Below are 72,089 nucleotides of genomic sequence, written 5' to 3'. Positions count from 1 at the left end.
GCTGAACACATGGCATGTGTACAATAATCCAATTTGTATACCTAGGCATATAAACAGTACCTTCCGCTTTAATTGTTTACTAGTCGACCTACTTCAAAAAAGCTAATTAAAAGGATCGAAAACCCTATTCATTCAGTATCATAATTCTTCCTTCTCCATATTTTGTTTGCATTTATTAGATAACTTCTGTTGATTACGTCCATGCATGTCTAGACTCAGCTCATTCGCAAGAGTGTAATACCGTGTACCCACCTACTTATGTAGTGAAATATAACGTTTAATGCAACGAGCGTCACTGTGTCCTGCAAGTCTGGAATATCTATTGTGATAGTACAAGTCGAGTTGTCAGACACTTCCCGGTTCAACGCTCGTCAATGAGATCGCATACCAAACTATGACTTAACGCCTACTGACTGTGGAAGTGCTGTATCTAATTAGGTAGATTACGTATACGGGAGATTCAGTAATTTCATGTACCTAGGAAGTTTCTATCATTCTCTTATATTGACACATCATTTTGGTTCTTGGTAAAACCTGCGCTCGATAAGGAAGATCGAGTTAACAAGTTTCTGTGACGTTTCAAAGCGATAATTTTATTTCGCAAATAAAACCCTGTTTGTGAATTGAGTCTTCTTCCGCTAAATTGTTTATATTGTAGCTACGTGTACGTCTTATGTGATTGTGCGCCAATTAGGTAATCATCGGCGAGTATGTTGGTGTGTACAACTGGATAGAGCTAGTTCAGTGACTTCTGGAAGTTCTAATAGGGCTTTGTTTTATTACCGACAATAGGAAGTGGTTTCTAAGTAAATTGTAAACTACCTTCAGTGGTGCCTCGTGCCTGTAATTTTCCTCTTCTGAAAATGGGGAATGGAGGTCACACGTGAATAACTATTAACGAACTGATTCAATTATTTTTTTCACTTCTTCAATTTGTGTAAGTTAAATGATTTTGTTACGTAACAACCTTGAGTTTGTTCTGACAATCTCTGGCTTCCGGTATACGTTGTCCTGTCTAAAGACACACCGTGGACTTTAATGACATAAATCAGTGTATTCGACAATCAGCCAGTCACTAACACACACATACTGTGTCAACAACACAAGTACATACTCGTCTGAACATTTGTGACGTAGTGTTAGTTCCTTTTGAGAACTTCTTCATTAAACATAACTGGTTTTTTTCCTCACAAACGACGATACAATCTAATAAAAATGTACATATTTTTGTAACTAAGTAAGTTTTTATAGGTATTTATTTGACTATCTAAGTAGATACGTACTACACACGTGTATATCTGGTACCCGCTCTATGTACCTATACCCGTATAGTCCCTTAAATTAACACTTTATCCTAAATGTTTTCAAAACAAAGACTTGAGATGTTGAGCATGTTATTCCACATTGTTTACCTACTTGAAAGGTCTATGGTCCATCAGTGGCATGGTGATACGGAAACGCACTGGTAGCAGTGTAGCACTGGTACTCTCGGTGACATCGAGAGATTAGGTCAAGAACAACGAGCAATCATCATTTATCAGTTCAAATGATTACGACGGAAATACCATTTAATGGTGCCACACAATTATAAACGATAACGGTTTTAATGTAATGAATTTTAGTGGTATTCATCGTGAAATACTGACATTGTTCTGCTTTAATAACAATCAGCGGTGTGGCGGAGTCGTGTCCTATCGTGATAGCGCAATTTTATTACATACTGTCAGTCTTTCATAATTCCGTTTATCGGTACCAAAGCATAACAAATTCCAATTACATCACATTATACAAGCGGTCCCGAGTGCCACGTAATAGCTTGTAGATCGTGGAGAAAGCACGCCGGCCTTGGCAATGAAGCGCGCGCAGCCGGGCGCGTCGTCGCGCAACGACCGCTGCGCCAGCGCCCGCCGCACCCGCCTGCGCTTGTAATTGGCGCGAGTTTTCACGCATGCGCAACACTTTCGTTGTCAATGAACTTGGAAAGCGGGGATGCTCTGTCATTGTCATTAGATAGCTGGGAATGCACTCTCGCTGCTTTGCACGCGCTTCAATGGTTGCTGCTTGCACGCAAGTGACGCAAACTACACAATCGCTGCTTAATTATAAAAACATCATCCAATTTATTTTAATATACCTTCTCAATCATTGCACATACTTTCTGTAACAATTACTCACCCATTGTGCGTTTCTCTACTATCTGCCTCCATACCATATCTCCAATACTTAACGGTATTAGGTTTCTCTTTAGATGCAGATCTAAGAACATATTGTACTGCTTTTTAACGTTGCGCGACATAACTTCATAACTTACTTTTTAATAAAGAAAGACTGGACCTACTAAACCACCTTTTTCATAGAGCTAACTGTGTATTCTTGCAGTCCCATTTGAGACAAAACAAAAAGTAATCGCACCCTCATTCTAGCCGAACTGTAATTAATTGTCCATTTTCCTTTTGGTTATTTTCCTAAAAGATTTCTAACGTATCTGTTGCGTGACTTAATTAGTTGGTAATAAGGCTTCGGGTGTCGGGGTGCGGGATGGTCCCGGTGGGAAAATGGTAGGCGTTTGGAATCACTTCACTTGACGCTCCACCGACCACGAAAACTACCTTGCCTTGTATCCAGGACAATGAATACATGGAGCTGTGTTTAGGTTCGATAAATTTTCTTTTATGTTTTATAATTAGATCAATCGATAAATATAGTAATTTTATAGGTTTATTGAAGATTTATTAAGTTCTAATTGGGATTTGCGTTTAGTAAGTAGTAGTCTTCTACTATCTATCTCTATATCTAAATCTTAATACTGACTGTGGAATCTTCTAAACTAATTTTTTGTTGAGGTATCTCCTAAACATTGCATATTTTATATTACAATATTACTTCTAATCATTGCGTATTGAATAATCATCTTTAATTTTGATTGAAAAGATAAAATATGTGACTTCTCTCTTTTATCATGTTATTATTGTCAAAAACAAAATTCTACAAATTTAACAAAAAACTTAGTCCACGACTGTACAAATAGAAATAGTCCAACCATAAAAAAGCTTCATATGCAGCCTGTAAAAATACAGGTTGTATATAGGTAAGCCGGTAAGCCCGCCGATATAAAGTTTAATAGCCACTTCAACGACCGGAAATGCGAAATGTGCAGTAAGAGCACTATAATTTTTTTTATTAATTGAAAGCATTATAGGAATACGTTTATTAAAATATTTTAGCGGATTTTTCATGAGCAGCAAAACGATTATAGCTAATGTACTCATTTTGAAATTAAAAGATTAAACTTATACCCATATAGGAATATGTTTAGAAATCGTAGACATATTTTATTTATAATTTATATTTAGACATTACCTATTTAAAAAAAAACAGCAAATGACCGGAAGTAAGTTCACATTACACTCAAAGTTTCCGCTATTTCGTGTGTTGGCTATCATAGCAACTTGCGGCAAAATCAATGCCAATTAATTTAAATTATTGCATTTTAATTTTGACATATTGTTTATGCAACACTTTAAATATAAATTTTGCAACAGATCAATAGATCTAGATTAGATCAGTTAAAATCTCATTTCCGATGAGGATGTCATTAATTTGAATGAAGTAACAAGTTATTTTAATATTTGCCTGGCCGCCTTATTGGTGGTCATGTTTATGTTGGTATAACTGGTTATGTTTATGTTGGTTTATAAAATGGTTCTACTTCTCAGCACGGGGTCTAGTTTTCAGTTCTGAAGAAAAGCGGTGTTATTGTTAATTTAAAAAATATTACTATGCAACATCACGTCTTTTATCTCCGAAGGAGTGAGGCAGAGGTGGACATTACGGCACGTAATGCCGCTATACAATGTGATACATCCACTTTTCCCCATTTGTATTTAAAGTCCCGCGTAATAGGGGGTGAGCCTATTGCCATCTACTGGGCACAATTCAATCGAACCTGAGACCGGCAGTCGCACTTGCGACCACACGACCAACGAGGCAGTCCGCAAAAAAAAAATATATATTCGCAAATACAGATGAAACAATTGGTTTAAAACAATAGATTATTTAATTACTTAAATAATTATAGTAGTAAAGCGGCTCCACGGACACATTATTTTAAATCACAGCACATAATAAGAAAGGCTTGGGGGAATCGCGCTCCATTGGCGCCGTCGTTACGCCAGACCCTTCGACACGACTGCCATCTGACGGCCTGACTAACTACAACAAAATATTAAGCTAAACAATATGATACAGAAAATGTTAAACAGAGATTTTGTCACTGTTCACCGTTAAACAGAGATTTTTTCACTGTTTACGGCTGGGTAAGTAAAACTCTCAAAAACGTAATGTTGGTAGATAATATTCCGTAATTGGTGGTTGCTTCATTATGTAGCTTATACTAGCTTCTGTGGGATTAAAAGTGTCCTATGTGTTATTTTAGACCTTAATCTACTCCTGTTACAAATTTCATTACGATCCCTTTAGTCATTTAGATGTGATTGAGTAACAGTACACATAAACTCACAAACATTTGCATTTATAATATTAGTAAGATTCTTGTAGTGTCTAGCCATCAGACCACCACAGATGGGGCCCAGTAGGGCTGATGCCTAATCCGGAGCTGCGGACTACCTAGCGGGTTTACCGGGGCTCCGGTTCGACAGGCAGGAGTAGGAACGGGGTGGGTTTTAGTCAGTAAGAGTCTGACACTCCCTCTCGCTTTGCCCAAGGCGGGAGAAGTCATTGGATGATTTTCCACTATCAAAAAAAAAAAAGGCTAACAAAACAGTTTTATGTGGTGAACAGCTAAACATGGGAAGCTACTTGTAATAATTAAAGCTTCTTACGTGATTAGGTCGATTTAAATTTATATTATTATCTACGAACGAGAAACAAAAGATTAAAAAAGTTAGGAATGAAATGTCGCTTTATACAATAAGACAAGACATATGCAATAAAAACATATATACCTAATCCACGACTTGAACAAGTTGTTGTTTTTATCGTTCTATTTTACAAATTCATGGTTCAATCGAATTTACTGACCTAGTGCCGATAACTACACAATTGTGAAGTGATCTAGGGATCTACTAAGTAGTCCTTTGTTGTACTAGTTGTACATAATGTAGCCTAGAGCTTCATCTGAAGCACCACAGTTATACACAGTTGTTTAAAAGTAATAAAAAACAAGCTAATGGAAATATTCAATAAGTACATGTGACGTAGTTTACGTTACAAAAACGATATAAAATAGTTGGTAAGTACCTGATTATGACTATTTCGTGTCTAGAGATCACAAGCACTATTTGATTCCTAGGTCGGGGATTAGCTACGGATTGTGAAAATCTGAAAAATATCTAAGTAGTGACGGTTCAACAACAGCATTAGCCAGAATTTCGTGCAAAGAACGAGTAACATATTCCTTCAGCATCCTCAATTCTTTCTGAGAAATATGAGCGTTCTTACAATGTAAATGTAAAAATATCAAACTACATAATAAAAGTATCACAAGAGGGGCAGAAGCTCTTAAAATTACAGAGGCAAATTGCCTGCGTAACGTTTGATACAAAGCTACGGGCTTTTCACGTGAAACGGTACCGTACTGTATTTACCTATATAGAAGGTAGGGGGAGGGTGGGGGCGTGGGGGACGCGAATATCGTAGGCTGGCGGAGGCTCGACGGTGAAGGAAGTGAACGGGCGTGACCTTGACATTTCCCTCGTCGCGAATGTTGTTATAGCCGTCCGCCACGCTAGGAAGTAGGAACACGGCACTCACTCCCACGGTACTGAAGTTCCAATCATTACTCATACTCGCTTATCTAGTTTTTCTTTCAATATCTACTATGAATAAATATACATATCTATTCATATGTAGGGATTTCACATACACCTTTCGATAGTAAGTAAATAAGCTAGTCTGGAGGACAGGTGTTTGTGTTTGAACTTACGCAGCTCGTCGCAATAGTACCAAAAATAAAATAATGAAACCAATAAAGAACGTGCTCCTGGCTGGCTGTAAATAGAATAATCAAACAAAGCTCCCGATGTCTCAATGAGCAAACAAAAAGTCAATAAGATGTCTCTGAGTAGTCCCTTAGAAAGTGCATTGAAGCGCAGCGCTCACAATGTGCCCGTACATCGGCGTGCACCGAACCACTTCAATCACGCAGCTCCGGAGAAATAAAACGTGTACAAAGTATGATGACGTTCAAGAAGCCTTTATGTCTCGCCACTCGCCAGCCAGTTAACTATTGGATTTTGTTGATTGAATTTAGAAGCCAGCACATCAAATTAAAACTAAATTGAGTACCAAGTACTCATTTCGTCATATTAGGTAGGTACAGTGTGTTTTTGGAATATCAAAGTACTGATTTAGCACTGACAATATTTTATCTAAGATAAGTTTGTTAATCACAAAGTCATTAATTAAATACATCGAAAATGGAAGTGATTCAGACATTGTTTTGTAAATCCTATCAAAATAGGTAGGTATGTTTTATTAGATAGATAGATAGCTAAAAAATAATTCTTCAGTTGGCCATAATTTTCCACTGTCTTGTTCCTATGGTACCAACCGTACTCTACAAAGTAATGTTTATCAGAGATTAATACAAAATTGACAAAATATTTATCAGTTATACTTAAAGGGCATTACAAATGGATATTGGTTATTTGTATTAGCCGATAAAATTGTATTACGTTGACAATGACAAGTATAATCCTCCCGGTAAACTTAGGTATACTTTGATACTTAATTGTCATTAAAAAAAACCCACTGCTGATAGGAATCTATATACGTCTGTATCAATACTTCCTATCGCAAAAATATCATTATGTATCGAGACTACCTACCTGTCTTTACAGGTAGTAACGTGTGTAAGTACCTACCTAGGTACTCTATGTTCGATTGTATTTGTACTGCTTACTATTAATGTAAGCTTTGATGCCATGCATGACAATAAGAACTGTTTGTTACTTATAATATTTCTTAGCGCTGAACAGAATAATTAAATATGTTTTGGTATTAGACATCCGCACCATAACGGAACGTTTATTTAGGATTTAACTTTAGATAAATATTTATTTTCATTAAAAAACAATGTTATTTGAATGATAAATTGTGCTTTGAACAAAACAACGACTGATAGATCCAGAAGCTCGTTTTAAAATGTAAACAAATGGAAAGACATAATGATCAGTTACTGGTGGCGCCATCTTGTAATAAGTAGACATACTTTATACGGAGTGTTTTCTATTTCACAATAGATGTCACTGTACTCAGAATATACGTATTTTTTCTTTTGAATGATGGATTTCTTTGTTTTTTCCGTGTCCACTAAAATCTCTAAATCTAGTTTATTTTTTATTTATTTTTAACTTCACTTTAATACCTACTTATATTGAAGAAAATAATTAAAAATAATCAACATTTCATTAATTAACGATATCAATAATCTACTTAATTTTTATATATTTGTAAGTATTAGCATTAGAAATAAGAAGTGAACTTAATTTGATGCAAAAATGCTATCATTTATAGGTCGATTTTTAATAAAATTCTTAAAAAGTACTTAGGCATCTTTATAAAGTTACTAAGTAGTAGTACATAATATGAATGTAGTTTGGACTTTTATGACATTGTTCTATAGTTATCTAGTTACATACATTACATACAGACACCCACCTAGGAATCTGTTTATAAAAACTTATGCCTATCGATTTTCTACGGAAACCAAACTTTAGCAATAGTTTATTACATTTCTATCATGTAAAAAGTTCCAATACATTTATCGTTATATTCCAAGAAAATAACTATAGAAAAATACTATGTATGTGACCGGAAGCAATTACAACATTCCTGGTATCAATAGCTATAAACTGATTTTCACATGGTGTCTACGTGATGATACGTAGGTGTAATGTTACTGAGTACACATAGGTAATAAATTTCCTCCAGTATGTGCCCGCTTTGACCGCCAAATATCGTCATTTGTATTCAACGTAGGACCTGCCACAAGTACGCTTCGAAGCTACTACTTAAGTTTACCTCCGCGACCGGGTTTTTGAAATGCTATCATATACCTAAGATTCATAACAGTTTTCATATTCCTAAGGTTTGTTTGTGAGTTGCCATTTAATCAAGAATTTACCCAGATATCGTTTTATTTGCTCTCGGGGAAATATTCTACTAAAGGAAAATGTAGGTACTTAATATAAATTCACTCTGCCTTGTTGGTCGATTGCAACCACATTGCGACTGCCGGGCGAGGGGGTTTCGATTACTGGATCAGGCACACTAATACTGGGCTATTTTCGATGTTTCAAAAATTTCTCAGTAGCAGCACGGTGTCTGGAATTGTGTCCGGTATAAGGCAATAGGTGTGAGCATAGGGGATCACTCCTATTACATGGGACTTATACCTAAAACAATTGGTGGGTGTACAATGTAAATACACTGTACAATGGCACTACGTGCTGTAACATGCACCTCTGCCTACCCTTTGAGGATAAAAGGCGTGACGTTGCAATATATAAACTCACGTAGCCAACGTCAATGCTAGGAAAATGTAAGGAAATAAATATCAAAAGGTTCATGACCTCTCGTCACATTGGTGACACCAATCAAACTGTCTCATACAAATTAATAGTGCAGATAGTTTATGCTAATTCCCCGCATAAGGACCGCAGTAGTTTTGTTGGCCTATTATAACATAATAATATTCAAATAAATAACATATTGATTCACTGTATAAGTAGCTGTGGCGTAGGTATTGAACTGTGAGCACTCTATTGTTTTATAACTTGTAAGACATACTGACTAAACAAGGATGTACATTCTAAACATTCCGGGTGAATTAATTTGAATGCTTGAATTTTCTTCATGGTCGATTTATTGGCGTGGTTTAATAAAACATAAGGCGCAAGTGGTTTATGGCCGCCGCCATACATATCTATTGTTTTATATTCTTCGAAAACATCGCGTCAGGTGGTTAGTACCGGTGCCGTTAGGTAATTACATAATTCAAACAATAGCTGGTTTTGGCGCCAAAAACTCAGGTGTTATCATACAATGACATAAATTGCACTTACACTGATTGCAAATGACTAAAAATATCAGTAGATACTTAGATAATGCATGCGGCTCTCATCAATATGGTAGCGCATTTGAATTCTGCTGTCAAACAAGGATCTGAATACAATTTGGTGCTTCTAACACGTGTGGGTCGTCGGTAGATGGTTATTATTCACATTTGGCACAAAGCCGACTTGGCCCGTGGTGTCAACGCCCTCACATCAAGTATAGAAGGAAGATCACGTAAGCAGATTTATAGTAGAGGAAAGAACAAGCTTATCCTGGTAACTACCTAGTTAACATTAAGTCTTATAACATTTCATAAAATATCAGCCTCTGCAAACTGAAGAATATTATGTATTTAAAATTCCTAAACGCCAAAAAATCCATAATATACTACAGTAACATAAATATTGTTCCGAAGCAGCGGACTACCTGACGGGTTTACCGGGGCTCCTGCTCGAAAAGCAGGAGTATATAGGAATGGGGTGGTTTTTAGTCAATAGTCTGACACTCCCTCTCTCCTCACACAATTCGGGAGAATATATTGGATGATTATTTTCAATCCTCAAAATAGAAAATCCTAAATATTCGATGTAACTAAAAAACTGCTCAATGCTTCCGTTTACTATCTCTAAAGTACCTAAAGCTTCTTACCCAAGAAGCAATCGAATTGTGTATGACTATGACACAACGACGTTCTCAGCTCGCATGTATCCATTGCAAGGAATTCAATTAATACATAATTAACTGGTGAAAGGAACTGGACGTATGTTTATACTTAATTCCTTTACTAAGATAATTACAATTGTATCTACATGTAACTACATATATGTTTTTTTTAAACGTTGCCCCACACTAGGATTTTCTCCTGTGTCGTGGATGCGTTTACAAACTTACAATTTCACATGCACATGACACCCAGACCCGAAACAACAATTTGTGGATTATACAAAGAGTTGCTCCGTGCGGAAATTGAACTCGTACACGTAGCTGGCAACCAGTTGTTCAGCCACCGCGCCAACCGTGCAGTCAAATGTCATAGCTAATTTCATACTAACTACTTATAATATATGTATACTTAGATACTATGTATAGGTAGATAGTACCTACCTAATGAATCTACAAAAAACGACAATCATACAGATGTAGATTTAAAATTATCATATTTTTTAATGTGATTAGCAATTCAATAATAACATAACTTAAGTTGGTAGCTAGCAACAAGCCTAACCTTCAGCATTGTTGACATCAGCATCATCATTCACCAGTCGTTAGCTAGAACCGATGCAGTGAGTCAGCAAGTGTCAGGATGTTTGTTATGCGGTGCCATCATGCCAAAACACTCGGTCATATTTATTTCGAGGAACCCGTTTTAGGTGGCGACTGCGTTTATACCGGTACAGTGGAAGTGCAATATTGCGAAATAAAGTTTCGATGGCTTTAATGATTCAAGTTATAAGATAATTCGTACTTTTTGACGTTGATAGGTTTAAACGTTACGGCTTTGTTGTCTAGAGAGTGAATAAAATAAAAGACGACACAATTTTGTCCGCTGAGAACCAAACCTATAGAATTGTGAAAAATATTATATTTTATGTTGTATTCTTTTTAAAAGGCCAACAACGCACCTGTGACTACTCTGGTGTTGCGGATGTCCATAGGTGGCGATGATCGCTTGCCATTAGGTGAGCTATCTGCTTGTTTGCCCACTAATCCATAAAAAAAAAAGATCCACCGAGAACTTCCACGATCACTTTTTTGTCAATATAAGGAGATCTCATGTCCAATTAAGCTACATATATAGAATAACTCACGAAGAAGAACTAAGAGTATCCCGTACCCGTGATGTAAGTAGTAGAGTCAGATATGTAATCACAACTCACGTAATAATTTTTCCAAAACAAAAAACAAAGGAACTACTTTTATCGATATCCGAATCACAAAGAGGAACTTAAACAATTAACAACCCCCTGTATTAATGGCTATTATCTTTGTAAAGTAGTTAGGACCGGTAGGACTAAGCGTTATCCTTAAGTTGCGTGGTTAAAAACCTCAGAGGCTACGTGATCAAACCAAATTACTCAGCGACTTGGAAACAATACAGTTGGTTTTCCCCATTACTCTGAAGTTACTATGTTGTAGGCACCTAATCCATTCTGCTGTCGTATTGTACAATTAAATTACCATAGCGGTTGCGGGAACCCGGCCAGCAGGAAGCGACTGTCCCCACTGCATACTGATGCACCGCTTTGTCTCTGTAATCACTGCTCCTCAGATATTACCTCTTTAAATTGCTATTAATATAATAGAGTAATTTCATTTTTAAACACTTCTTTTACTCATAAGTATAAGATATATTGACTATTCCTAAAAGAAGACAGGTCGTATCAGCAATTGTATTATATCAAGCTTCTGCCACTTAGGCTTCGATCGATTCTCATGTAATACTTACTTAACTTATACTACCTACACTCTGAATTTACTCATGATCTGTGCGTGTCATATATGTGTGAAAGCTAAAGTTACCTGTATAATTCCATTTACAAATGAATATGATGATGTGTATAGTATATTGTCCCTGAGATTTAAGGAAATACATAAAAAGTTAAGGGGTGGCGAGGATTAGGTACTGTATATCTTTAGAATAAAACCTTTTTTTTATTTCAACTTGCACTATGTAACTGGCCATAACGGGCAGAAAAACAGATGGATGCCATATAACTCGCTGTTTCTTTTTTACAGTTATATGGCTAGATAAATATTTTTTTCAGTAAAACAAGCCTGTATTTAATAATAAATATGTATATGCAACCTTTTTGCTGGTTGCTTTGCTGGAACTTAAATGGGCCGGCTCGACCAGGGAAGCAGCAACCTCTTACAGAATATGCGCGTGAAATAATGACGCAACGCAATGTTACTGCGTTTACTCTGGTACCTGAGAGTTCCGGATACCTAACCCAATAAGAAATAAAGAATTATAATATCCTATATGCTATCAATCAGTACCGTACTTATTGCACCTCTGGTGTTGCATGTGTAGGTACTTAGACTGCTGTTGACCAGTTGACCGCTAACGAATTTATGTGATGGAGGTTAAGAAATATCAATCTGCCAGTACAAGAAACGTAGCGGGTGGCGGTGGTGCTCACTACATCGGTGTGTGTATTATAAAGATAATACAAAGAGATGTCATAACTGAATTTCCCTTTAACATAATGCGTATCGCTTTACGGGGAGCGCGGAACGTTACAAACCACACCCATCTCTATTTTCCAACATGCAATCTCATACTACAAACACATTGCCAATTGTCCAACTTTTAATGTGCCACTTTCTGAGCGCTTATAACCTATCTACTTCTCTTTACTTATAATGTCTTTGGGCAGGGCCCATTTGTTTTGTCACAGTGTACAATCACATTAATTTTATTGTAACTTTCGTGAGACATACTAAATTAATTATTATGTTATCGGCTTACTCATGTAATGTTTTGACGAGGACAATCTCATTATCGCATCTCCTCTTTGCACTTACTTCATGGGTGTGTAGTGTGTAGGTACGTCCAATGGCAGTAACTGTTGATACTGGTAAATAGTACGTAATAGTTTATAGTACAGTGTTATACGAGGGTGGTGGAAAAAATGTAATGTAAAGTTCCCCAAAGCTCTACATTCTTCGGGTTAAGCAATCATGTTGATTTTGTTACAGTTTATCATTAGTTAACGGTTCTCAGTTTCAGTGTCTAGGTTTGACAAATTTCGGTTTATCGAAAATTCATCCTAGTAGAGGCTATAGCAGAACAGAGTCTGGTATCTGAGTTGCTTTATATATTTGCATCCAAGTTATACATAAGTAGGTATTGCAAAATTATGTATCTTTGTTTCCAATAAATACAAGAAAGGCTAAACAATAAGGCGCGTTGTCGATGCTAAATTATGCAGTGCTTTCTTGGAACTATACTGTACGTTATTCATCAATATAACAATGACAAAAAATGACAATTGTTAACAGGTACTTGAGAAGTGTCAACATGAATAGTTTTGCACCATTCTCGCTAGTTGGGGAGTCCGCGACCTTACCAGAATACAAAGACAGGCGGCTCCTTATGCACGGCGACGTATGCGCGGTCACCGACTCCAGACACGGCCTCCCTCCCTCCGTCCTCGCGCTGCCTCCAGGCCACGTGCGCCGGCGCATACTTACCGTGAAAATGACCATTTCCACGAACATACTCATGCATACCGGAACTTTGAACGTTCACCAAATTATTTTATCGATGTTGATGAATTATTGCTCTTCAAGGAATAATTTAAGGTGATGTTTTTATACGCAATTTTCTTGGTCTTTTCTTGATCGGTTGTTAAGTACCAATTACCTAAAAATTAACGATGTTCTGAATATTTTGTGAAATAATTTTGCACTGCCATCGACTGCAATCCATAAATCATTACAGGTGTAGGGCGCAGGACCGCAAGTTGCCTCCGGATCCGTATTGAGTAAGAGTTGGGGCACCAACGCAATAGGCACTTGATGTAACCGCACCGCAACCTTTCCGCTGACGCAATAACCAGCTGTTCCTACACCACTGACGCTCCATCTAAACAGTGTCAGTCGTGCCGACGCGGAAATAATTAGAATACTTTACGTCACTCATTATGATTACTCTCCGAAATGCAATGTAAGTTTAAAGATTACATTATCTGCATTTACGCTTGTATGCTCCGGGTGGTCCCTTAATGGACCTCCCTGCTTCGTACAATAACACGATGGGCTTATTTGATAGCGAATACACTATTAAGTTACCAGGACAATTTCAAAAACAGACAAACTTTATGAGGTACGTAGACTTTGCTGAGAGCGTATGTACCTACACTCTCTATTTTCTTCGTGACTGAGGATTATGGATTGGATTGGATAACTTATTTGAAGACTAGAATTTTTGCGTGACTAACAGATTACGAGTGATCATCAGAGGAGGTGAAAAATATCACTTTAGGAACATCACAGTCCAGAAACATTTAACTATTGGTAACAACTCACGCCTTTGTTCAATGTGGGTAGACACATTTCATAGTAATAACCGAGGGAAACTGTAAAGAATTTTTTCTTCTTCAATGAAGTCTTCTGATTTATTTAGTTACGGATTGCAGGGTCCAGAATACCACGTGTATGCATTTCATTGTTACAGAATTTGTAGTGATTAGGCAGGTGTGTTATGGATTATAAAAAAGTCTCATAAAAGTTCACATTACCTCTTCGTTTTAGAGATTTAGAACTACAAATCGTAGAAACTGAATGGAGTTAAATTAAATCATACTAAGGCATCTTTTACCATTTTTATGCAATTCTGCATTCGCGTGCTGTTTGATCAGATAACATACATTCTTCAATAAATAAATACTCATGCATTAAAAATTGCTTTCGTCGACTGTATAATGCGTTAAAGGTTGTCGGACGGAACGAAAGGATTCCATGCATTTGAATTAGTTGGCTCTTCTGTATGTTGCTTAATAGTTGAATAGGCTTTGATGTTGTTATGACATCAATATGACGCCATAACTGTGTTAGGTAAATAGTCAGTGGGAAGACCCTAATAATATTAACCCTTAAAGTCAAATTTAGGTATACATATTTACAAAACCAATTCATCGATGTTAACTACGTAGTTTACTAGTCATTAATAAAAATACTATGACTTACGGTTACGAGTTTAATCTTCTCTTTAAAGACATTAGCCAGATATATGTCAAGTACTTAAATGAGTCTTTAAAATGTTACGTATCTATCCAGGTAAATTGAGCTAGGTAGCTACAGTCTCTGTGCTTAAAACTACAAAATTATATGAAAATGGAGATAATAGAGAAATATCTATCTATGCTGGTGAGATTTCAACATTTGTTTAAGAATTTTTAAAACAGAAAAATAAACAGCTTAAACTCCTATAAAACCCGAATGACTTTATGTAGGCACAGCCATTCTTTCTTTAGAACTTTTATTACATGTTTAATATTTAAATCACTATCATTTCGAATTTAAAATGCTGATAGCATGTACCTTGATGTACTCCGTAGCTATTTCTGATGCCTGCTATGTAACGTTGGTCATTATTTAAAAACAGAACACACCCGTTGACATAATCGCGCCTCCTTATTCGGCAAAAATACATTGTTTGGTGTGTCCGTGAACAATAGAGTTAACAGTAAAGCTGCTTCTTATTCCGCTCGGATACGGACACGAGGGGACCGCGTCGACCGGTTGGAGTCTGTAAATTCCGTACATTGTAATTCAGATTGAATGTCGAAACGCACGAGTCGGCATGCAACTATGCGGATGCTTCGCTTGCTCGAACTTTGACTTATACTTTGTCGACAACAAGTCGTTTTTATAGTTAATTAAATTTTATTTTCATACAAACCTATGAATGTTGTGTGTATGTCTACCGAAACCTACCTATCTATATTCCTAGAGTTGTATATTACTTATGGATCTGAATAAAATGTTTTTAGTTATTAGCTGACCCGGCAGACTTCGTGCCGCCTCAAACATTTTTTTTCCACCTTTAAACCTTCCCTGGATTTGCACGAATAATTCAAGACCAAAATCTGCCCAATCGGTCCATCAGTTTTCGAGTTTTAGCGAGACTAACGAACAGCAATAAATGTTTATATATATAAATGACAAATGACAATAATGTTACCTTTCATAAATCTAATTAAAAATGTGTACGCAATAATTTACTGTGACCTAATGCGTCGTTTCTAGGAAGCAACGTAATTAGTATCTTCCGCGTCTCCACCCACTTTATTAATCAGTAAACGTCTCGCGGCCAATAAAAGTGCGGCATTTATAGACTGGTTGTATAAAACACATAAATCCAAACCAAAAGAATGGCGTACCCTGTCCAACATCACAGAAACAGATTTCAAAGGAACGTCGTTTTTCATTGGCTCTATAAACTCAGGTGTTTATGGGGTTTGTCACTTTCGCATTTTTTTTACCGACCCTTTTATATGAGGAAATATTTATAGCTGTATAACTAGGGCTAGTATTTAAGTCCCGGAATGATGAACCAAATTAGTTTTGTTAACAGGGTCGTTTGTGTTTGAAAACAAATATAGTTACGTAAAAAGTTTTGTACTGAAACAGGTGTGTTTCGTTAAATGTCGGCAATTCAAGCAATTGGAGATGTGAGCAACTTGAAAAGACTGCAACTTTTATTTTGCCAACACGTATCAAATATCTATTATTCACAATCAAAACCATTCGTATCATGAATCGACAGATTTAGACACAAGTGCCGATTCTTAAGTTTAGCTTTGTTAAAAAAATAAAAACAGAATGCGTCCTATACTCCTTTGTCATTCTACGCTTGCCGAACTTTTGTCAAAGCTTTTGTGACGTGCCGACTGCCGCCCTACGACCGAAAAAGTCCGTTTGTGACACAACATTTACTAAGGAACCGCTTTTTAACATCGTTTCCCAGTGGATCGAAAGTTTTTTTATAATTTCGGATTAGGTGCGTCACGCATAAATAATATTCACGTGTCTTTTACGTTGTAGACTGAACCTAGCAAAAATTATAGATTGTAGGTACTTAATTTATGTAGGTAATGGGATGCCCGCCCTTTAGGCCCATTGAAAATAAATTGACAATTAGAAATATTTACCTTATTAAGTAAGTATATTATAAGTAAATAATGTTATGAAAAAAAGGGTACGTTTTGCGGGTGACTAAATGTTAAAATTAAGTGTTAACGTTACTCTACATAAACATACCTATTATATTTTGGTAGTTCTAGTTTTACACTTACATTACAAGGTGATGTGAGTTATAAAATCTGATAATTAGGTACCTTCACTGGCTTAATTTTGAAATTATAGATAGCCACTTAGGTACCGTATAGTTTAAGATTATATGATTAGATAAAGGTACCTAAGAATAAAAATATAAAAAATGAAATGTACTTGGCGCGGACTCGGTGAAGTGCCCTGGTCAACAGACAACGTGTCGCGTGTTTGATTCTGGCACGGAGCTTTTGTGTACTTACCACAATTTATTATTCTATTCGCGCCTGGTTGTGATGTGAAGGAGATGTGTAGGTATGCGTAATGGTATGTTTGTAAACGCACCCTCTACATCTACGAGAAAACCCTAGTGTGGTGGATATGGACGAATCCTTTTCTGAGTGGTACTGGTAAGTCCTGTTCTGCAGCAAGAATGTTACGATTACAGGTGGTTCCTTATTTATATTTATTAGACGAATTACAAAATATAGTAATATGAGCGCCTGAATGTTTAACAATAGCAATAAGTATAGCTGCGTAAACTTTGTTATGAACACCACATTAAAATAGAGTCACCTATTTAGATTAGATTACTTCGTCGGTGGTTATAGTTCTCCCAAGATTTCAAGTCGAATATCCAACTAGGGAAAGTAATACTATTTTGGGATTTTACTGTTATGGTTTTTTTATACTTAAAACGTTACCTCACCCACATTAGGATTTTCTTCTGTGTCGTGGGTTCGTTTACAAAACATTCAATTTCACATGCACATGACACCCAAACCCGAAACAATAATTTGTGGACCACACAAAGAGTTGCTCCGTGCGAGAATCGAACCCGCTACACGTTGCACGGCAGCCATCGCACCAACCGTGCAGTTAGTTTTGAAATACATACATAATGTACCTATTTATTTTTTCTTATTGTATCAATTCGTAATGAATAAATGTTTAAAAAACAAAATATGCTCTATGGTAACATTCCTATTCATAATAACATTATAACAAGTTGTATTGTTTTTTCTTAATAAGTACAGAGTAATAAATGAGGAGCAAAACGGTTTCCAGAAAGGAAAATCAACTACGTTAGCAGCATACTCGTTAGTTAAATCTGTTACAGAGAGTATAGATAATAGACGTCCGGTCACAGTAGTCTTTTTAGATATGAGCAAAGCTTTCGATTTAGTTAACCATGAGAAATTGCTTGCAAAATGTGAATATTATGGAATTAGAGGTCCAGCTATAAATTGGCTCCGAAGCTACTTAGATAACAGGAAGCAGTGCGTAGAAGTGACAAATATTAACAATAAATTTGTGTCAACCACTTATAGATCTCAATTTAAAGTAAATAAAGCAGGAGTTCCCCAAGGCAGTATTCTAGGGCCTCTCCTGTTTCTTTTGTATATAAATGATGTTCCTAATGTTATTCACTATAAATGCGTTCTGTTTGCAGACGACATTTCAATTATAATACCGGAAGATATTAAGGAAGGGCAAACCGAAATAGTTCACAGTACTTTACACACAATAATTGATTGGCTAAACGTTAACGATTTACAAATAAACCTGTCAAAAACTAATTTTATACAATTTAGTAATTATAAGCAAGTGCCACAAAAGATTAACATCGTATACAATGGTGAGGAAATATCAAAACAAAAGAGTGTAAAATTTTTAGGTTTAATGTTGGACGAAAATTGTAATTGGAAGATGCAAATAGACACTACATGTAAAAAACTAAATAAATTTGTATATGCATTAAAGAAACTTAGACAAAGTGCTAACACACACACAGCCCTTACGGCATATTATGGCTATGTGCAATCTGTTTTGAGGTATGGTCTTGTTCTCTGGGGTAATTCTACAGATATAAACAAAGTTTTTATAGCACAAAAAAATGTATTCGGGCTATATGCGGTGTTAGTCCAATAAAATCGTGCAGACCACTTTTCAAAAAATTACGTGTGATAACTCTGGTATACTTATAGATTGCTGAGATAGGTGTGTTTGTACGAAACTATCCTCCATTATATCCTAAGGTTAGTGAGAACAGTTCTCACTAACCTTAGGAAAATTTAAAATTTACAGTTACTGTAAATTTAAACAGAGGGATCCTACAAAATTAAGAATGGAAAGATGTAGAAGTACTTTACATAAGAAAAATAGTTCAATGATGATAATTAATATATATAATAATATTCCTAGAGAAATAAGAGAGCTACCTACCACGAAATTTAAAGGAAAATTAAAAGACTGGCTTATTGAAAAGTGCTTCTATACCCTAGAAGAATTTTTTAAGTATAGAATATAATTTTATATGTAATAATAGGGTTATTTAAGTTCCTAAGTTTTCGCATGCCTACTGAAGGCGAAATGTGTTTAGCTACATAATTACCTGTTACCACCTTTTTTGTACCATATTTCGGCGAATAAAGATTTATTATTATTATGTTTGTTCTTTACATAATCACGGGACCACAGGGTCCCGGACCTTTGGAAGGCGTACGAGGGGCCGAAGCCAACTCGCAGAGGCCCGTTGAACAATTTTAATCTAAATGTAAGGGGACATCAGCCGGCGATTATCCCTGTATGCACTATGGAAGTACACCAAAGGACAATCCCCGGTTGATGCAGGACTATTGTGAGATATGGTAAAAGGAAATGATAGGGATATGGGTGTGGGTGGCTGGTTAACCGGTTAACTATGGGGACTATGGCCCCTGCCCCTGACCAATATTGAAAAATACGGATAAACAGGCAGGGGGTGACTCGCAAACTCAATAGTGGGCCCCCGGAAACGGCCGCTAGCATGTAGCGACAAGGGAAGCAACATCCGTTGAGCTGCTTGAGGAAGGGAGGGCATCCCACGGCTATCAGAGCAATCCCGGAAGTACGGTCAAGACCCCTACCAGCATCTTACTGGGATACGTCCTTCCCCCAAGTGGAGCTGAAGGCAACTCCACTCTTGCGAATCTCCACTCAAACCAGCCGATTAAGGCAAGAGTGAGGTAGGAGAGGCCACTCCGGATAGTCACGAGTACTAACCGGAGTTAAAAAGTAGGGCCTCTCCCGGGAGTCAGGTCCGTGGGGTCGCCACTGCCCAACAGCTCGCCACAAGCTGCCTTGCGGACTTATTATTATTTATATATATTCTTTTTGTCTCCGGCAAGCCGGGTATTCTGGTGGCACGGGCCTAAGCCAAGTGTTCACCAGTGGGGTTGCGGGTTGTTAGGGGTTTGAACTATGTTGTCGGAGTCACACTGAAGAAATTTTCTAACTAATCTGCATGTGTTAAGAATAACTGCCTTTTGTAACAGACAGTAGGTGCTAGGGGGCAGGTTTAGAGAGGTAAGGGACTGATGCAGCTGTTTGGGAATAACGCCTGTAGAAGATATGACAATCGGAACAATAATTACTTTTTGCAGACGCCAGAGTCGGGTGATCTCGTCTTTTAATTCGGTGTATTTGGATAGTTTTTCGGCTATTGTTGATTGTAGGTTATGGGTGTTTGGTACAGCTATATCTATTAGAAATCCAGTTTTATATATTTTGTTAATTAATGTAATATCTGGTCTGTTATAGTGAACGGTAGGATCGGTGAAGATTGCTCGACCATAGTACATTTTAGTTGTGTTGTTCTCTAAGACAGTGTCGGGGCTGTATTTATAATATGGTACAACTGAATCTACGAGTTTGAATTGTTGACCTGGTCATGTCTGTGTTTGTAATCGGTCTGGGCTATTGATTTACAGGCTCCGGTTATATGTTGGATGGTTTCGAGAGAACTATTGCATTTCCTACAAGTGTCGTTTGATAAATTCTTTATAATGTGTTTTCTGTAGTTTCTTGTCTCTATCACTTGGTCCTGTATTGCTAGCATGAACCCTTCAGTCTCCGGTAAGAGTTCGCCTCGATTTAGCCACGCGGTCGACTTTTCTTTGTCGACGTTTGGTTGGCATAAATCTTGGCGGTGTCTTCCGTGTAGAGACTTTTGGGTCCATTCTAAGCATTTTGTCCTATCGTCAGTTACGGTTTCATTCTTCTGTTTTGTTCTGTCGTTAAGATTTAGGGGGGTCAGGTGTTTGTCTTTTTGTGCTATTTGTTTGTGGAGTGTAGAAGATTCAGCTTTTGCAAAGAAGTATGTTCTCAGAGCAGTGATTTGTTTGTTGTGGAGATTTAAAATATCTATAAGACCCCTACCTCCCTCTTTTCTCGGTAGGGTCAACCTTTGCAGGCAAGACCGTGGATGATGTTTACGGAACTTTGTCATTGTCGTATTCAGTTTCCGTTGTAGGTTTTTAAGGTCTGTTTTTGTCCAGTTGATTATGCCGAACGAGTAGGTGAGGACAGGGATAGCGAAGGTGTTAATTGCTTTTATTGTATTGCGAGCGTGGAGTTGTGTCTTAAGGACTGCATTTACTCTGTGTTGGAATAGCTGTTTTAATTTTTGTTTAATGAGTTTATGATGAATCTGAGTTGATTGTACATAACCTAAGTATTTATAGGAACCCTGTTCATCCAGGGGTTCAATCAGTTCCCCTGTAGATAGTATATGTGTGTGTTGGTAATTCTGCCCTGCTCTTACAGAATTTATTTTACATTTGTCTATGCCAAATTCCATTTTAATATCGTTCGTGAATTTCTCTGTTAGGTCTGCTAGTTCTTTAAGTTGATTCTCTGTTTCTGCAAATAACTTGATATCGTCCATGTACATTAAATGATTTAAAATGTGATCTGTTTCATCAGTTGGAGAATGTAAACGAATTCCTAGTGCTGTTGTATTTAATAATTTTGATAAAGGGTTAAGAGCAAGGCAGAACCACAACGGGCTAAGTGCGTCACCTTGAAAGATTCCTCGTTGTATTTTAATAGGTCTGGTATCTATTGTTTCTGTTGGAGTGGTGAGTCTAAGTACAGTAGTCCATGAAGTCATTACGGTTTTAAGGAAAGCTGTAATTGAAGTGTGTATTTTGTATATGTCTAATATCTTAACTAACCATGAGTGGGGAACTGAGTCGTAAGCTTTTTTATAATCTATATACATGGTAAACAAATCAGATTTGGACTTTTGTACGTTTCTTAAAACTACTGAATCTATTATTAATTGTTCCTTGCAGCCCTGACTAGACTTTCGACATCCTTTCTGTTGTTCCGCTAAGATGTTATTGGCGTCAATATGTTCGTAAATCAATTCAGATATACAGGATGTGATGATCTTGTACAGGGTCTGCAAGCACGTGATGGGTCTGTATTTTGCTGGATTGGACATGTCGGAATGATCTTTAGGTATCATAAAGGTAGTGCCAGACATTAAATAAGAGGGTATTGCTTTGGGGTCTTGTATGAATGCGTTTATAAAATTATATAGGTGACTATGAATTGCTGTGAACTTTTTATACCAATAACTATGAATATAATCAGATCCAGGAGCTTTCCAGTTATGTAATTTTGATAGGACTTTATGGAATACTGCTATAGGAACTTGCTCGAATGCCATGGGTTCTGTATTATTTGACAAATCAGATTGTATCCATTCTGCTTGGGGATTGTGGCAAATAGGTTTTTCCCATATATTTGCCCAGAAGTGATGTAATGTCTCTGGATCAGGTGCATTGTTTTGTGTGTTGTTATGTGGATTGTTGTTAGTAGTTGCCTGTCTAATATTGCGATAAAAGAGTTTTTCATTGTGACTAAACTGAATGTTTTGCTGTTTTCTTAGGGTGCATGCTTTATATCTTTCGAGACGGCCTTTTACGACAGAGAGTTTTTGTTTTAATGTGTCAAGAGTGTGTAGAGGTTGAGTATTTGGTTGTTCGTGTATAGTGTGAGTTTTGTATATTCTCATAATTTTGTTGACATATTTTCTTAATTTTCTACTTCTATTGCCGTTTAAAAATTGTGTCAGTCTGCCTATTTTCGTACGCAAGTCTTTAAGTTTTTGTTCTAATCGTCGCTGCCATTTCGGTTTGTATTCAGTTTTTGGAGCCCGGGCTCTTTCTCGCGGCTCAAGTGATATCCTTGCTCCATTGACTTTAGCTGCGGTCCATGCAGCGCAGTAAATAATGGTTTGAAAGGTATTAAAATCTGTATCTTTATCAACATTTTCGGTAAGAATGTTTTTGTTAATGTAGTTAATTATTATTGCAAGATTTTTAGATGGCTTCTGTTTTGGGATATAGCTTCTGTTAGTAGGACTAGTTGTTTTAAAATGTTCAAACGCTTGTTGAAAAGTGCTGTCTATCAGTGAATTTCTTTCCAGATTTATTTGTGAGGAAGAGATGATATCTAATATAGTACTAAGATCAGGGTTATTCGATGTCTGTGTATCAGGTGTAGGTTCTTCCATAGAGTGAATATCAGTGTTGTTTGTTACTTGTGTAATGGGGTTATAAATACTTATATTATCATCTGTGAACGTGTTCCTAGTATTGTGTGAATTGTGGTTGAGCAATGACAGTTCCTCAGCTACCTGTGCCTTTAATAAATTTAATTTTTCCTCGCTGATATATTTATTATTAACTATTGCTCTCCTCTGGTCAGCTATTCTCTGTTCGCTTAAATGCGCAAGTGATGGAAAATGGCTAACAAAATCATCATACATACGCCTTCTGTAAACCGTTTCATTCCTGCCTAATTCTGTAACTCGGTAATAAGATCGCATTATGCCCTCGTTTTGTTCATTTGTCCATCTCATCCGAGTTTGTGTATTATTGTGTATGCTATGTGTGTCTAGGTGGGTCGTAGGGTGAAGTTGTGAATGTGTGAACATTGGTTGTGACTGATTTATAGTGTTTTCTGTCTGTTGGTTTAAATGACTTAGTTGTAGTTGATCTAATTCTTTTTCTACTTCCTTCCGTATAGTATTTATTGTTTCTTGTGCTAGAAGTTTATTATTAATGATTGCCCTACGTTGGTCTCCTATCCTTTGTCGGCTTACTTGCATGTCTGGAAATTTTTCTAAAAATTTTAGGTGAAGTGGTTCGAGATAGGTGGTTTTGTCTGTATCTAGTTGGGTTAACTGAAAGTAAGTGCGCAGAATAAATATATTCATTTCTGGTGTCCATCTCCTGCGCTTATTATTGGCACTTGTAGTGGGCGCAAGGTCCCTGTCGAGATCGACATCTCGCGCAACACTATCAAGCGTGCTGGTTGTTGACAAGCTGGTTTTGCTTCTTGTCATATATGAAGGGCGAGTTGAAGGGATCGATGAAAATAAAGAAATCGTATCATCGTCCGTGGAATCGGCTGTCGCATCTTCGCTGTGAGCCCGCCTGGTCAACTCACAACGACCAGCTGTCGCATGTTTTTTGGTGGGAGCCCGCTTGCTCAACTCCACACCACCGATGGTTCGCATACTGTGGCATCCAGCATCGGCTCCAGATGCGCCCCGGCGACCCCGGGAAGCGACCGTAAATTATATACTCTTCTATCCATCTCCATGTTGGGTTACCCTGCCTTGTTAGCCGCGTAAGTTTTTACTCCTGTACAGTTGTACAGTACGCGTGTCCGCCCCCACGTAAGCTAGGTGTTCAGCTTGGACGTAAGGTTGGATTTTAGGGGGCTTATTATTATTATTATTATGGAGACCAGGAGAGTTAAGTTTTGGAAATTGCGGATATAAGAATTTTTGTTCCCACGTGGTAAACTTATGTTTTATACGTATGCGTACTCAAAAAGTATGCGTAAGTTACCTAAATAAACTATCAAAAGGACAGGCACACCAGCTTATTTGAGTTGATGGTACACATCGACGTTATACCCTATAAAACGTTAACGACAGAACCTCTGGACTAAGTGCGATATTTCATGTTTGGAAACTATCAAATTACAATACCATTTTGTTACTATTTGATACCTAAATTAAATTATTTAGTACCTTGTTGAACGAACGTCGACGATGGTTGTTCATTATTTTGAAATATTTTCGTTAAAATCTTGCAACATCTCTTCAACAACTACCAACATAACGACGTGAACAGGTCATAAAATGTCAAAAGTCAAATCAACTGTCAAATTTAATTCAACACAAATGAATGAAGCTTTTACAGATTTTTGAAAACATTTTGTTAATAAATGTTGCAAAACTGGATTTTACCAAAAGATAAAATGCAGGGCACTATCAAGGAGCTGCTTGACGCATTAGGGTTAGTTATAAGTATAATTAATTTGAGTAATTTAGATACTACTAGTGGCTGGAAGCAGGCGTTCGTAATTGACGATAATGGCTTTGTATTGAATTTACAGATGTAGTTTGGAGGCGGACACTGTTTTAGATTACATCCAGAATGATCCCAACTACGGCAACAGTAATTTGTCCTCTAAGCAAGTGAACGAATACGCTCAGAGATTGGCGCTTAAAGCTTCGAACGCTAAGTTGTTTTTGAAAAAATATGAAGAGCTAAGGAACAGAAAGTACGTATTGGATATTGTTTTACTGGATAATAGTTGCTTATTACTAAATAACTCTTTGTGATGTGACTGGCATTTACTATCTAAAATGGTTAGTGTAAAAAGCAATTGATGTATTTGGTACATTTGGTTCAAATACAAAGAAAATTGAAAGCTAGTAGGTACCCAATAACATAAAACTATACTCAAAATAGATACCTACAATACAAACTAATAGCATCTTTGGATATTCCTTCAAGATTTAACCATTGTGATAGAACCAACACCTACATTACAGAACAAAACAAGAAGTTAACAACATCTACTACATAGAAAACATAAACAGTGCATTCCTTGTTTCAGTACTGATAACTTGGCTGACCTTATAGCACTGTTCTACAAACTGGTGTGTGAAGAAAAGAAATCTAAAATATCCAAACCAAAAGTAGCTCCGAAACCTATACTGGGTGATAATAAACATCAGATTACAAAGGACGATCTTCCACAGGTATTGATTGTAATCTAATAAACTTAAAATTAATATAATTATAACACATAGATAGTAGTAGTTATTGACATTATTTAAAGACATTTCATTTGGATTTGGTGATAATTTGCATCTGTTAATCTGTATGGTGTGTGTTAAAATTGAAACACTAATAATACTAGGCTATTTATACTACTGTTAATTTTGTAAATTAATGATGTACCTAATACACATAATACTCACATGAGTAGCATTAAGCCATTTCTGTAAGAACACTATAAAACACATTGTCCTGATGATAACTATTTGATTTGAATTTCGACAAAAGCTCCTTGTTTGTTCTCATCTGACTACTTACTTTATAATAAAAGTATAGATAAAACACTAGTGTTACTATAGCAATGTGCCTGAGCTAAATCACTTTCAAAGTAAATACACAAATCATAGAGATTATGACATATTTAAGGTGAGTTTTGGAGCACAAAATGGATATTAATTTTGCTATAGTAGAACCATTTCTTTTAATGTCTTTTTATATATTGAATGTTTATATTGGTTCTTACCTTTTTTATTCCTTCATTTAGATCTTAAAATGGATTTATAATGATTAAATGTAATTTCAGATTAAAGACAAACTTCTAAAAGCGGTGGATGAAAGTAAGAAGCTAGTCATGAAGTCCTTTGAAGATAAAGAAACAAAGCTTAGGCCAAACTGGTACAGCAGTCTAGACTTGCCCAGCTGGCAAAAGGATCACCCAGCAATGTCTTGGGACTTTCCAAAAGAACCTATTCCAATCATATCTTCCCTCTGTAAGTTTTAATCCTTTTTTAAATATTACCTGTTTAGTATATCCATATTTCGTAATCTATTTTTTTATTTTGTGTTTTAGCCGGTGTGCCAATAGCATCTCAAGAAAATATAATCATTGATGACTTGCTGTACATCTTCTCTGGTGTTCCTGGAAACTACATAGTCCACCTACCAGTCAAAGACACCTTCGATCCTCGTACATTCCTAATATCTGATGATTTGGATGATGCACTGAAACAAATAGTTCAACAAATGCTTCCATTGGCTTCCAATTACTCTATAGTGAGAAGGTTCATTGAAAACTGTGACATGTGGTCTGGCCAGGTGCTACATGCATTAGTCGCAGCTATTGAAATACTTCTAAAGGATTATTATGTGAGTATACCAAATAATTTCTAAGAATTACTGTAGTTCTCAAATATGTATTTTTATATTGTAATTATGCGCCTTTTTAGACTATTTCTATACTGCATATACGATTCCATCCTATTAGACCTCTTGACTAAGGTCCTATATCTAACTAGAACTCTTGGCTAAGCAATCCTTTTATGGATTTAAATGTTTATTTTTTATTTTTCAGACCATGATAGCTCAGCTGGAGACTGAGCATTTATCTTCAAACCTCACATTACAAAAGCTGTGGTACTTTGTCTTGCCCACCATGCATACTATGCAAGTCCTTGCCGCCATTGTAACTAATATTGGAAAGGTAAAGAATAACATATTAGAATAGTTAACTATTCTATCTCACTGCGCTTTTCTGATAAGAATTTGCATTTGTTAACAAATAAACTCACTACACTTTCACATAATCTTCTAATAAGGCGAATGCGAATTCATCGCGTGAATAAACTTTTAATATGATATTTTCCCTGTTAATAGGTAACTTTAATTCGGTGGATTTAGATTTCAGCCATGATCGACCCACTGCAGAGCAAAGGCCTTCTTCCACTCCTCTCTGTTTAAAGCTTTACGCGGCCAATCGTTGTCATAGATGTCAGTCCATATCTCATTTCAGGATTCGCTAGGCATTTAAATAATGTTTTGTTGTTACAGAGTGAGTTGCGCGGTGGTGCAGTTCTAACTGTACTACATGATAAAACTAACACATTGATGGGTGACGCCAGAGCCCAAGAAATTTCATTGTTCCTAACTGAACGAGCTTGCCGACCCTACCTCTGTATTCTAGACCAGTGGATACATAAAGGCACCATTGTCGATCCTTTTCAGGTAAGTTTTCATTAAATGAAGGATATTAAACAGCTTACTTATATGATGAGGTAACTCGAATTGTTTCTAGCCATACTAGGGGTTCATATTGATGAGCAACATTGATCAGCAGTTTGTTTATATTTTAACATCTATTTGTCAGGAATTTATGATAGAAGATAATGAGCTTATCAACAAGGAAGAGCTTCCAGTAGACTACTCGGCGGATTACTGGGAGAAACGTTACAGTATTCAGAGAGACAGAGTGCCAAAGTTCCTAGATAAGTTCACTGACATTATCCTTAGAACTGGGAAATATTTGAATGTTATCAGTCAGTGTGGTAAGTTGCATTTATTTTAATCTATTGAATGCTAGTGCAGTAGTTATAAGTGCAATTACCAAACAAGTGATCTTTGGTTAGATTCTTGGGTCGGGCATAATATTATTGGGTCTATTGATTTTTCGATAATACTCTAAAATGGATTCAATAGCTTGAAAGAGGTTTCAATTCTCTGAACCAAACTAATGCGTTTTGTTAAATTGTACTTTTTAATAGGTAAACCAATCACAAAGCTGAACACTGAAGAAATAAAATATTCCCTGAGAGAACAGAACTATGGTGCTATAATACAGAAAGCGTATGCGTACGCCAGCAAGTCGTTGTTGGAGCTCCTTCTGAAGGAGTATGATCTCATGGGAAGATTGAAGTCGGTGAAGAATTACTTTTTGATGAGCCAAGGAGACTTCATTGTACAGTTCATGGATGCTACTGAACAAGAATTGTCTAAGAAAATCGATGACATTATACCTTCGAAACTGGAATCCCTTCTGGGATTGTGTTTGAGGTACCTATTTGATTGTGTTTGAGGTTTGGTAATGTCTGCTATGCGACCCAATGCGATTGAAATGATATCTATTGATTTACTGTTTTAAAAGAATATTCCGTTATTTCTTTAGATTTGTTGCACTAAATTTAAACCAATATTGAAGTATTTGTAGCCCTTCAGATTTAATTAACATAACTGATGAAAAGTGAGGATGAAAAGCGTGATGTTGTGTTATGATTGATATGATGTAATATTCTATTGATTCCTAAATATTTGACTTATATCAATTTCTTAATTTTCTTGCATGGTACGTCAGACTGTCAGCAGCAAGTCACGACCCGTACAATGAGGATATGAAGATTGAATTGCTTCCCTACGACTTGCAATTCCAAATGTTTAAGATTCTGTCTATTGAGACTGAAGATGAGAAAGGTAAGTTCTTAATCTTTTTTTAACATTTGTATATAGCATATAGCCTCGTCTCCACTAGGAACATTTGTCGAGCGACATGTGTCCCCAGTGACAACGGGCGATGTCGGGCGACGTCGGACGACATCGCTGCGACATTGTTGAAACTGTTCCTTGTCGCACAGTCGATGAAGATTAGTGATAGAGTGTGGACGGATTATACATTATTTATATTAATATTTAATTGTTTAATCCACAAGAACAAAATTATCTACATCGACTGTGGCTTTATTGATAACTGTTACTATAAAATTTAAAAGCTTATAGATATAAAAACATTTAATGTCTACGTAAAATTATGTATATTGATTAATAAATCATATTTCAGAATACAAACAGAACAAAGACTGTCTGCCGCTGACTGGTATTGAGACTTTCTCGTTTGGCATGGAAGTTAAGTGGCCAGTCTCCTTGGTACTCAACCATAAAGCCATAGCTTGCTACCAAATGATATTCAGACATCTGTTCTACTGCAAACATGTGGAGAGGTTGCTGTGCAGGTCAGTGGGTGATAATTATGTAATTTCATTTCATACACACAATCATTATATTACTAGTAAAATTACTTTTTTTGTTGGTAACTAAAAATAGTAGTGACATTTGATAGGCATGTGTAATAGGTTTAACATTTGTACCTCTGCCTCAGTAACCAATATGAGTGTGTATGCACTACATTTATTTTATTTTATTTAAGCGTTGACTCCCACTACACTTACAAAAACATACAAGTTCAATGTACATGACGCCCAGACCCGAAACAATATGTGGATCACACAAAGTGTTGCTCCGTGCGGGAATTGAACCCGCTACACTTTGCACGGCAGCCAATTGCCCAGCCATCGCGCCAGCCGCGCAGTAAATGTAAAAACCTATATGTGCAGAGTGTGGCTGTACAACAAGGTGGTGAAGCGTTTCTCGGCGGCCCGACTGTATGCGGACGCCTTCGCCCTCCGGCAGCGCATGCTCAGCTGCATACAGCATCTGCAGTACTACATGTGTGTCGAGGTCATCGAGCCTTCCTGGTGCCAACTCATACAGAGCCTCGATAAGGTAACACACACATTTCCTATTAATAATGATAGTTTAGAATTGCAAAGAAAACTTCACCTAATGCAATCGGTATTGGTAAAGTCGAATATAATAAAGATGTACCTTGAAATTTATCTGAAGGCAGATTTTCAGACCGTCATTGACATATTTTTTTCTCAGTTTTTTTAAAACGTTTTTCTACATTAGGATTTTCTCCTGTGTCGTGGGTGCGTTTACAAACATACAAGTTCACATACACATGACACCCAAACCCGAAACAACAATTTGTGGATCACACAAAGAGTTGCCCCGTGCGGGAATCGAACCCGCTACACGTTACGCGGCAGCCGGTTGCCCAGCTACCGCGTCAACCGTGTGGTCGTATCACAGTAGATATCAGATCTCAGATTCTTTCTTAGAGATCTTTTTCAGTTGACTAAATTGCTAAAAAGGAGATATTGATATTAATATGTACAAACTTTACATTTAAACTGCACCACATTTCTCCAAGTTGCACTATATATTTGTTCTCAAGGTTCACAACGTTGATGAAGTGCTGGAACGTCACAACGACTTCTTAGAGTCGTGTCTCGGGGACTGTATGCTGACCAGTCCGCAACTGTTGAAAGCGGTCACCACGCTGTGTCTCGTCTGTGTACAATTCTGTACATTCATTCAGGTATTCAAACACATTTCATTTAGAAAAACTTCATTATAAGTACCCATATAATCTTTAGAAATTACAGGTAGAATTTGAGCAAATAGTATGCAAGTAAATTAGCAAGATAGAGATTGTTTTCTATCATGATAGTTTACAGTTTGTCACTCATATGATGCTTCCACACTGCTATTAAACGTTTCTTTTCTATTTTTTAATTCTGTAATAGTAGTGTGGAAGCAACATTAGAAAGCCGGGCACGAATTCAAGGTAGGTATAGTGTACGTACCTATATGCGTTGTTTCACTAGATATTTTGCTCTTTCAAGCTATGTATTACAATATTACCAATTTATTCTGTGTATTTATAATTATTTATTAGTATGGTTATACTGCAGATATTTTAGGCATATGTAATTATAAAATCTGGTGAAGGTTTTTATTTTATTAATGAATACACAAAACTTAGTTTTATATTTTCTTCTGCTGCATATATATTTTGATTGGTGTTTCGCAAGGCTTTCCTGTGGTTAGTATACCTATATGATTTCTAACATTAATTTATTATTGTATTTTCTTTTAACGCTACCAAATCACGTTAATTGGCAAAAGGAGATGCACAAGTACTTCGTGGACGCAGAGCTTAACAGTATGCTTGGATCGACGTATGACAATTCAGACTATAGTGAGGTATATACCGAGTAGATCAACAGTAACACTAGTGCACTGATGCAAAGTAAATAATATCACAAGTATCATAGAAATTCACCATTGTGAAATATTCCTTGGCGACATGACGACTTAACTAACGTCAAACTTTCAGCCAATCACAAGCCGCGCTCACTTAAAAATCCCTTTCTATGATTGGGTAAAACATTTTCATTTGTATTGCTTCTGAACGGTAAAGGTCTTAATAATGTACTCGATACTAATGAATTTATCAGACATATCTTGCTTCCATGTAGTATTTGTGATATATCAAAAACATTATTAACCAATATTATTCTTATCATTCTTTCATGACTTTTCTGTTTTAGACTTTTACAGTGAGTATCTATTGTAATTATATTTATTATAATTGGAATTCTAGAGTTCCCAATATGTATTTATCGATATTATAACCGATTGTAGCATTATAAATTTCATTTTCCATTTTGCTTAACTTTATTTGTACGCACTACCTGTCGGTATCAGTGTCTAAAATACTTAGATACTGTATACCTGACACATGCCTAAAAACAATAAAATAGTAAATACATCTACGAACTAAAGGCCTGCGAAACCAGCCCTTAGTCTTCTATGTATTTAAAAGTATACTTGAGTAAGCTCTTATAATGTATTCGTCTTCATACTAACATAGTATAAGATATATTATAGTTATAATGTGATGTATAGGACGCGGGTTGTGGTGGGACGGCAACGCAAGGGTCGGCGGACTCATTCTCTCGCTCCGTGTCACGCTACGGGCTGCGGTTCACTGCTGCGCTGCTGTCTGTACTTGCAATCATAGAGAGGATGGCCAGAGACAACAATACCAACAAACTGCTTAATATATCTGCCAGGTACTTACCTATTTCAAAGATAGTAAGTAACTTAACTTAACGCGCTGCTACTCGACAATCGCCGCGTCGTGGGTCGCGGAATGCTGCTCATGAATATGAGCCTCTAGCATGGCTTGAAACTAGTCGAGTTCCTCGTCAAAACAATACGTGAGTAAGCCGATAACATAATAATTAATTTAGTATGTCTCACGAAAGTTACAATAAAATTATAGTAAGTAACTTTTAAGAATTTCGCAATTTTATGGATATTTTTTCATTTATCAATTACAGGCTTAATTTCAACACATACTACGTGAAACAGTTGGAGAAGTTCTGCTCGGATGATAAGCTGCTGGAGGCTGAGAAGAAGCAGTCTGCCTCCTAGCACAGGACTGCGCGCCCGCGCACCAACCTCGTCACCTCTGTGTGAACGCACTCTTATAACTACGCTACTATTAAAAAATCATTCATTCAACAATTATGCCGTCGCTACCATATTCTAATTTGAATCTCTCCTGCCACATCAAAAGTACAATTCATAAATAATAAAATATAGCTAATTTTTAGGCACTCTTATAAAACAACTAATTTCTATAAAATATTTTAATAATATTGATGACGTTGTTTCTAGTAAATAGAGTATAGTCATTATAGTCACAAAGACAAAACTAATGTTTGCATGTATTGAACTTCTAATTCCTTCAAAATTAAGTACAAATCTTCCATTTGCATTTTGGGAATGAACAGTATTTAGATAGACTTAATTAGATGTTGTCCAGTGTTTAGATGTTAGTAAAATCTCGAAAAATATCAGTATACAATATTAAGATCCGAAACAGTAAGTAACTTGACAGTAGTTGTGTATTTTTCATATAGAAATTATGTAACATACGTAGGAGTACGTTATTTTTCTAATGCGGCAGATTTATCCACAACGTTGATATCATTCCGACTAGATTGGGTATAACTACTAACATATTTTTGATATTAAAGGCTCTCTAACATAATAAGGCAATTATTTTTAGATACTACTAATAGAAGAAAGTCACAAATCTCTCATTCCTTGCCATAAGTGTTAAATTATAGATAGATACAATGACAAAATAGTGTTCAAATTAGTGGTAGAAGAGCTTCGTGTAAATTAAGCGAAGCGTCACAAAATACTCTCAACTGTCGTTAGGGGCATCTATTTTACGTGAAGCGTGTAGGAAGGGGGCAACCACTGACTGGGTCTGTATAATTACATAATCTTGATAAACTTAAACTTTGTAAGTTTTAATTCTTCCAGCTAATGTTTTGCTATGTACAATGCTACCTACTTAAAAAGACAAAGAAATAATTTTCATTCTGAGCCCACAAAGTATTTTTGTGACTTACTAATTTCACATGAAATTGGGGGAGGCGGGAGGTCGAGGTGAATCTCACTACAAATACCAAAGGTCGCAAACATTATCCTCACAGCCTCATGTAATGTAGATGCCCCCTTATTCTAAATCTCATTTACTCCCATGACTATTGTAACACATAATTATTCTATTTATAGTATGAATTTTACATTAGTTATTATTATTGGCTGTGTATTGTAAACCCCTACTTGTTACATTTTTTGTAAATAATTCGATGTGTTGCTGTTGAGTAGGATAAATAATTGCCATAATTTTAAACTTCCTGAATCAACCTGTTGGATTACTTAGTAGTTCAGTTTATACATTTTGTTATTGTTAACCAACACAGATTAATTATATTTGTATTGATAACAAACACTTGTTTAAAAACGATAACTTTGAGTATTTCAATAACCTGCACTGCATACTATTGTAAAATCTCAGTATGTAATATGTAAATACCATCGTTATTATATGCAATAAATACCGATAACTCAACTGTTTGTTTGTTTTTGTTTAAACCAATAAGTCAACAGATGTTTGGTATGAGTAAGAACGTTGGACTCTAGGATTTTCTCCGTCTTGGGTGCGTGAGGAAGTTAAGAACAAAATGAAGGAAATGTCAAGTACTTTGGTACGTGTAAGTATAATATCTAAGTATTGCTTGAGTCACAGCTGCGAATCTGATCGTGATTATCCCATTCCAATTCCGTTTTAAGTTTTGAAGAGCCATGCTTTGATACGATTAGGCCGGCTCAACCCGAGTGATAACACGGCTTCACAAAAAACCAACGTGAAACAACGTTTGCGTTGTGTGAGTGAGGTTATTAAAGGCCCAATTACTGCCCTTCAAATTCCCCAACAATCCTTAAATTCTCAAAAGGCCGGCAAGCCTTGTTACGCCTCTGGTGTTTCGGGTGTCGGTGATCCGTCTGCTTGTTTACCGGCTTATACAATAAAAAAGGCGATACAAATAAAAATGCATTTTGACCATGACAATTAATCTATTTTAATATTTAACAGACTTTTAAATACAATCTTATTTATGTAACATTCAATTGGTTTCGTTTGATACATAAAGCAAATCACTTTTGGACTTTAACAATAAATACATCATGTAACATTGGAATACTCACTATGCTAGATCATGATAAAAACAAATAAATTACTTTAGCATGGACATGACACAAAATGACTTGAAAACGTGAATGAATTTCTATAACACAGCATGCGAAATTAAAAACTAATGAACAAGGAACTATATTTAAAATATACTGTAAAAGCAATTTATTATTACTATATCATATTGCCCTAAATCAACTTACAATGTAATCAATGATAAAAGCCTTGTATTGGTCACAGACAACTACTTTAAAAATAACCAACCAACCCTGTAAATAGGGATAGACAGAACAATACATCTAATCGATTCATAGTATCTGACTACACACCATTCAATCATTACCAGCAAAACAATTTCATTATAAGGTACAGTAAAACTACTAAGGACAGCCAACTTTTACGGAAATGTCTATATAGTTAGACATTACAAGTAATATCACTGCATTAATAACTACATGTGAGTACATTTCATAGTTACGCCTACATTATGTGCATATTATCCATACAATAGTGAAATGGTAACTGAAGTGAATGTTTAACATTTGTGCAACGTTTAACCAAGTCCGACCGAAACAGACGCATTCTTAGAAGTCATCTCGACGCATCGTCATATAAAATGTATTGGCACAGTTTTGTGTAACCAAAATAGAAAAAGATAATTCATATGTATCAAGTACCACTTACATCATCATGGAAACGTTAAATCCGAACTGCATTATTAAGCAAATATTCGAAAGTATATTTAATTGTCCAGTTAGCTAAGACATCAACAATAGAACCACACAATAGCCTAAACTCAAGCTAATATAAGCGCCATTACTTCTTACAAAAACTTAAGTCGAATGAAAAAACAAAAAGTTGCGAATGTTTTAAGTGTTTTAAAAATTCAAGCTCAATGTGTACAGATAAAAGTTATTATGGCTATAAATTCGAAAGATTTTCGAGAGCATAAATATACACACAAAGTTCACATTGAGCAGTCTGATACAAGGCACACACATTTGAGCTCAAATTATTAAAACAATTCATGCATGATGACACAAATAGAACTTCCTACATGATAAAAAATTATCAATTGACAACAATAAGTACTTTCTACAACAAACCTTGCAAAATGACTGAATACTTAATTATAGTTTTATTGCGGTGCCATTTTAAAAATGTTTTTTGGTTTGCGACATAATGTCATGAATAAATACATACTTCTAATACATAGCAAAGAGAGCGGCAGAGTTGAATGATAAAAGCAAATGTATGTGTATTGTAAGTAAAAAAGCCTAATGCACATAATTTACCTACTTTAAAAGGAGTATGTACAGAGCTCACTGCTCAAATTCACTAATTCACAGACTAGAGTCTTCGTCATCCGATGACCATCACCACATATGCGTTTCCCGGATCTCACTGATGATTTGACCGGCACGCTGCAGAGCCTAGATAAAAAAAACATATATTCATTACAATCATAATTGGGATTTCGATTGTGTGTTTTTGCTACAAGTGGTCTACACGGTACACTTACCTTCAGCATGTCAGCGGCCTCCTTCCGCCGCTGCGCAATATGTTCCGATTCGTTGAGCATGCTCTCTGCCTGGTCAGACTTGTACAGGTGAGTAACAAGCTCAGACTGCAGGTTATCCTTTACATAATTCACTAGGAAATGCATCACAGCTTTTGGCACAGAGTCCTGGATAGACTTGCGCACTATGTAGAAGTATGATTTGATCAGCCGTTCTGAAAAAAAATCAACAATTATTACGTTAAGTTGCCTCCTCATGTTGGTTCATAAAAGGAAATTATAGTCTCAAAATTATGTAATACAATTCCTTAAATAAACCAACCAATGTTTTGTTGTTAGTAATGTGCATAATAGATCCGTTATAAAATGCAATGCTAATGATTTGTGATAGATGGTTTAATGTTAAATGAAGATAAGTATTTAATATTTACCTACACAAAAATGCTCATAACTAGTAATAAAATATCCCCACATCAAATTATGTTCTAGTTACTAGACAAATCACAAGCCACAATCAAATAAAAAATATGCCTAATAAATGAAATTATTAGTTTAATGATTAGTAGTTAGTAAAAAATCTAGTTAATGTCAAGTCAAAGTAAACAAGCAGCAAGCAAAATAGTCGATGGTAGGTGGTCGGAAGTTTAACAGTGAGCAAAATGAGTAAAGCATTCTGTACACCGCGCCGCTATCCTCACCCACTAAATCACCCATTTGATTCAATTGCATCACGTTGATGCCGTCTACTGTCTCAGAGTTAGGAATTAGGATTGATGGCTCATCGCTCCGCCCACCTAACATCACAAGAAAATACTGTTGAATGGTACAATGTAGTGATACACATATACATATATTAATTCTGACAAATGATGCTAATGCCGTCCGATTAATATTTGACAATGAAAACGGTTTATCACTTTACTACATCAAATGTTAATTGCTTTTAGCTCCAAACCAAACTTAATTATAGGTTAAGTTTCTAAATCAAGCCTCATTTTCATTCCAATTAGCTCATCGCAAAAAACGTGAATTAATAAAATTCCAAACAAAGCAACAATGTTGAGATTCCACTTACCGATGACGTCACAATCATGTTGTTCCCTGTCGGACAGTTTGCGCGAGGTCTGGCTCGGCACTTCTGGTAGAAGGTTCACTGGCTTTTGAGGAGTCAGTACTTTATTCTCTGGGGTTCCATTCATCTGAAATTAATATGATTATAGTACTGTTTACCTATGACAAAAAATCTATAATGAAAAGCAAGATTTTAAGAAAATAGATTGATGACAATGATGATGGAACGAATACGAATATTTTTCTAGGACGAGCCCGCCACAACTTCCCAAAACCGCTACAACTCTTCCAATTGTTTAAGACCTACCAATTTGATGTACTGTAGGAGTAGTAGACTAACAAACTTAGTTACATGATCATTGTATCCATTTTATTAACATGCATTATGTGTACCCGCAATAAATGACAATTTAGCTTTAGCTCTAATAACTATTCTACCATTGTAAAACCGTATGTTACCTGTGGAGTTGCAGGAGATTCACTGTTATTACTCTGAGTCGGAGACTTGTTTTCCTGACCATCTGTGATCGCTGGCACATGCTAAAAAGACAATTTCCAACATTTAAGGTAAGCATTCTATTTTAGATTAGATCCCCCAAATATAACATCTAACTAAAATTACTTTCATGCATACAATAACAAAAATAAAATAATAAACAATTTTAAAGTACAGATGTTTACCTGTTGGCATCATATAAAATGCTAATTCCTCCAATATAATCGTATTAGTGACAATGGACATGACGTCATACGTATTTTGATAAGTTCGTCATTAGTGAATAGAAAATGCTTGCTAATGAGTAAAGGTTAGTCAGCAATAGCTAAGCCAAGTTTATATGACAAAAGAATCTTCAAGAAGAAATTAAGTATCCAATAATACTCAAAAGCGATGTTTAAATATTTGTCATCTAAACTTACGATTTCAAGAATGTACACAGTTTTAATCATGCGATATGCCTCTTACGACGCTGTTAATAGAAATATAGGGCGAGTTCTGGCATTGTTCGCATGATCGATCTCTGTCTACACTCGATTTGAAAGAGAGCCCACGTAGTATTCCAAGCGTCACCGACATGATGCCGTCACATGGTTTAGTAGGACAATGTGGCTAACATGAGACTGTAGTTATGTCACTAGCCCTTACTATGTGCTGTGAGATTTATTTTACCTTGTTGTGTGATTCCCATACACTTGCCAAGAATACTAGGGTGGACCCTCTTTCACCCATTTGTCGAAGAAATAGCTACAAAATAATTGGCAATAGTTATTTTAATCACAAGAGGAAATTAGATAATGTTAAAGTATAATCAGTAAGAGTTTAAGACTGCCATCAGTAGTTGCTGCAATGTCCATCTGATGGTAGCCCTATTATTGATACAGACAGGTAACAAGCATCAAGTATTGTATTTTGTTGATTTACTATAGTTTTCCAAGTGAACAAAGATGTTGAAAAATGCCTGCATATTTATTGTATAAATAGTAACAAAAAGTAAGTCAGTTGTTAAACAAATTACGTGCCAAAATGTTACTAAGTACTAACAGAAAAGAGTATGTGCCACAGGCTTCACTAGCTAGCCTAGTTACACTACAGGTGTTAACTATCTACTCCATACAGGGGTTCATCGTAATAAATGGATAGATCTTAAAACAATGGATATGAATATACATGTCGAATAGGTAATTTCATAAAACAAACATAAACAAAGTTATAATGGTGCACTTCATAACACTTTTCTAAGATCGACAACCACATTTACACTCACCGACTAATGTACTATTTACACGCGATGGGCAACCGTAAGGAGTTTGACAGCGACACTACTTACCTCAGGTTAGTGGCATTAGTTCCCACAGGCACGTAACATAATAACTTAAGCTTATATATACTTTGAACATGGTGAATACCGGTGAGGACGTGGGCCGTGGTGTCTTCTGCCGGTAAACGGGGCTGTGCTCATCGATCAGGCTGTCTGTACTCTTCAGGAGACCAGACACCAAGGCAGCTTCGCGGTGAAAGTCAGGGTGCTTAGTGTTGATATACGCCAGTTCAATTTGCACCAAATTTTCCACCTGAAATTGAGAATAGTAGTGGAATTTAATTCATCATTTCAGCTTGCATGTGGTGCAAGACAACTTTAAAATAATACAGTTTTTCATAGAATTAATTGCTGAGCAATTAGTTTGCTATATTTTATTTCGAGAGCTAAAAGTTTCGCATGGCGTAATAGTTTTATAACGGTAACATTTATCACCGGTAACAGTGAATTACTATTACTTTGTATATTACAAACTTGCAAATTCATTTTTATACAAAATGTATTTTAGTTATATGTTTTGTTTATTTGTGGCGTCACCACGATGTCCCAAATATAGGTGATAATAATTTGTGGTTGATACAATAAACCACATCGATATAAACCTGACAATGTATAAGTCAAGGTTACACGCGGTATGAGTCCATCGAAGCGATACCTACTACCGACTATATGTCTATATCATAAAACGATTTTCTCGACACTATCTCTGTTTGCTTATCTCGGAAATGTCATTATATTTTGGTATCAATCTAACTCAAGAAATACCTGTTTCTTTCGGAATCTAAGTAGAACTGTGGTGCGAAGATATACCTGTCTTGACCTATAAATGACAGGTTTAAATTTATAGGACCGAATTAATGTAGGTGTTCATACATACCATAGCGTTAGTAGCCGGCAGACGGGTGCGCAGTAGCTGTGTGACGACATCGACGATGCGTTGATGCAGGCGCGGGAACCGCAACATTTCCTGCTGCACCTCCGTGCCGCAGTGCTGCACTATACGCTGCATCTCCTCATGTACCTATTCAGAACAGTATCATCATAGTAGTTATAGCGTATTTATTATAGAGTACTTATTGAACAAAGACGTAATATCGGGAATTGTCGATACTCGATAAATACTTACCTCGAACCTGAGACTACTGGTATACTAACGAGGTAGACCATTAATATGATAAGAATATCTATGTTGACGCAAATAAAAAACATATTTGAGGCAGTTAATATACAGATAAAATAAATATAGTTTTGATTAGAATCATGCTTATTCCAATTATAACATTACTGGCTACTTCCGCGCGGTTTCACCTACTCTGCTCGGCTCCTACTGATCATAGCGTTATGTTTTATAGCCTGTAAGATTCCTCGACATATCCACTATCAAATACAACAAAAGTTATTCAATTCGGATCAGTAGCTCTGGAGATTAGCGTGTTCAAACAAACAAACTCTTCAGCTTTATAATAAAGTAAGTATTAAAAAAAAATCTGTTAAAACAATCACTCCCGCATACCGTAATATGATTGTTTCAAGAACAAAGAGCAACAAACATAAAAAAATATATAAGTTTCTAGTTCTAGTAGTACCTACATACATAACTGAATTAATTATTCGATTTAATGATGTTTTGACGTCACACATTACTGACCATAGTATGCTAGTTATTTATGACCCTCGCCAGGTTTCAATAGTATATAATAACAGTAAAATTTTACCAGTTCCACGCAACGGAGTGATGGGTCTTCAAGTCTCCTTATCTGCCGTTTCACAAGCAACTCAAACGAGACTTCAGGGACAAACAGAGCTGGCCGTGGACCCGTAGCATTGCGGATCGCGGTCAAAATGTCCATGCGCGTCAAACCTGGTACAAATAAAAATAGTAACTCGTCTCGTTGCTTGTCTTTGTAATATGATTGATCAAAAATGGGTGTGTCTTATGACAATGGCATAAGGTTTCTTTTATCACAATGTCATGGTTGCGACACATGCCGCCAGTCATGCCGCCGGTGTAGTCAGTAAAAGTCTTGATGAATCACACAATAATCAGTTTAAAGACCTGATTGTCATTCACAGATTGTCATGTTTACAATAACACAATTTATAATTACAACAGTACATTTACGTTTGTTATTAAGATAAGTGCAAAATAACTTTCTTGAATAGTATGATTCTTCGCTGAACTCGTATGACGTTACTACATTACCGCGAACACTTATTGTGTGTTGTATACGCGGAAACATAAAACCACTTACCGACTAGGGGATGTATGGAATCTAAGGTGCGGCCAAATGTCTCGTGGAAAATGTAGCATATTCTGGCGCCTCCACAAAGTTCGGTAGTCTCTATATTCCTGGCCGTACCCTCTATGGTAGAGCAATATGCGCTAGCGAACTTGGTGATAATTTGAAGTAGAGTCTGTGACTTATCCGAAACATCTTCTCCATAAGAGTTGAGAAGAGATTGGAACTGTGAGATCATTACATTGACGCGAACCTGTTACGAAAAAAAGCGAAGTTGTAATTTGCTATTCAACTTATAAATAACAGTAGCAATTAATTAGCAAATACCAATTTGGATTTATTCTTAGTAGAGAAACAAGATAGTAAATAAAAAACAATTACCTTTAATTCAGGCAAACAATCCCTAATATGGTGCATCAGTAGTCTGTTCAAGGTCTTTGCCAAGTGTGGCGTGCCATTGCGTGTGGCAATCGTTGGATACTTCCTTTGGAGGTATGTTGCTTCGTCTTTGAGAGCATCCTGGGTGTAGAACAAAAATCTAGTTAGTACCTAATATGAATTGCACATGTTCTTATTACGTAAAAAACATCATTCTTTTTTGATAGCTGCGTAATAAATTAAACAAATAATAAAAACATTATTGTCATCATTGGTACTTAGGATAGATTCTGATAGATACAACACATAGATTTTATATAATTCTATGCAAACCAGTCTGGTTATTAATTGCTAGATGTACTGAATATTATTACAATTTCGATTTCGAAGTCAAATGCAAATCTAATAAAGTACAATGGTGGGATGACATAGACCAATGATTCAGCAAATATTATTAATTATTAAAATGATAATTAAATAGATAATTTACCCCTATCGATTTATTATCAATAATGTCTTGCTGCGATCTGTTTACAACTCCGATAATGCCAAGTTTTACGGGAATGACGCGGCCGCATAGGATGTCTATGGCATCAGTTCCTGAAATAAATAACTATTTTCAGTAACAAGCATTGCATCTAGGAAAACAGCAACTAGAAATATGAACTATTTTTATCGCCAGTCTTTAATAAAGCAACACAATTCGGAAAATTATTTTTTATCAAAGTTATCATGTAATCATATTCTGGAGATAAGTTAAAAATTGATACTAATTTAACTCAAATATTTTAGATAGCTTGTAGGGCATGACATTACTTTTAAAATAGAGATAGACTTAGACCAGATTATTATTTATACTTAAAAGTAGTGAATAAAATTAATAGTATAGTAACCTGCATCCATAAGATCCAGCTTAGTGACAACAGCTAAAGTCCTCCTACCATCTGGATCAACCTCTTTGGACATTTTAATAGCTTCACTGGTTGCCATATCAGTGTTAGCAGCAGTCACAGCCAATATTATGGAGTTTGGGTTTGAAATGTACTTTATAATAAGATTCCTAATTTGGTTTTCAATATCTTCAGGCTGATCACCAATTGGCACCTAATAAGAAACACGTTGATTAATACTGGGTTAATTCTAAACATGTATTGTTATATGTAAATGTCTTAAATACTATTTATTTACCTTGGTAATACCAGGGAGATCAACTAGAGTGAGGTTTACAACCCTGGTTGAGAAAATCTTGAGGCTTATAGGCTCGGGGCAGATGCCCTTGTTGCTGCCAGCCATGCGGTCTGTTTCTCGTTCTATTTCTTGTCGCATTTGATCGAAATCTGTGTATATCTTGTCTTTGGTGTGCAGGAATTTGCCCCATTCTTCTAGGTTTACAGTTCCTGTAACAATTGAGAAGTAGGTAGGTATGGCTGGAATGTAAATTACTATAAATTCTATGTAGTAAAAAGAACCAGAACACATGCAAACACAAAGGTAGTTATTCAATATACAATCCAATAAATATAAATGTTATTGATATAATCTCACATACACACACATTCCTGTAGTAATTATTTCTTTTATAGATATTTAGTATTATGTTTTGCATTCCAATATGGATAAAAAAGTAATGTGGATCATTATGTCAGATTAAAGACAACACAATATAAATAATAGGGTAGGAATGGAGATATTAATGTGTATATAATTACTTATTCTTATTACACACAATAACTACTACAAACCTGGATTAAATTTTTGGGAAAGTTGAGCTATTGGATTCCATGTTGTTTTCTCTGTGTTCTGGATTCTTAATCCTTCCAATACATTTAAATAAAATACAATAAATTTAAACTAAGTAAGATGCTGAATGATTCAAAATGAGTCAGTAAGAAATTTTTCCACTGAATCTACTGAATTGAAATATATTTAAATGCATTTTAAACGAGAGTTCTTACACAATCTTACAATTATAATTAATTTTTTACACCTATACTTATTTAGGAACTCTGATAACAATTACTGTATTTAGTATACACATTAATAGATAATGAGATTAATTTATTGGCATGTATGAAGTTCAATGCCATTTCAATGCAGTGCAATAAAAATGACATTGAAAAGAACAACATTATTGATCTCATATAGGTGGTCTATAGATCTAGGCCTTATAAACATAACAAAAGCAGGAAGATCAATGCTCAATTACATATGGCATTGAAAAATGTAGTTAATAGAACAAAGGCTTTTATTATCATTTCTAGATTCATGTAATTCCACCTGGATTAAAACTATAGCAGAACCTTAGGATGTAAATTATACTTTTATAAATAGTATTAATAAAATATTTAATACACTTTGCCAAAATTTATATCTAATAAGACAGAGATAGTCCAATCATAATGAGTTTCTAATAGGAATCAGATAACTACTAAAAATAATATTATTGTAGTTTGAAAATTGGCTTACCTTCTTCAGCCGAGCGATGTTCCTTGCTATCCTTAGGACTGTAGACAAGTTGGAGAACTAGAGGCCGCCTAGTCACAATTCCAGGGCCTCGAGGAAGAAACGAGCGGCCCACTAAACTCTCTATGACAGAACTCTTACCAGAGCTCTGTTAGAAAAACAATAAAACATGTGTTCAAAAAGGTGTCTTATTAGAATTACTTATCAATTTATTAAACATGTTCTCTCTGTTTTGAGGAGTTCAGTTGTTTCTAAATTAAATGTAAATCAATGTGATGTCATTGATGTTTTTATTGATTACAAATTAGAAACGTGACTATGCGCAAAACATATAATTTTGCATTCATACCAAATATATGCCAAAGTGAGATATTTCAATTTGGTGGTTTGGGATAACAGAAGTACGGTCTTGGTCAATGACAGCGTAGTTCAATTGAATATAATGGGGACAAAGAACTCTACTGACACCTTTACATAACCATTACAGATACATCAACAGGAAACTCATGGCATGTATCGGCCATTCTAATCGGAATCACGTTTTTAAAATAACTGTTTCAAATATTTATAAAATGGTTACCTGAGTTCCTAAAACTACTATCTGAGGTAATTGGATGGCATCGGCTCCGACAGTGTTAAAAACATCTTGCAACTTATTAATAACTGGTATAAGCGCTTCCATAGTTAGTTACAGATTCTACAGCACACAATAAATATATTCAACGGGTCTACGACAGTTTTATGTAACACGAAAAGATTATTTTTATCAAATATCAAAACAGACAAACCAACCGGTGAAAGTCGGCCATATTGATTTGACCACCCGCGCCCAGTGTTGCCAACAAGACTAACATGAAATTTGCTAAAAGGCTGTTGAAAACTTGCCAAAATTATGCCAAGGCTTTATAATTTAAGCTAAAAATTATGCTAATAATTTTCGATGTCAAATAAAACGTTATTTAACTTCAAATATTATTTAATCAACATTGTTATCAAATATATGTTAGGTTTTAATCGTGTAAATCCTGGTCTTAACGTATCTTAATCTCAATATAACGACTCGTTATATTGGCAACCAGTGTTGCCCCCTTAGGTCTCATGGAATGTCGACGATATTTACATCGCAAGGTATGAAGACAGTGGTTTGTTTCATGGTTTAACTTTTATTAAATAATATTAATTGATATGCTAAAAAATATGCTATATTAATCGACTATTTGCAATAGATTAAAATAAAAATTAAAATATTTACATAATCACTTGCTCATTATGCTTATTCAAATCACAGCTTATAGTTGTATTTTCATAGCCTTTCCTGATTTGACTTGATTTTTTCAAACTTTGTACAACACTTAGTCGGAATATTTACGAGCTTAGCAACCGATTTTTATCGTTAACAATGTCGAGACACTCCGTCTAAATATTTTTTACTGATGGTAACATATCATATCCGTGACATATGTCGAAAAACAAAAACGTCAATGTCATTTTATTAATAAAAGTTTGTCAAACTGTCAATGTCTATTGTTCCAAATGAAATAGTGATTTATTTTCTTGATTGTGTAAAGATTTAACGCTGAAATTGGTTTCGTATTCTCATTTTTGTGGAATCATTTGCTGCAAATTAATTGCGCATGTATTTAAACATGTTCAACGCAGAGGTATGTAACGCAATGATTTGTGTAAGTGTAACCTAACAATCAAACTCCCGGCATCTTATAAGACGACGACTCAAACTTTTATTTTCTAATGTTTCAGTTGAACAGTGTGGACCCTGGAAGATTTGCGAGTAATTCGAAATCCATAGAATTTGGTCCGTGGCACATATCGTATGATGTTAGCTGTATACTGCCAAGTGTGTGTTCTACAAAGGTCGTTTGCGAACGCGAAGACGATCAATTTTGCCAGTTTTGTATGTGAGTAGATACCCTTTGTATTTCTTTGTTTTTGCAATGTGTAGTCTGTTATTAGCTTAACTTGCATGTTACAAAGTTCCTATGAGATGTTTGCATTCATTATCAGACAAAAATACATGTTTGTATTAAATGTCATTAAAAGGTATGAAATGATATATACTTATTGTAAATAAAAAATCTATTTGTTTTTTAATAATTGTTTTTGTATGTTTTCAGATACTGCAAAGAACTGAAGATACCACACTTTCCTGATATGGTGTTTCCTAAAAATATTCTGAAGCTGAACCATAACAGTGGTGCCCAGATATGTTTTAATCCTCTTGATTCTCTGAAATGTGTTGCAAGCAGGATGGAGGCCATAGAAGTGTCATGTGCTGAAGCCTGGCAGGAGGCCCGGTAAATATCTTAAAAAAAATCTAACTTATTAATGATGTATTAAGTAACTGAATTTAATAAGTTTTAATTCATAGATATTCCTTCTTGAGTTGATTACTTCATCTCAATGGCAATTAATATGATGTTGTGAAATTGAAACAACTGTTGTTGAACTATTTATCAGTGTAACTAATACTCATACATTTTTTAAGACCAGATGCACCAAAACCAAAGCGGCCTTTTGATTGGACATTTTCAACTGATTACAAAGGAACACTCACAGATAATATTGTTGTAGAGGCGACCAGTGAAACAATTGATTTTAATTTACTCAAACAAAAGGAACAAATCCTTTTCTACCATGATCTAACTTTATTTGAAGATGAACTTCATGATCATGGAATATCAAAATTGTCTGTAAAAATAGTAAGTATGATAACATAATAATTAATTTAGTATGTCTCACGAAAGTTATAATAAAGTTACAATAAAATTAAAGTATGATAACATTGCATATTAAACTCTACAGCTAACCCAATTTTTAAATAAAAAAAATTACATTAACTACTTATCTTACAGTCCAGCTAAGTGAAATTACAATAAATATTATTTTGAAGGCCTAAAACTACTGTAAAATAGAATTTATGTGTTAATTATTGAACTAGTTAAAATAAATATATTTAAATTAAACAACATTAATAGTATTACGATCTGTGCTTTCAGAGAGTGATGCCAACATACTGGTATGTGCTGCTGAGATACTTCCTGAGAGTAGATGATGTGCTGGTGAGGTCCAATGAAACCAGAATGTTCCATTTGCTCAACTCCGACTATGTCCTCAGGGAATACACTGTGAAAGAGGCACAAGCTAAAGACTTAAATGTAAGTAATATGCTTAAACATCATGTTTATAAAATCAACATTGTTTGAATATAACTCAATGTCCCTTTTGATTCCAGAAACAGTAGTTAAATGTTTTTAATATAATATTACACCCACTTTTAAAAAGTTATTGCCATAGTTCTATGTTCTGTGTTGTTACTGAGATAATATAAAAAAATCGATAGCATCCATATTCTTCTTAGCAAAATAGTCTAAAATATTAAATAAAAATTAGTTACTTATTTTAGTATTTATTTCAGTAAGAACAAGCTGCATAAAAAAAAAACAAAAATAATATTGAGCTGTGCTGTATCAAACTCTGTATCTCAAGAATAATTAAATTTCCATTTTTAAACTGTGTCATTATATCTTAAAACATTTTGTTACAGATGCCTACAGCTCACATGAAAGAAGCTGATGATGTGATACCAATTCTACCGGTTAAAGAAAAAATAACACACAAATTAATTGTGAATATACCTTCTAAATAGAGTGCTTTGATCTCCAATAATTATAATATTAAATAAAATAAGTTAAGCATTTAATAATGAGTTAGTTATTATGGGGTTGTAACTACACTATTTTAATTAAGAGCTTGAAGGAACAATGAAATGGTTACAATTGTGAAAGGATTGCAGTACTGACAAAAATTTACTATTGCAATTTACAAATTATACTATGCATTCAAAACGACATTGGAATATTAAGTTTCTTAAAAAGAAGCTTTCCACTATTAGTTACAGAGGTAATGTTATTGTAAGTTCTCCCGCCAGAGGGCAGCACTAGCGAAACTAAAATTACAAGTAACCTGAAAAATTACCATGTATTAGTTAATGTCAATTAAATAGGATGTTAAGTATCCAGAAAGTGTATTTAAACCGTCATATTAGTAGAAAGATTCAGTCAAAGTCTTGAGTGCCAGTGATGCCCTCTGCTCAGAGTTTGCATAATATTCCCTGCTGTGTAATAAAGTCATCACAATGAACATGGATAAACACTTGTACTGATAGATGGATAAAAGTATTAACTGTGGTATTCATAATACAACGGTGCTCTTTTATATTATTACAAAAGCAAAAATAAAGGTATTAAAAAACCAATACGCTTTTTTTGCCTTTTGTTTTAAACAACACTTCGTCAACGACATCCCGCGGCTTCACCTGTGCGGCGATAGAAAAGAGTAGCCTATATTTATCCCCAGACTCCTACACTATACTACACACATACACAATCAGCCTATAAGTGGCCACTGCTAACGAAAGCCTCTTCTCGCATAGAGAAGGTTTGAACATCAATCACCATGCTTGCTCAATGCGGGTTGACGATTTCAAACTTAGGTTTCCCACGATGTTTTCCTTCACCGTTTGTTAATGGTGTCTAAATAATAATCTTGAGTACATAGGTATAACTCACAAAGAGTCATATTTGGTACTTGTCGTTGGTAGCTTACGATCCCGCATACTTATGCATGAGAAGCGGTCGTCTTAAACCTCCGGGTCATCACGGCAGACACTATCTCTAATATCCATACACAAGTTGCAATGTGAAAGAAAAAAGAAAACATAACATTAAATATAGATTATAAGATACATTTTGACTGCGTTTTCAACCTCGCAAAGAGAACAAAAGAAATATATATTTCACATAACATCAACTGCGACAGCAGTTTGATAAAATTTTGACTTTCGATACTTTAGAACGGAAATCATATTTTCTTGTATTAAATTTCAAAATGATTTCGACTTAGATGAATTTTAAATGTTATTAAGTAGACGTGTAATGTAGGCACCACTAATGTTGTGGGTGCAGAATTTGATTATTACCTAATAAAATCGTGCAAGTACATTATTTTGTACCCCTTTGTTTGTTTTTGTACCAAGCCCTTGGTCAGAGATATTGGACATTCCTTTACTTCTCAAACCTGTATTTTATTTATTTATTTTTATTTTCAGCCATGGTCGTCCCACTGCAGGGCAAAGGCATCCCTACCCTCCTTCCACTCATCTCTTTGTAGAGCTTTCTGTGGCCAATCCTTTTCATAGGCATCGAGTTCATCCCGCCATCTCCTTCTGGGCCTGCCGCGACATCTGTTAACGTCGAGTGGGTTCCACTCAAACATGTATACTAAATAAAATTAAATAACAAAAGGAGGGTGGATGGGCGACCGGAGACTGAGACACACCGCAGACGTTTCTTTATAAATGACCTTTGATAAAGATTACTACATATCTACTGATACGCATTTTTATTATATTATCTTCGAAATATGCGTCATTGATATTTGATTACTTATATACACTTATGTATTTGATAAGTCGATACGTAATGATATTTTGTAATGCTCTATTCTTACCAGAAGTTATCAGTTTGGCAAACTTAAGATGAGAAAAGTCATATACCTAGGTAGGTATCTATTCTCTACTTACGAAGTGCACTGCAATAGGTAATGAAATATCCTGAAGGAGTAGCTTGACAGGTACCTAGACTAATAAATAAAATTGTTGTGTCTGTTTGTAATATTGCATTAACAGCTTTTTCCTATATGCATATGAATATACACACGATCAATAGGTACTCACATACAAATCAATTTTTTTACAATTTTTGTCTCGTCTGTCTGTTTGTTCCGGCTGATCTCTGAAATGGCTGGAACGATTTTGACTACTACTAAATAACTGAGGATACTTTTATTTTAGAAAAATATATGGTATTTTACAAGAAAATAAAAAACCCAAATTATGTCAGAAGTCATTACTTATTCTACGCGGACGAAATGGCGAGCAACAGCTATTCTACTAATAAAATGATGGCTAGTATGGTCCTACGTTACTGACCATTGCCTTTTTTCTATTATTTACCTCCGTAATCCTTAATACCCAGACCCAAAAAAAGTAATTTTCATACAAAGAAACGTATTGTTTCATGTGGGAATCCATACATCAATGCATCAAATCATCCTGCGATACATTGCCCGTAGGTATAGTATAGCAGTGTTGTTTTTTGAGGGGGAAAATCATCCAATGACTTCTTCCGCCTTGGGTGAGGCGGGAGGGAGTGTCAGACTCTTACTGACTAAAACCACCCCGTTCCTTCTGCTTTGAACCGGAGCCCCGGTAACCTTTTACGTTGTCCGCAGCTCCGGAATAGTATAGCTACTTAGCTTCACTATGCGAAGGACTACTGCTTACGAATTTCTGTATTGGTAGAGAATAGAGATCTATCTATAAGGTACTCTACTCTTATAAGGCACTATGTATAGGTGCTAATTGTGTAGATTATAATCAGTTTGATTTATTATTAATTGGCTAGTAATTACGTCTGTCATTCAACTGAAAGTTTTTTTTATCGTAGATATAAAAGTAATCACAATCAGAACGGAATAGGTACAATAATCGATAACGTTAACAGATAGTTTTATTTTATCTCTATTGCTCTAGGTACCGTTGCAATTTTTGATCATTTAAGCTAAGAGAGTCCCAGATGAGGGTAGCCATATTGTTATAATCGGAGAGTGTTGTTTCAAAATAAAACCGTTGCAATGCGGCAATATATTGCATTGTGGGTAGCTGCTATAGGTTTGTAAATTTAAATAAAATTTCTCTTTTTATTTTATTTTTAATAACTAATATGTAACAGTGTTATAACAGGTATTGTTTGTGTTATATTTTTCAGTGTTATTCTATGTTGAAAATGGACAGGCTCAGATATTAACGTATGATGTTCGGTTGAATAATCTTCTTCGTATGCAGCAAGGCATTGGATGGCCGTTACATTTGAATTTGGCTGAAGGGCACGACGCTTTGTTGCGTCTATCTAAAAGACTAGAGAACCAGCAAAACTGTGAAATTACGACTCCTTCTGGATTAACGTTTAACATCCACAACCCACCGAACAATAGGTATTTTTCATTTAATTAAAATATGTATAATGTACAATTTATTATACATTTCGTGAGACATACTAAATTAATTATTATGTTATTAGTTTCGGCTTACTCACGTAACTGTTTGACGAGGAACTCGACTAGTTTCAAAATGATTGTCGCGCTGCTACTGTATCATATCTGCTGCTACTGTAGCATAGTCCCGGCGATAGTCGTGTGTCGCGGAATGCTGCTACTAATCTTCTAGACTAATTACTGTCAAACAGTTACGCGAGTAAGCCGATAATATAATGGGTACGTTGCTACAGAATTAAGAGATTATTTTTGTTTTATTACAAACATAAAATGTTTACTTACTCTATGCCTAAGCGAAAGTTACGAACGACGTTTTAATTTAATTGAAAAACTTTACCTAAATGCTAATAATTTTAAAGTGTTTGTAACTGAACCTAATTGCTCAGCTATAATTACATGGGTAAGTGAATGGAAATGGACAATGTCAAGTAAAACATGATAGTTTCACAATTTCCTATTAAAAAGTAGGCAGTAGTGATATAACCAATAACCGCATGCCCACTTCGTATTAGATCTCTTCTCATCTTCGATCATAATCGATTTTATTTAACGCACTGAGAAACGTAAACTTCCCAACACTAGTAGGTATCTACTGACGTTGCAGGTGCCATATGTGGAATTAAATTTAAAATTATATATTATTCCACAAATGGCACCTTCGAAAAATACCTATAGGTGTCGTAATATCTCAGGTGCCATTTAAACGGGTGCCCAATGTGGAATACCTCGATTTGATACGTAGATTGTTTGCTGTATCTAATTAGTGTTTTTTTTTAAACTTAGACTGTCTCGTTGGTCGAGTGGTCGCAAGAGCGTCGTCTTGGGTTCGATTCCCGGGTCGGGCAAAGTACTACTAGGCTTTTTTCGGTTTTTCGAAAATTTCTCAGTAGTAGTACGGAGTCTGGAATTATGCCCAGTATATGGCAATAGGCTCACCCCCTATTACATAGGACTTATAACACAAATGGTAAAAAGTGGGTGTACATTGTATAGCGGCATTACGTGTCGTAATGTGCACCTCTGCCTACCCCTTCGGGGATAAAAGGTATGACGTTGTGTATGTGTTTTCTAACTTATTTATTTTAATTGTACTAAGGTACTCTGCATGGAGTGATGGGTGCGGGGTGAGAGTCCACAATGTTTCGCCCAGTGACACGGGACGATGGCGTATGACAGCTACCGGTGGAAACCACTCCATCACTGGATGGTCAGAGGTCCATGTGGCAGGTACCTACCTACACTTCTTTTACGTGATTTTAACTTTCATATACTTAATGATGATGGACTTTGATGTTTCTAAGCAATTAATTGTTTTATCAATGTAGGTACCATCGTCTAGACGAGACGATAGTACGTAAAATAGATAATTAGGTACCTAATCAAATAATGTTAGACAGTTTTATCAAATTATTTAATTATTATTGATCACTATGTACTAAAAAGTTGAGGTAGGTACTTACTTATTATACCCTATGCGCCGTAACAAGGTGCGGCTGACAGATTCAGTAACGTTTCGTATCACTCTTGAAGTTGCTGCGATTTAAAAATTATGCCTTAGTATTTTAACTGTATCACATTCGTATTATGTTATATCATTCGGAAGTGTAGTTAATTAAATTAAATCCAATCGGAATGTTCTAGTCTTTAAATAAAATCTAATGAAATCAAAAATAAAGTAAAGTGTTATGCGTATAACGTAAATCCATAGTCGTGTTTAGTGATGGGATGTACTGCTACGATGGATAGGTAGTCGATGTTTTCTTAGAATATAAAACGAAAATTATGCGTCGTTCAATTATCACTCTTAAAAAACCTTTAATTATGTGGGTAAATCTACTGTAGACGCGGCTCTCTCTGCCCGAACCACAGTGACTGATCAGAGCACAAATATATAGTAGACATTTCCGGCGCCTTTGATAATGCGTGGTGGTACTTAATCTGAAAGATCGTGGTTGCTTTAGTAACATATACAAACTAATATACACTTATATTCTTCACGGTTCTGTAAAACTGAAACTCTGAAACACCTCAGGGCTCGGTCATAAAATATTTATTTTGACAAGTATATACACGTAGTTACACTGCACAACTAAATAACACACACATTTAATAAAAAAATTAAAGAGAATTAAATGTATGCTGCGAGTATCGATAGCGATAAAAAAAGATTTTTCTAATGTCCATCCCTAAAGAGAGACGTCAACGTCATACTGGCATCTGTCAGCCGCACCTTGTTATAGCGCAAAGGGTATAATACTAAACCTTTGACACGTAGGTACATAATATTATTTCTTAGAACTTCATCTCCAGATTCTTAGTTCAGGGGGCCTACTCCGGTTCTCGAATGCGAAGTTTCGTTTAATCTTCGGCCGTAGGTTTTATTGATTTACCAATAGAATTACTTAAAATAACGTTTTATTTTTAATTTCATATCAAAACTTTTTTTTTTGTGAAACATCTCGCAATCGGGCAGACGTATTACCTGATGGTAAGCAATCGCCGCCGCCCATGGACACTTGAAACACCAGAGGCTTTACAAGTGCGTTACTAAGTTGCGTTTTGGGAGTTAGGAATTTAAGGGTTGTTGTTCGGGAATGGGGATGGGGAAGATTGGGAAGGGGGGAATTGGGCCTCCGGTAACCTCACTCACACAACGAAACACAACGCAAGCGTTGTTTCACGTCGGTTTTCTGTGAGGCCGTGGTATCACTCCGGTCGAGCCGGCCCATTCGTGCCGAAGCATGGCTCTCCCACACTTAAAATAAAACCTATTTATTTGTCATCATTTCATTCGTTAATTTTTGTTCACGAAAGTTCGCAATAAATACGAATACAAATAGCGTTTATTTCTCCACCACAATGAAAAATAGTACAAATTAAATAACAATTAGCATATTGATGTTGTTGTGGAGACTGGAGCCTGTACTAGGAATACCTGTGTTACAGGTCTCCAGGCCTCTCAACTACTCTGATACAGTTAGTATACAATCACAATAACAGATCACATTGCAAGGATGGAACAAACAAATAAATGAAAAATAAATCAAAGGAAAAAGAAAAATAATCAAAAGCAATTAAATTAACAAAATGAAATTAAATAAATAGAATTGTAGTATTCAATCTGCGAAGATTTTTCGTTCGTTTGTTGAATTAGAGTAGGCCCCGAGGTACCGTAGGTATATTGGTATTAGGTACCTAAATACAAACAGGTAAAGGGGAAATAAATGAAAAAGAAAGGTAGGCACATAGATAACTCAAAAATTAAATGGCTTACGGCGATAACCTTCAATTATGTCCTTATATTATGTTTAATTACTTATTAAACAAATACGTAGTACTTAGTACATCAATATCCGATAGCTAGATAGTAGACTAGATATCTACCGTACCTACGCACTATATGACTCCGGTCTGAGTCCAGATACAGATCTGGATTTACGGAAAAAAGTAATCATTTACTTTTTTTCTAGATTGCGAATACATGTAGGTACCTACTTACGGCAGATAATTATAATCAATTGCATTATCAAATTAATTCGCATACATTGTAGTGTAATATTAATGTTATACAGTTATTGTGGAGATTACAGATTTCATTGATAAACAACGCAACCACTCAATAAATCATTTTCCACTGCAATCTGGTTTATGAACTTCATAAACCATATGGAGTGACCATTTGCTCGGTACTTTGTTACGTAACAAACCATAACTCATACCATTAAATAATGCTTTTTATAGCAGAAAAGAAATATAGAAGTGTACATTACAGAACAGACGTTATGTGTGCCATGTAATAGGGGAGCGAGCCTATAAGTTCCTATCTATCTACTAACCGTCTATTAGCTGCAAACTCAAAATGTCAAAAATCTTGTGTGAAATAACATCTTGCTAAACACAGCGAGAGACAGATGTGGTTTAATATAAAATTACCAAATAGTAATTAGATACCTTTACCTGTCCATCAAAAACACGTTGTACGTCAAATATTCAATCCATTCGTTACTGGTTGACCGTAGCCCTTAAAGTTTCCACATTTTTATTTCAGAAAAAGTAACGGGTTATACGGAGGATACTATAACATTGAAAGATGGAAGCACTAACACATTAGTAGAACTTACATCTTTAAACAGCTCGTATTGTTTTGTGACTCAGCCGTTCTCGGAGAGCTCCTTAGTCCCGGGTCAGTGTGAGGTAACCCTGGATCGCACCAGTAGGGCTGTGCAAGGAAGGTGGAGTGTGGTACTTGGTATTCCCGGGAGAGTAACCGAGTTACACGTTGATAGATCTGTTGCCGTGGAAGGTTAGTATCACTTTGATTTTGCTTGTCTCATTAAAATCCATGGTATAGTCCCTAGTATTAAAAATATTTTCCAGTACCTGCCTACAATAAATAACGTAGCAGCAATTCTTCCTTTTCCAGCAAAGTCTATTCTATACATATCATATAATACACCGAGTGTCGCTGTTGTGAGCATGTTGACACGTGGACAGTACATTGTGGGATTCAGAGCACGATTTACGATTTAACAGGGAACAAATCCCATTCGGTATATCAGTATTAGTCTGTTATCTCCACGTCCACGAGCCATGAAATATGCAAACGAAAATTTTAACGCGTTTGTGTTTTTGTAGATTTTGTGACAACAATCAGTAGCCAAAATATAACTCAGGTGCTCGGAAATGTGTTCATGATAATGTAACATTGGCTGACCGATAATTTGAACGTCCTTTATAAATCATTGCACAGTATCAAACAAACAAAAACGATAATTATGTTATAATTGCATTATTCTGCAAACTAATCGTTGCTTTCATCATGCATATTTGCTCAAAAATTCACTTTATCGGTGTGAAAGATCTTAGGTGGGGCGACGCATTGACATTGAAGTCATACATTTTGATGTCCGATTAAGGGACGTCTCGTCATTTATGTATAAATACCTAAATAGTAGATACCAGTTTACAGACTAGGTCATGTCCTCGACAATGCTTAGATATATGTGAAAAGTTAGCCATGACATTAGTGTCGTGATTCGCATCAGTATTTTTGGCATTTAACCCCTTTCGTCTGTACCTACTTAATTAAGTGGTTTTTGAAGTTAGATAATTCTGTCTACGAAAGCTATTACATTTGTCGATTCTTTAATTATCACCATTTACCATGGATCACATTTGGCCGCTACACAGTCTAGTCTAGAATATACTTAATATGCTACATGTATGTATGTGTATGTGCTAAGTAATTTATCGATTTCAGGGGAACGCCTCGATGTAGGTTTCGTTCGAGATAGTAACAATCACATTAATTTGTATTGCAACATTCTGTACACGGAGAAGAATATAACATTTTGTCGTTTCCAAAAAACTACAGAAACGTCTGGTCTTAATATAATGGACGGTCTAAGTGATGGTCGGTACAGGTGAGTTTAGTTAGTATTATTTGTCCTTAAACTTAACACTCAACGTGGTGACTAACGTAAATATATGTTACATATTTGCACCCCTTAGATATAAACATTTACACGATATTATGATTAAATCAAAATATTTCCCCTTTAGCTACTACGGTGATGGTTTCTTCAAAAAACATTGTGGACTGACGATAGAATCTGCAACTTCGGCCGATTATGGCACTTGGCGATGCACGATTGGAGTTCAAGAGAGGGTTGGCAATGTCATCTATCAAAGGACACCTATGCAAGCCCTTATAACCGTCTCTGAGCAAGAAGGTAAAAAGTTATTTAGATACGTGACTCAGTGTGACTGAATGAATAATATTTGTTACTAACTATTATATTATTACTCAAATTACCTACAGCAGATAAGCAGGTTTTTAACCCTGACTTAAAACTCAGTCAAGTTAATGGTTAATTCTTAATGACCTGTAAAATCACATTAGTGTTGTTTTGTACTTTTTCAAAGTTAAAATGAATATGTTCACTTCAAGCTCCAAAGATAAGGCGAGAGCTCACAAGGGACGACTCAGAGTCAGATGAAGAAATGCGGACAGTGTTCGTAGAGGAAAATACGAGTTTAACGTTAATGTGCCGAGCGGACGCTTCTCTCCAGTATTGTTGGTTTCAGCACCCTAATGGCTCTCAATACACACCCGTGGAGCGCCAAGTCCAGGGTGAACAGGCATTCTGGTAATTTGATTTTGATTTTGAACTTTTATATCTTCTGTTTCTTTTGTATTATAATGATTGACTGCAATCTAATCAAAACCCAATCAAATCCCTTTAATGCATCTATACTGTGAAGTGTGGTCTACAATATACATATGTAGGATTTATTTCTATTTCTATTAGTGTTTACTTTCTTATAGGTACACAGGAGAAAATTTACAATCTGGAGATTGCGGGATCACGTTCGCTCATGTGTCTGAAATTGATTCTGGAATATGGACTTGCCATATGGGTTACAAATACCAATTAGGTGTTGAAGTAATGCAAGACATGGAAGTACGAGTGACTGGCTCTTTAGCAGCTAATAAACAAGAAGTTCAAACTGAAATAGGGGGCGCCACTACTCTTTATTGTCACACCTCAAACGGACCCAGACCACTGGATTATTGCAGATTTTTATCACCCAAATTTATTGGCATGCATCTCGATTCTTCGGTTACCGCCGAGAAGTAAGAACTTTTTATCAATTTTATTTTCTTTTAAATTTATCGCGCAAACAAATGCTAGAAAAGTAATATCAAATTAAAAAGACCGTTTCAAGATTAGCGAGCGAATACACCAACCGAATGCACTACCTAGTTCATTTTCACAGTTATGATTATGAAGTTACTCTAATTAAGAACATAAATTACATATTTATTAAACTTCTCCAGTTGAGTACCACCTATACCAAAATTGTCCAAAAACTTTCAGAAACCAAGGGTTGGTGCTAATTTTCGCAATTGGCCCATTTATAGCGAAAATTATTCTCTGGAGTGCTTTTGATTACTTAAATCACTTTTATTTATTCCAGTGCCATTCTAAATCGCTATTATTTCACCCCTGGGAGATTACTAAGTCACGGCGACTGCTCTCTTACCATTGACCCTGTTACTGCTGATGATTTGGGCCACTGGTTCTGCGCAGGTCTTTTACACGATCGAGTTGTGGAATCGAAAGACACTATTCATGTGTACCAAGAGAGACGTAAGTACATTCTTCTGTCTTCCCTTAAAAGAGCAGTGAACCGCTAACTCGTTTGAGAATTAAATATAAGTACTTTTAGTTTTTTCTAACCTTACAAAGGTGACGCATGTGTGACTGTGTTCGATTTTTTGCTCTAATGTATTTTTGAAGTAAAAACTCCGCATTCAACGCTCTGATGAACGCTCGACGTCTTGTACTAACTGAACATAATTATACATAAATATTCATTTAGGTTATTGACCTTTAGAGCTATGGGTACCAAGGCACAACCAAGGTCTTAACAGTAGGTTATTAGAACCTAAGTACTCAGGTACCTATTTCATTAATATCTATTGTTACAGTAATTTACCATATAGCCTTGGATTTTAGAAGAAAGGGTTTTTAATTATAGTTAATATTAAAGTTTAAGCCCTTGACAAAATTAAAAGTCATGACGACGGGCTTGTAGATGTTTAATTGTTCACGAACACGACTGCCGAACAAGAATGACTGTGGTAGACTTTGAATTCCTAGATTTTAGAAAAAGTGCCGGAGCTGCAGACAACGTAAAAGGTTACCGGGGCTCCGGCTCAAAGCAGGAGAAGGAACGGGGTGGTTTTTAGTCAGTAACGTAAAAGTCTCCCTTCCGCCTCACCCAAGGCGGGAGAAGTCATTGCTAGATATTCCTCACGAAAAAAAAAATTTTAGGAAAAGCGAGCTCTGAATTCCTTAGTTTTTCGGATTCGCAATTTGTCTTGCAGTATGTAATTATTTGCTACATGGATCTCATAGCAAATTTTTTTACAAATACTTCGTTTGTACACAGATCGAATGCCGGCTCTGCAAGCCAGTTTGATTGGAACATCGGTTGGTATAGTATTCCTAGGTTTGGTGTTTGTTGGTGTGCTATGGTACAAGAAGGGATGGCGTTTACCGTGGCCGACCTCACTGAAAAGGTTTAGCACCCGTACTGAAACCGATTCCATGAATATTAACCGAGTACCAGGCACTGTAAACATAGAACGAAGAGGCAGCAACAGTACGACTAGTAGCAACGAATTCGCATAACCTACGCGATTGTCTACTTTATTATCTGTCTAATAGGAGATATATTTGAGCGTAACAAAGGTGTATTTGAACCCACTGTTTATTTAAGTGAAAATAAAGGAAATGTGATATATCTACTAATATGAAATATTTAATACTCATTGTTTTGGCTAAGCTTAATTTGTTGACTGAAATTATTTTAATAAACATTTTATGATCTATTTATTATATTCTTCTGTTCTCATTTATATGTTTCATGTTGATCGATAGCTTGGTCTGGCTATTGGTCTATAGATGCCTATTTTAAATTAAGTATCTTATTGGATTACAAAGATTTAAGAAGAATAGATATTTTATAAACATTTCAATCTATTATTTGATCATAGTCATAAGCATCTATGTGATTATGACTTAGTTGCGGTATTCGGTTAAATTAAGGGAAAACGAATGACTGGATTTGAATTATCTTTATTCATTTAAATAGTACCTAAATAACTTAATTGTAACATAAATACATAGTAACCTTTTGATTTCACAGTTTTGTCGAGGAGTATTTTATAAGAAGGGATATTAAAATGTTCAATAACCATGACATGTTCTTTAGAATAACTTTTGATATAAAAATATAAGAAAACAAAACCATGTAACGTACAATACGTTGCATAATTTCTTTATCATCATCAGACGAAATTAATTATAAAAAGCGTCACAATAATTGCAGAAATTAAATAATCTTATCATAAAGTCCTTCATTGATTTAATAGTGAGCTAATCACCCTCTTATTGACTATGATCACAGTTTACTTTAATCTTCGGTATATCCTTTTATTATTTGGTGGATGTCGACTTTAGACAAGAACTTGTTGATGGCTTTGACGACGGTTTTTACGATCTGCTTGATGGCAGGGGGAGAGAGCTCATCCATCAACTGCTGCCAGTTTTCGTTGGCAAACTGGAGGGTCGTGTCCGCTGAAAAGATGTAAGTAAAATATGAATTTGATAAACGGCTGTATTTCTCGGATGTTTGATTAATACACTTTCTTAGGTCGGCCTGCACTTTTTTATAAAATCGTTGCCCCACTCTAGGATTTTCTCCTGTGTCGTGGGTGCGTTTACAAACATACAAGTTCACATGCACACGAGACCGACCCGAAACAACAATTGTGGATCACACAAAGAGTTGCTCCGTGCGGGAATCGAATCTGCTACACGTTGCACGGCAGCCTGTTGCCCAGCCACTGCGTTAATCGTGCTGTCAATGACAGTCATGACTGTGTAATAAAATTTAAGAAACATTTTAATTAGGTTTATGTTGTTGAAATGACAATTCAAGATATGGCATCGTACTACTGATTTGAATCTATCTATTGGCTATCTGCTAGTAAACATCGATTTTGGCCTCATTACATAATTTCCATTTCTCTGCCATAAATTAGTGACTTCTGATGAACATGATGAAAATAAACTTACCAAGTTGCTTGTTTCCATTAAATAGGTTCTTCAGGTCGAATACGGTGCGTTCGATGGTATACCTATACTTTGGAGTAGCCAGCTTCATGTGATCACCTTTGCTGTCCTTTTCGAGAATCAATTTACTGTCTATGTGCACTTCCACGCCCTCTGCAAGTTGCGTACGAAATATTTATGTTAATAATGTTGCGAATAAGGTTGAACATTATTAAAATTTTTGTTTAAGATGGTACTATGTTCAAGTATTTAGGTATGCACCTTATGTGTAGATGAGACCTGCAGGCTATAATGTAGTTTGACATTAGAAACTTGTAAGTTTCTGATTTCAAATCAAATCGACCTACATAACATATTTTGTTTATATGATGAAACAATTTCACAGGAATAGGAACAATAAGGTCTACTGTCCTATGCATACTGTTACATGGACAGTAATCCTAAAACTAGAATGAATTTGTCCAAAAGTGCTGGCATACTCACGTGCATCAACCAACGCGTCTCCGTTTCCTTGGATCGGAAGAATTAGGATTCTACCATCGGCGACGTACTTCGCAGTCAAGTTCATGTTGCCTTTGAACGACAGAGAGAATTGCCCTTCACCTTTGCTCAACTGCAACCTGAAGGTGACAGAATATTCGTACATAGAATATTGATAAATGGATACTTAGTTTAAAAGTCTGTTATGTAAACATTATGTTGGGTTTTCCTAGATAACATCTAGACATAACCTAATTAATAACAATGAACTACCTAATCAATATTTCCATATCTTTAATGGCACGGTCTACAGAAATGCCAAATCTTGCATGTAAGATCGATAAGATATTATGGCACCTCGTGACCTCGTGATCGATATTAAGAGAAGTCCTAATCATGCCCTTTATTACCTAAAAACAGGCAAGATTAAGACGTGCCTTATACCCAGAAGGAACGAGACAAAGGAATAGTAGAAATGATTAATAAATGATGAAAAAAATTTCAAAGTGTTAGATTATAGTCACTATCTCTGTTATAATTAGATTCATTTCACGTTACCACTTACAACCTACTTGCATATTCTAGGTACTGTAATATCTTTATGTTATCCATGCTTCATAAGTCAGTCCAAAAGTCAACTTCGCAAGTCAATCATTAAATTTAAGTATTTATTACTATAAATTGCCGTAGGATAATTTACTACAAAAACGTAATCTTTAACAAATTGCTCTTAGATATAAAACATTAACGGAACTCTTTACAGGCAATTATGATAGACACGTGTATTCCAACAATTTGTTCCTAAGTATGGTGTTATTGTATTGAGTCAATTGTCTATCTATAGTTCCAGTTACTCATTTACTTGGCTAAGTTGGCTAAGTATCGAAACCAAACAATTTGCATACAATGTAGGAGCATCGACATTTGTTTTGCAAGTGGGTAATAGGCTCCCATGGTCATTGTTCATCAATAAACATATGCAAGTTAGAACTTTCGGAGCATAGTCCTCGACTTTCAAGGTTTTATAGGGAAAACTAGATTGTCTTGAACCTACATGCGTGAACTAAATGTCTAATATAAACACGTAAGTACGTATTCTATAAAGCAAGTAAAGACAACGAAGAACGTGACTAGAACAGTGTATATTTGGACACCTCTTGCCAAACAGTGGGCATTCTGTAGTTGCTATGGGTACCTACACTAAATTAAGCAGATAAGATGTCTGTATATCTTTGGTCATTGCTTTTGTCATTGGTCATTGCCTTACATCGGGTAACCTATCTACTATAGCCACTGTGCTACCGAAGGTATAAAAATTGAAAAAAAATATCGATACATTCGTAGAACGTAGTGTGTCGCCAGGATTTCTCCGCAGTCTAACAGGTTACGCTACAAGTGCTACGACATCGACACTCGATTCATCTTTCCGCATTGCGGCTGTCTTATAGTTATTTTGCTGTCTATTCAACGCCAGACAGCCTACATGAAATAAATGCTAATGTCTTAAAATATGGTTCAATTTACTTTAACTCCGTCACTTTGGATTGACTGAGGCCGTGCATTTCAGCTTCTGAGAAGGTCAGGTTCAGCCCATTTCCAACAATCTCGATGTTCTTCAAGTGAACTGGATCTATTGAAGGGACGTCCATCTCTGGGATTCCGTGTGTGAATTGCGGCAGTGCGATCTCAATTTGTTTCTTGATGCAGTCCACGAAGTCTTCGCTCTTGAACTCACATGGTGTGATGTAGGGTGCTGGAACAGATACATTTTATATGAACGTAAATGTTTGGAGCTAAAAATAAATGATAGATACTTAATCGCCTTTATATATATACAAGCGTGTTATTTAAGGACGTTTTTGTCAATATCGGTGATCAATTTTATTGATTACACTCCATAACTGTACTTATAGATAACTAGTAAGTTCTAGGAAGTAAGTATTTTTTCGCAGAATCCAATAATTTCATTGATTTCTATGTACGGTACCTATCGATTTTCAACTTATGAAACAAAGCAAATAATTAAAAATATTAATAACCGACTATGTACAAATAATAATATGTAATAGTTTTATTCTACTAAAGTAGGTATGATAAAATAAGATGAAACAATGGATTGATTGAAGAACTAGGAAAAGATAATAAGTAGTTGTAAAACGATGATTGCTGTTTAGAAACGTTCAATTGTAAATCTTAATTAAGGGTAATATGATGCAAAATCGTTTACTGGATCGTTTTAGTTATAATGTTGTGTTGAGTATTTTATTAATAAGAATCGATTTAGTATCAATATTCTTGCTATTTGTACCCATACATGGTTAATAATAAAAAAGGATGTTTTACTTATACGAATACAGAAATTAGAGGAAGTTTCATCTAACAAAATTACTTTGGGAATCAAAGTCACATACGCCAGTTATACATTGTACTACAATTAGTTTTACTAAACAAGCTTACCTTTAGAATCTCGTTGATATAAAACAATTAGAAAGCATAGGTAAATTTACAATTTTAGTAGGTAACTAGTTTAATAAATAATGCAATCGTGCAAGATATAGAAATAAAAGTTCTAAAAAATAAAATAAATTAAAATATTCCTACTGATAACTCTGTAAACATAGGTAAAATTCAACAAATATTGTGAGTTAGATTGATAAAAGTTAGTTACTATTGAAAATATAATGTAATGTATCGTGTATAATTTTTCAATACATTTTGTTTTACTAATAGCTAAAAAAGAGTTAATAAAACAAAATGACTGTACTAATTTAAATAGTAAACATGTACTAAGTAGGTAAAATAAATAAACATTACATGTTCGTTTACTTAGGTACCTATCTAGCACCTATCTTCCACCATCTGTAGGTACCTACTACCATAATAAGTAAGTGTGTGTTGTAGTTACAAAACCAATATGTATGTTGGTTTAAAAGTATAATTGTTTCTTTGAAATATGTGGTTTAATTAGACCGCAACATCACTGTTCTTGGTTTTAAACGTAACTATGTAAACTTGGAAAATACAGAATAAATAAACTTAAGTCATCGTAGTTTAAGTACTTTTTTTAAGGAGGAAAAATCATCCAATAGCTCCTCCCGCCTTGGGCGAGGCGAGAAGCCAGGGAGTGACTGACTATTACTGACTAAAAACTACCCCATTCCTACAACTTGCTCTTCGAGCCGGAGCCCCGGTAAACTCGCTAAGCAGTCCGCAGCTCCGTGTAATTAAAGTACTTGCAGTTCACATTTTATTAGTGGCATAGCAACTCCGGAAATTCTTTTGGTGTTCAGGGGTAAATAATGGACGCTTTTCCGTGTATTACTAATACGTTTTTTTAATGATTCAATAATTCATATCGAGATTCGGTACACGCAGCGAGTCACATTCGATCGTGACGAGTGTTCAAATTGATCGTCAAACGTGTCACGTATCGTTTACCTTGTCAAACTGAGATTAAATAAACGAAATAATTCCGTCTCGATTTTATTTGATTGATTGCGTTTTGATGTAGCCACGATAGCTGACCGAGTGTTGATTTGATGATAATAATTAGTCTGGCTGTGATTTTAACTGCGCAATAGAAGAATTAAGTTCTCTGTATACTCTGTAAAACGCATTAAAAATGGTAAAATTCCATGAAATACATACGACCAGACAACACAAACCTAAACTGCTTACGAAGTACTAATCCCACTAATATTATAAATGCGAAAGTTTGTTTATTTGTTACTCCTTCGGATCAAACCGGTTGAAGGGATCGGGATGAAATTTGGAACAGATGTAGATTATGGTCTGGAACAACACATAGGCCACTGGTTATCGCACGGTAATAGTGGGCGAAGCCACTGGCAGAAGCTGTATAGTGATTATATAATACAAAGAAATTATCTTACTTAGGAACATGATCCTTCATGACGATCTCAGGTTAATTTGGATTGACATTAGCACTTATGAATTTAATTAGACTCTTGATGGCATAATTACATTGAAAGACAGCTATTATAATGACAGAACTGTATTTAAGTAGTGCTTATTATTCAACAGGGGTTAATAAAATATGGAGTTATGTAAATGTGGTATAATGAATACTAGATTTTGGCACTTGAATAGCCTGGATTTGAATCACATGACCATCATTCATCAAAGGAATGACGTGCAAGGGATGCTACTGTCGCAAACAATGTGATGGACTGTGTCATAGCTGCATTCATACATATGCATGACGTCAACGACTGTCATCAACATACAGAGTCAGAGATAAGGGATTTTGGAACATCAAACGTTTCTGACGAGTAACCAACCAACTCGTTACTTACCTATTACAATTAACTTAATTTTCCCTAGTTGTATTATGCGTCATGTTTTATCAACTAGAGATTTCGCATTACGCCATTAGTAACACACAACTATGATTTTATTATCAGTTGTAGATACAAGTTCACAAACCTTTTGATTATTTTAATTAGATTTTCAATAATATTTATCATTGTTTTCTAACATCGAAAGTTTATCTTGATAAATTAGCATCGTTTTTGTTTGAATTTTGTTTATAGGTATTGCTATTGTTAATGTTTATTGAAAAAGACGATGTTAGTTACAGTTAAACACAGTAGTGCCACTAAAACACTTACCTATATGCGTACTCATTTCACGAATGTATAAACAAAAATATACGAACAGAGCAAAAAGGAAATGCAATGGTCTGCGCGACCTTGACTTATTGTGCATTTCATTAACCTGACGAAAGTTTTGAACTTGACCTTATGTCTGCACAAGTGACCGCGCATAATGTTTCTTAAAGTCAGTTAACTTATGTCTTCACTTCACATCTTTCTTTTCCTGTACTTTATCTCCGAAACATTTAAATTCCGGTTGTTTGTTGCGTGGTAATAATTATAAGATAGATTACTGATATTCACTGATCTAAACCCTATGATTAGAATACTACTCGTTGTTGGAAATAAAATAGTAAATGTAGTCTGTCTGTTAGATGTATCTTATTTCTTAATAAGAAGATGAGTCGAATTGTGACTACAATCAAAGCATGTAAATTACCTAAATTAGGTACATACTTAAATTCAAGCTTTATAAGTTGCTTTTTTTAAAGGGGGCAAAATCATCTAATAGCTTCACCCGTCTTGGGCGAGGCGAGAGGGAGACTAAAAACCACCCCGATCTTACTTCTGCTTTTCGTCTGCAGTCCGCAGCTCCGGATTTTATAAGTTGCTTAAAGGTTTGATTATCTACATACATACCTCTGTGTACGAAGGATATATGACATATATAATAACAATTCCTATTTTAATGTAACATATAAAGAAGGGGAAATATCTTATCGACGTAAGGTTGATCGATCGCAAACTTCCCTTTTGTTTACTTTTTGCTGACAAAAGCTCGAAACTCGCCCCATGTGTAACTATAAACTATTTTTTTATCGAACAATAGAGGAAAAGCAAGCAAATCACTGCACAAACATGTATTTATTTGACGTGAATAGAGATTTGCGATGTCCTGAATCAGCAGAGAATTTCGTTTATGAAACTATGATAAGTGTGCTTGTCATGTTTACTAGGTATCAGAATTGTTATACTACGAAGATATGTCGCAACAATATGACAGAGATAAGAGGAATTTAGGGGGAAAGCGTAGATTGAAGGATAGGTCTGATATATGTGTATAATTCTCTCTAGTTCGTTTTTAAATTTCTGTTTTAGGTATTTTTAAGTTGTAAATATTTTAGTCATAGTTATTATTATTTAGTTTATATACCTATTTATTAAATGTACATAATTTTAGTTATTTTTTAATTATTATGCTTATAAATGTAATTTGTATGTAATGAAATAAAAATTCTTCCTTTTAGATTCTCACTATCTCTATCTCTAGGTGTATAAGGGATTGATCGAGTAGGCCAATTATTTAACGTAGTTTAATTTTTTTTCATTTTAAGTACCGCATCTTTCGGGTTACTTCTAATTTTATGAGCACGAGACAAATGTTGACTAAACCACAAGGTACCTAATCAAATGCAAAGGGTTCATTCAACAAATATGTAAGTACGAGTAAAATGTTTGAAGAGGACATTGTCTTGTGTAATTATTTACCTGCTGGTATTGTCATTTGGAGGCCCAGCGTTTGTCAGTTTGAAGGCTGATTAGGTACTTAGGTATGTCAAACCTTTACAGGCTCGGTTTGGGTTCAAGTTCATAATATCTATTTACTTTACACCTTTACACATTTTTCGTCGCAGATGTTATTATGCAAAGTCAAGCCTATTGTCTCCGAAGGGGTAGGCAGAGGTGCATATTACAGTACGCAATGCCACTGTACAATGTACACCTACTTTGCACCATTTGTGTTATAAGTCCCATTTAATAGGGGGTAGGGAGCCTATTGCCATATACTGGACACAATTCCAGACTTCGTGCTACCACTAAGAAATTTTTGAAAATCCGAAAATGTCCAGTGATACTTTTTAAGTTTATAATATCTACTTACTTTAAACCTTTATTTTCGTTGCTTAATATGTTTTTTTTTTCCATGATTTAATTAGTTTAATGGAAAACTGTTGCAATACATAGTTCTATTTATTGCAAAAGAAGATGTTTACTATTCGATAAAGTAAGTGAGTTGATGCAAGAAACTATTGTGTTTGTAGAATAGATGTTTTAAATAATTCTTTGTTTTTACACGTGCTCATAACTTGGTCTTAAGTTATTGAAGTACTAGTTACGTAAATATCTATGAAACTTAGGTCATAGGATAATTGATACTTAGGTAGTTAGCAACTGCATGGTGTTATAAAGTAAATTACGTACATATAATTGGTTTGTTTTTATAAGTTAAAATATCTTTTAATTAAGGTAGGTAAGGAAGATGCTTAGTTCATAGTTTGGATAAAAAAGCAGTTTGAAATGCACAAAAATGTCATTGTTGTTAATCTAATTATACAAGAGTCTCGCAAAAAATTACAGGTTTTTGCGAATATTCATTAGTAGGTACACAGTTAAGATAACAAGATTTTTTTTACTTACGTAAATATGCATCTTCGCAATTAGCGACGTACGCCAGTAGAAGAATCACAAAATACTTTTTCGTGAACATTTTAATTTAAGAGTTAAATAAAATAATTTATAAATGCTGGTTGCGAAGTAATCTATTACTTTTTGGCACAAGAGCTCAGCACAAACTGTGCGCCATCAGGATCAGAGCAACTTATTTATGTTAACAGCTCCATTCTTTTTCCGTTCAATTAATATCATGATCATTGTCATTATTTGTCAAAATAGGACACGCGATTGTATACTATGCTCCTCACACGTAAAGACTATAATGCTGTGCGCTGATGAGTCAGGGCTTAAGTTAGGGTTACCAAAGTGCGTGTTTTTGGAAGTCTGTCAGGAGGTTATTGGCGCGGATTTTAAATGATTGTTCACTTAATTATGGTTTATTTTTACGACTTTGACATTTTCAGAAAAAGCTTTATTTTGAAAAAATTATGACTTTACACAATAACTGAGATTAACATGGGCTATTTTTAGTTTTTAATTTATTGACTTTCAAAGTTGAATGCGTCATTTTTTGTGCTTAGTAAAAAAATGCAAATATATTTATTTGTAATAAACCAGGAAGGCACTTTGAGCATCAAATCCGTACTTTGTAATCATTCTGAAACTTGTCAAACATGTGACTATTACTATAATACAAGATTAGAATTAACTTGTTGCGGCCAGCCCTGCTATAAACCTGTCATGTTAGCAAGTAAACGTCTATAATTGTATTTTTTCTGAAGCTTACAGAGTCTTTTGTTATTGTGTAGAGTTCACTGTGTTACAGATGCATTTATAAACAGCAATCAATTTATAATTGACATCATAGTTATTAATTATAGTGCGTATCTTTTTTATAAGCCGGTCAACGAGTAGTCGTTTTACCTGATGGTAAACAACCAGAGGCGTTACAAGTGCGTTGCCGGCCTTTTGGGGGTTAGGAATTTAAGGTTTGTTGGGGAATCGGGTTTGGGAAGATTGGGAAGCGGAGGGCTTCACTCACACAACGCAAGCGTTGTTTCACGTCGGTTTTCTGTGGGGCCGTGGTATCACTCCGGTCGAGCCGGCCCATTCGTGACGAAGCATGGCTTTCCTACACTTTGTATTGTACCTACTCTGAGAACTAAAGAGGTCGAGGAAAACGCATTTACCTAATAGTTACTACTAAGTGCGGAATGATGAGACCTCATCTTGTCGAATAAGTTAATAAGACATGTAGGTACAACTTATAGTGTATCTTTGTCCTTATATTTTCGATCAAACACCAAATTCCAGTACCTTTAGTATGAGTTAGCTTTACGTTTAAAGTAATCGAAATGATGACTACTTGAAAATATTCCTTGTTACTCGACAATTGATCTTAAGTTCGCTGATGACCATAATAAATTGTGACACTGGTGATTAAACAGGTTTACACTAAATACTTTGTTTTTTTATTCTAGACAGGATTTACCAGCTTTGATTGCGTAGAAGAAAATTAAATCATGTAATAGAACTGTAGATTCTTTCTTAGTATCCAATAATTCATTTTTATTGATTAAAAGCTATGATATAGGGAAGATAATTTATTTTGCTCTATCGTGGAAGTTATTAGGTAGGTAAGTAGTCTCGGAGCTGCGTAATGCCTAACGGGTTACCGGGGCTCCGGCTCGAAAAGCAGAATTCGGATCGGGGTGGTTCTTATTCAGTTAGAGTCTGACACTGCCCCTCGTCTTGTCTAAGGCGGGAGAAGGTATTGGACGATTTTCCTCCCTCAAAAAAGGTACCTAGGTAGTACTAGGTAATAAGTAATTGTATGAGTAGTATCTAGTTGATAACATTTCCTTAAAAAGTGGTGCTCGGCTTTACCCCTCGTTTTCCTTCAAAAATAACAACATGCAGAAAACCATGACTTACGGAGAAATTTAAAGGTCATGCAGCTTTGTTGGTGAGATTGGTCATGTGATAAGAAGTGATGTTGAAATTATGAAACCCGTCATGTGATAAAAATATGTTGACTTTGAATTTGGATCGAAGAGAAGAAGACTTGAATTCGGTCCATATTATTATGTAACTAATACCTACTATGCTTTTATAAAACTATATTTAAACCATATTAAACTTTGGGTGCTGAGAATCTGTGTTTAAAAAAACAACTTATTTAGATCAGAGACTATATTTAGCTAGATAATAATATATATTATTATCAAACCAGATTTGGTGGCTAATGAGCTGAATTTCGTGTTCTAACTCGCGTTAAAATACTAAAGTGATTGACGTCAATAGAAATAACTGGAAGATTTTGCAACAAAAAATTGTTAAATAAAAATTTTAATTTATAAGAATGCACTAAAGTCATGGCGGCAGACGAATCATAAAAATACCAATCGTTATAAAAAAGTCAGTTTTGTTCTATAGAATCAGTGAAGTCACCCCTATTAAAGATGTATTAATGTAGGCACTAATTGCAATTATTCAGTATTCATTAAGTACTTATGTGTTTTTTATGTACGTCATTGCCCTTAAATTTATTTGTGTTTACTGTTCGCAAGTGCATCTGATTCGATTCTCGGGTTGGCCAAGGTACTTTATTCGGTTTTAACAAATACCACATAGTCTGTATTTGTGGCCGATGTAAACCAGTATTGGCATTAGGCTCACACCTACATCGGACTCATAACAAAATCGGTGAGAAGTTGATGTTTTTTGATTACTAGCACTATGAAAAATCTTATGTTACATTAAAACTATACGTAAGATACCTATTTGCATGCAAAGGTCTATAGGTCATGCGACCTGTAACCGAAGGTACGAGTCTCTTCATTATAATAAGTACAGTGATCTGCTTAGGCTGAAGAAAATACTTCTTTTATGCACACTTTAGTTTTATTTTGAGTCATTTGAGTCATCTTAAAACATAACATCAAGTTCGTTTGCTCGAAAGGATATTTAGGGATAAGTACAACAGTTATTTTGTCAGTTATGAACCTTCTGAAAAATATTTCACGTAACTCAGGTCTATCTACGTTTTGTTTTACGGAAGGGAAGGAGTGTAATAGAAGGCGAGCTTATTCTCATACTTGTATGACTTATAGGCTCTGTGCCAACACCAAAAAACCCTAATAACAGCTCAAGTCGCTGTCAAAGAAGATTATGACTTGTCTTCTATCAATCGAGTTTGATCCAAAATTACAAGTCGACATGGTCTCAACTAGATCAAAGAATTAGTTGTCATCTTAGTTCTGCAATATCACTGTTTGTGACTACATTGTTACTTTGTCATTACTAAAACAATTGATTGTGTGGTTTTAGTAAAAAAATCCTCACCGTGCCTATGTGATTTTTTTAGTGAAGAACTTGGAAATCCCCGATGAGTACTCAGTTCTTATTCTATTACAATTAGGTACAATGCTTATCGAATGTGGCTGATAAATAAGGAAACGTGTAGCTGCTGCAAGGGCCAGATATCTAGTTTTTTCGAGATAATCTACTTATGACTTATTTAAAATTTGACAAATTAACCTCCTCTATTC

The 72,089-nt window shown here is 35.4% G+C and overlaps 5 protein-coding genes across 15 annotated transcripts; 3 read left to right on the top strand and 2 right to left on the bottom strand.

Annotated features, from left to right (window-relative positions):
- The first annotated feature begins 24,822 nt into the window (after positions 1-24,822).
- LOC118263664 (gamma-tubulin complex component 2) lies at positions 24,823-34,158 on the top strand. Of its 2 annotated transcripts, XM_050705243.1 has the most exons (16): positions 24,830-25,001; positions 25,102-25,269; positions 25,609-25,753; positions 26,356-26,542; positions 26,623-26,918; positions 27,124-27,252; positions 27,600-27,773; positions 27,916-28,093; positions 28,310-28,598; positions 28,897-29,012; positions 29,377-29,548; positions 29,930-30,098; positions 30,613-30,756; positions 31,347-31,424; positions 32,130-32,296; positions 32,567-34,158. In XM_050705243.1, exons 1-16 carry the CDS (start codon positions 24,931-24,933, stop codon positions 32,658-32,660), a joined length of 2,577 nt encoding a protein of 858 aa, XP_050561200.1. In that variant the 5' UTR covers positions 24,830-24,930; the 3' UTR covers positions 32,661-34,158. The 2 variants fall into 2 exon arrangements, with proteins under 2 accessions (XP_050561201.1, XP_050561200.1); XM_050705244.1 differs by lacking the exon at positions 31,347-31,424 and having other exon boundaries at positions 24,823-25,001.
- Positions 34,159-34,644: 486 nt separating this feature from the next.
- On the bottom strand, positions 34,645-45,095 carry LOC118263432 (dynamin-1-like protein). 10 transcript variants are annotated; one of them, XM_035575421.2, is made up of 16 exons: positions 44,851-45,095; positions 44,274-44,418; positions 42,996-43,204; positions 42,701-42,911; positions 42,298-42,407; positions 41,811-41,948; positions 41,442-41,682; positions 40,905-41,050; positions 40,067-40,210; positions 39,260-39,442; positions 38,541-38,615; positions 37,832-37,912; positions 37,377-37,500; positions 37,000-37,095; positions 36,305-36,516; positions 34,645-36,215 (listed from the first exon to the last, which is right to left on the bottom strand). In XM_035575421.2, exons 1-16 carry the CDS (start codon positions 44,950-44,952, stop codon positions 36,159-36,161), a joined length of 2,274 nt encoding a protein of 757 aa, XP_035431314.1. In that variant the 5' UTR covers positions 44,953-45,095; the 3' UTR covers positions 34,645-36,158. The 10 variants fall into 10 exon arrangements, with proteins under 10 accessions (XP_035431314.1, XP_035431316.1, XP_035431319.1 ...); XM_035575423.2 differs by having other exon boundaries at positions 39,278-39,442; XM_035575426.2 differs by lacking the exon at positions 37,000-37,095.
- Positions 45,096-45,762: 667 nt separating this feature from the next.
- LOC118263633 (TIP41-like protein) lies at positions 45,763-49,298 on the top strand. Its single transcript, XM_035575732.2, has 6 exons — positions 45,763-45,931; positions 46,029-46,186; positions 46,403-46,582; positions 46,774-46,987; positions 47,285-47,443; positions 47,833-49,298. The coding sequence occupies exons 1-6, from the start codon at positions 45,905-45,907 to the stop codon at positions 47,932-47,934; spliced, it is 840 nt and encodes a 279-aa protein (XP_035431625.1). The 5' UTR covers positions 45,763-45,904; the 3' UTR covers positions 47,935-49,298.
- Positions 49,299-50,857: 1,559 nt separating this feature from the next.
- LOC118263861 (uncharacterized) lies at positions 50,858-59,811 on the top strand. The gene is made up of 10 exons (XM_035576058.2): positions 50,858-51,018; positions 51,116-51,341; positions 52,498-52,628; positions 55,450-55,704; positions 56,662-56,824; positions 56,964-57,133; positions 57,352-57,550; positions 57,730-58,038; positions 58,383-58,555; positions 59,361-59,811. Exons 1-10 carry the CDS (start codon positions 50,982-50,984, stop codon positions 59,600-59,602), a joined length of 1,905 nt encoding a protein of 634 aa, XP_035431951.2. The 5' UTR covers positions 50,858-50,981; the 3' UTR covers positions 59,603-59,811.
- Positions 59,812-60,033: 222 nt separating this feature from the next.
- On the bottom strand, positions 60,034-68,731 carry LOC118263822 (circadian clock-controlled protein daywake). The gene is made up of 5 exons (XM_035576012.2): positions 68,563-68,731; positions 63,053-63,281; positions 61,532-61,668; positions 61,052-61,201; positions 60,034-60,550 (listed from the first exon to the last, which is right to left on the bottom strand). The coding sequence occupies exons 1-5, from the start codon at positions 68,630-68,632 to the stop codon at positions 60,387-60,389; spliced, it is 750 nt and encodes a 249-aa protein (XP_035431905.2). The 5' UTR covers positions 68,633-68,731; the 3' UTR covers positions 60,034-60,386.
- Positions 68,732-72,089: the final 3,358 nt, after the last annotated feature.

The sequence above is a fragment of the Spodoptera frugiperda genome, chromosome 27 (genome assembly GCF_023101765.2).
Source record: "Spodoptera frugiperda isolate SF20-4 chromosome 27, AGI-APGP_CSIRO_Sfru_2.0, whole genome shotgun sequence".
Lineage (NCBI taxonomy): Eukaryota > Metazoa > Arthropoda > Insecta > Lepidoptera > Noctuidae > Spodoptera > Spodoptera frugiperda.
The sequence above is the reverse complement of the archived record's forward strand: the minus strand, read 5'-3'. Positions and strand labels throughout refer to the sequence as shown.

Excerpts from the sequence above, each read along its gene's own strand:
- LOC118263861 (XM_035576058.2), top strand. The coding sequence starts at position 50,982 with ATGCGGCAATATATTGCATTGTGGGTAGCTGCTATAG. Across the intron at positions 55,705-56,661 it reads TAGATCTGTTGCCGTGGAAG|GGGAACGCCTCGATGTAGGT; the intron begins GTTAGTATCACT and ends TATCGATTTCAG. Across the intron at positions 58,556-59,360 it reads TCATGTGTACCAAGAGAGAC|ATCGAATGCCGGCTCTGCAA; the intron begins GTAAGTACATTC and ends GTTTGTACACAG.
- LOC118263633 (XM_035575732.2), top strand. The coding sequence starts at position 45,905 with ATGTATTTAAACATGTTCAACGCAGAG. Across the intron at positions 45,932-46,028 it reads TAAACATGTTCAACGCAGAG|TTGAACAGTGTGGACCCTGG; the intron begins GTATGTAACGCA and ends CTAATGTTTCAG. Across the intron at positions 47,444-47,832 it reads CACAAGCTAAAGACTTAAAT|ATGCCTACAGCTCACATGAA; the intron begins GTAAGTAATATG and ends ATTTTGTTACAG.
- LOC118263822 (XM_035576012.2), bottom strand. The coding sequence starts at position 68,632 with ATGTTCACGAAAAAGTATTTTGTGATTCTTCTACTGGCGTACGTCGCT. Across the intron at positions 63,282-68,562 it reads TTGCGAAGATGCATATTTAC|CACCCTACATCACACCATGT; the intron begins GTAAGTAAAAAA and ends TATCTGTTCCAG. Across the intron at positions 61,202-61,531 it reads AGACGCGTTGGTTGATGCAC|AGGGCGTGGAAGTGCACATA; the intron begins GTGAGTATGCCA and ends CGCAACTTGCAG.
- LOC118263664 (XM_050705243.1), top strand. The coding sequence starts at position 24,931 with ATGTTGCAAAACTGGATTTTACCAAAAGATAAAATGCAGGGCACTATC. Across the intron at positions 26,919-27,123 it reads TACTTCTAAAGGATTATTAT|ACCATGATAGCTCAGCTGGA; the intron begins GTGAGTATACCA and ends TTTATTTTTCAG. Across the intron at positions 27,774-27,915 it reads CCATTGTCGATCCTTTTCAG|GAATTTATGATAGAAGATAA; the intron begins GTAAGTTTTCAT and ends TCTATTTGTCAG.
- LOC118263432 (XM_035575421.2), bottom strand. The coding sequence starts at position 44,952 with ATGGAAGCGCTTATACCAGTTATTAATAAGTTGCAAGATGTTTTTAAC. Across the intron at positions 37,096-37,376 it reads ACATGATTGTGACGTCATCG|GTGGGCGGAGCGATGAGCCA; the intron begins GTAAGTGGAATC and ends TTGTGATGTTAG. Across the intron at positions 36,216-36,304 it reads AGGCCGCTGACATGCTGAAG|GCTCTGCAGCGTGCCGGTCA; the intron begins GTAAGTGTACCG and ends TTTTTTATCTAG.